Source organism: Oncorhynchus kisutch, linkage group LG27 (genome assembly GCF_002021735.2).
Source record: "Oncorhynchus kisutch isolate 150728-3 linkage group LG27, Okis_V2, whole genome shotgun sequence".
Lineage (NCBI taxonomy): Eukaryota > Metazoa > Chordata > Actinopteri > Salmoniformes > Salmonidae > Oncorhynchus > Oncorhynchus kisutch.
In genome coordinates this window covers 3156713-3214869 of record NC_034200.2, presented here as the reverse complement: position 1 = coordinate 3214869, position 58157 = coordinate 3156713, and the positions used below count along the sequence as shown (strand labels likewise).

At 42.7% G+C, this 58157-nt stretch overlaps 1 protein-coding gene and 24 non-coding genes across 25 annotated transcripts; 1 reads left to right on the top strand and 24 right to left on the bottom strand.

Moving 5' to 3' along the window:
- The first annotated feature begins 8397 nt into the window (after positions 1-8397).
- On the top strand, positions 8398-9771 carry LOC109883584 (la-related protein 6-like). Its single transcript, XM_031806381.1, has 2 exons — positions 8398-8747; positions 8985-9771. The coding sequence occupies exons 1-2, from the start codon at positions 8398-8400 to the stop codon at positions 9769-9771; spliced, it is 1137 nt and encodes a 378-aa protein (XP_031662241.1).
- A 12297-nt stretch (positions 9772-22068) lies between these two features.
- Positions 22069-22150, bottom strand: trnas-cga (transfer RNA serine (anticodon CGA)). Its single transcript has one exon. It is a non-coding gene; the product is annotated as a tRNA-Ser (tRNA).
- A 211-nt stretch (positions 22151-22361) lies between these two features.
- Positions 22362-22443, bottom strand: trnas-cga (transfer RNA serine (anticodon CGA)). The gene has a single exon. It is a non-coding gene; the product is annotated as a tRNA-Ser (tRNA).
- Positions 22444-24044: 1601 nt separating this feature from the next.
- On the bottom strand, positions 24045-24126 carry trnas-cga (transfer RNA serine (anticodon CGA)). Its single transcript has one exon. It is a non-coding gene; the product is annotated as a tRNA-Ser (tRNA).
- Positions 24127-24337: 211 nt separating this feature from the next.
- Positions 24338-24419, bottom strand: trnas-cga (transfer RNA serine (anticodon CGA)). Its single transcript has one exon. It is a non-coding gene; the product is annotated as a tRNA-Ser (tRNA).
- Positions 24420-26020: 1601 nt separating this feature from the next.
- trnas-cga (transfer RNA serine (anticodon CGA)) lies at positions 26021-26102 on the bottom strand. Its single transcript has one exon. It is a non-coding gene; the product is annotated as a tRNA-Ser (tRNA).
- Positions 26103-26313: 211 nt separating this feature from the next.
- trnas-cga (transfer RNA serine (anticodon CGA)) lies at positions 26314-26395 on the bottom strand. The gene has a single exon. It is a non-coding gene; the product is annotated as a tRNA-Ser (tRNA).
- Positions 26396-27995: 1600 nt separating this feature from the next.
- On the bottom strand, positions 27996-28077 carry trnas-cga (transfer RNA serine (anticodon CGA)). The gene has a single exon. It is a non-coding gene; the product is annotated as a tRNA-Ser (tRNA).
- A 211-nt stretch (positions 28078-28288) lies between these two features.
- Positions 28289-28370, bottom strand: trnas-cga (transfer RNA serine (anticodon CGA)). The gene has a single exon. It is a non-coding gene; the product is annotated as a tRNA-Ser (tRNA).
- Positions 28371-29971: 1601 nt separating this feature from the next.
- On the bottom strand, positions 29972-30053 carry trnas-cga (transfer RNA serine (anticodon CGA)). Its single transcript has one exon. It is a non-coding gene; the product is annotated as a tRNA-Ser (tRNA).
- Positions 30054-30264: 211 nt separating this feature from the next.
- Positions 30265-30346, bottom strand: trnas-cga (transfer RNA serine (anticodon CGA)). The gene has a single exon. It is a non-coding gene; the product is annotated as a tRNA-Ser (tRNA).
- A 1600-nt stretch (positions 30347-31946) lies between these two features.
- On the bottom strand, positions 31947-32028 carry trnas-cga (transfer RNA serine (anticodon CGA)). The gene has a single exon. It is a non-coding gene; the product is annotated as a tRNA-Ser (tRNA).
- Positions 32029-32239: 211 nt separating this feature from the next.
- trnas-cga (transfer RNA serine (anticodon CGA)) lies at positions 32240-32321 on the bottom strand. Its single transcript has one exon. It is a non-coding gene; the product is annotated as a tRNA-Ser (tRNA).
- A 1600-nt stretch (positions 32322-33921) lies between these two features.
- Positions 33922-34003, bottom strand: trnas-uga (transfer RNA serine (anticodon UGA)). The gene has a single exon. It is a non-coding gene; the product is annotated as a tRNA-Ser (tRNA).
- A 211-nt stretch (positions 34004-34214) lies between these two features.
- Positions 34215-34296, bottom strand: trnas-cga (transfer RNA serine (anticodon CGA)). Its single transcript has one exon. It is a non-coding gene; the product is annotated as a tRNA-Ser (tRNA).
- Positions 34297-34507: 211 nt separating this feature from the next.
- trnas-cga (transfer RNA serine (anticodon CGA)) lies at positions 34508-34589 on the bottom strand. The gene has a single exon. It is a non-coding gene; the product is annotated as a tRNA-Ser (tRNA).
- Positions 34590-36189: 1600 nt separating this feature from the next.
- On the bottom strand, positions 36190-36271 carry trnas-cga (transfer RNA serine (anticodon CGA)). Its single transcript has one exon. It is a non-coding gene; the product is annotated as a tRNA-Ser (tRNA).
- Positions 36272-36482: 211 nt separating this feature from the next.
- trnas-cga (transfer RNA serine (anticodon CGA)) lies at positions 36483-36564 on the bottom strand. Its single transcript has one exon. It is a non-coding gene; the product is annotated as a tRNA-Ser (tRNA).
- Positions 36565-38164: 1600 nt separating this feature from the next.
- Positions 38165-38246, bottom strand: trnas-cga (transfer RNA serine (anticodon CGA)). The gene has a single exon. It is a non-coding gene; the product is annotated as a tRNA-Ser (tRNA).
- Positions 38247-38458: 212 nt separating this feature from the next.
- Positions 38459-38540, bottom strand: trnas-cga (transfer RNA serine (anticodon CGA)). The gene has a single exon. It is a non-coding gene; the product is annotated as a tRNA-Ser (tRNA).
- A 1599-nt stretch (positions 38541-40139) lies between these two features.
- On the bottom strand, positions 40140-40221 carry trnas-cga (transfer RNA serine (anticodon CGA)). Its single transcript has one exon. It is a non-coding gene; the product is annotated as a tRNA-Ser (tRNA).
- Positions 40222-40432: 211 nt separating this feature from the next.
- Positions 40433-40514, bottom strand: trnas-uga (transfer RNA serine (anticodon UGA)). The gene has a single exon. It is a non-coding gene; the product is annotated as a tRNA-Ser (tRNA).
- A 1581-nt stretch (positions 40515-42095) lies between these two features.
- On the bottom strand, positions 42096-42177 carry trnas-cga (transfer RNA serine (anticodon CGA)). Its single transcript has one exon. It is a non-coding gene; the product is annotated as a tRNA-Ser (tRNA).
- Positions 42178-42327: 150 nt separating this feature from the next.
- trnas-uga (transfer RNA serine (anticodon UGA)) lies at positions 42328-42409 on the bottom strand. The gene has a single exon. It is a non-coding gene; the product is annotated as a tRNA-Ser (tRNA).
- A 2833-nt stretch (positions 42410-45242) lies between these two features.
- Positions 45243-45324, bottom strand: trnas-uga (transfer RNA serine (anticodon UGA)). The gene has a single exon. It is a non-coding gene; the product is annotated as a tRNA-Ser (tRNA).
- Between the last annotated feature and the right edge of the window lie 12833 nt (positions 45325-58157).

Here is a 58157-nt window from a genome sequence, read left to right as displayed (position 1 = left end):
TACATGTTCTATATTTAATGAAGAAAGAACACTGAAACAAACTTACAAAACAACAAACTAACGTGACGCTATATAATCTAAATGTGCATACACAGGCAACTAGACATAGACATAGATAATAACCTATGAAATACCCAAAGTACCCACAGAATATGGCTGCCTAAATATGGTTCCCAATCAGAGACGACGATAAACAGCTGCCTCTAATTGAGAACCAATCTAGGCAACCATAGACATACATAAACACCTAGATGGTAAACAACCCCATAACCCTACAAAACCCCTAGACAGTACAAAACACATACATCACCCATGTCACACCCTGACCTAACCAAAATATATTTTAAAAAACTCAGGTCAGGGTGTGACAGCTATGTTGTTTGTGCGATGTATCTCACGCTCTGTGAATCTTTTGCGATTCAGGAATGGAGGAATGTTTACTGTGACTCATGTTTACTGCAGACATCAAGCTCTGGATAAAGAAGCCTTTGTCTGCCAAAATCATGTAACCAGACGTTAAGATCTTCTCAAACCCCAACTTCTGGACAATGGCTTTGTCTGACACAGATCTTGGATACAGATCACTGCAGTATGTTATCACCGCATTAGGTGCAACTGCCAGGAGAAAATCATATCAACACATATACCGATACGGTGAATGAGTTTATCAGGAAGTGCATAGGAGATGTACCCACGGTGACTATTAAAACCTACCCCAACCAGAAACTGTTGGGGTAGATGGGAGCATTCGTGCAAAACTGAAAGCGCGAACCAACGCATTTAACCAGGGCAAGAAGACTGGGAATATGGAAGAATACAGTGTAGTTTTTCGCCCCGTTGCACTCACATCTGTCATCATGAAGTGCTTTGAGAGACTAGTGTTGGATTCAGGCTAAACTTTGAACATTGAGATATTAAAGACATGATAGATCAGACACATAGTGTATAAAGGACTGAGATCTGTAGAAAGACAGAGTGTCTGGAATGTGCTGGGTGGATGAGAGTCATGGGAGTGCGATAGGTGATACGAGAGGACATCTGTGGATCAGGCGAAGGAGGGGTTGAGGTCAGATCCCCTGAAGGGAGTAATAAGGGTTGTAAGGATTGGCGAGAAGGAGGAGTGTCCAAAGTGGGGTATATATTCTTGTGATGGTTGGAACCTGTTTTTGTCTGAATTCCAGCTGTAACGGCCCTTTGAGAAAAATTCTACTTGGTTAACTTCTCTAGTGTCCGTGAGTTATTTACTCTAGGATAGGTCCCTGGTGGGGGTTTCCCCCTGCGAGATCTGTAAAAGGAACAAAAGTCCCAGCTGCAGTGAGTTTTTGTAAGAGGAGAGTTCTAGAAGATAGTGAGTTAAAAAAACAAAAAGAAAAGATGGGATATTCGAACATTTGTTTAATTTGTGTAGTAGCAGTATCAATACGGAAAGAGGTTGGTTTTTGTCTGAATTACAGCCGTAAGGACCCGTTTGGAAGAATTAAATGTGGTAAAGCTTCTCTAGTGTCCGTGAGTTATTTACTCTGAAAAATGTAGAACTTAAGACTAGTCAAGGATCATATCACCTCCACCTTACCTGCCACCCTAGACCCACTTCAATTTGCTTGCCACCCCAATAGATACACAGACGTTTCAATCGCCTGCACACTGCTCTGTCCCATCTGGACAAGAGGAATACCTATGTAAGAATGCTGTTCATTGACTGTAGCTCAGCACTCAACACCATAGTACCCTCCAAGCTCATCATCAAGCTCGAAGCCCTGTGTCTGAACCCCGCCCTGTGCAACTGGGTCCTGGACTTCCTGACGGGGTCGCCCCCAGGTGGTGAAGTTAGGAAACAACACCTCTTTGCTGACCCTCAACACTGGGGCCCCACAAGGGTGCGTGCTCAGCCCCCTCCTGTACTCCCTCTTCACCCACGACTGTGTGTCCAAGCACGCCTCCAACTCAATCATCAAGTTTTGCAGATGACACAACAGTAGTTGGCTTGATTACCAACAATGTTGCGACAGCCTGCAGGGTGGACTTAAGGAAACAGCAGAGGGAACACCCCCCCCCCCCCATATCCACATTGATGGGACCGCAGTGGAGAAGGTGGAAAGCTTCCTTGGCATACACATCGCTGACAAACTGAAATGGTCCATCCACACAGACAGTGTGGTGAAGACGGTGCAACAGCGCCTCTTCAACCTCAGGAGGCTAAAGAATTGTGGATTAAAACCCTCACAAACTTTTACAGATGCACAACTGCACCGCCCACAACCCGAAAGCTCTGCAGAGGGTGGTGCGGTCTGTCCAACGTATTACCGTGGGCAAACTTCCCGCCCTCCTGGACACCTACACCATCCGATGCCATAGGAAGGCCAAAAAGATCATCAAGGACATCAGCCACCCGAGCCACTGCCTGTTCACCCCTCTATCATCCAGAAGGCGAAGTACAGGTGCATTAAAGCTGGAACAGAGAGTCTGAAAAACAGCTTCCATCTCAAGGCCATCAGACTGTTAAACAGCCATCACTAACATTGAGTGGCTGCTGCCAACATACTGACTCAACTCTAGCCACTTTAATAATGAAAATTGATGTAAAAATGTATCACAAGCCACTTTAACAATGCCACTTAATATGTTTACATACCCTACATTACTCATCTCATATGTATATATTGTACTCTATACCATCTACTGCATCTGGCCATCTTGATGTAATACATGTATCACTAGCCACTTTAAACAATGCCACTTTTATATGTTTACATGCCCTACATTAATAATCTCATATGTATATACTGTACTCGATACCATCTACTGCATCTTGCCTATGCCGCTCTGTACCATCACTCATTCATATATCTTTATGTACATATTCTTTATCCCCTTACACTGTGTATAAGACAGTAGTTTTGGAATTGTTAGTTAGATTACTTGTTGGTTATTACTGCATTGTCGGAACTAGAAGCACAAGCATTTCGCTACACTCGCATTAACATCTGCTAACCATGTGTATGTGACAAATAAAATGTGATTTGATTTGAGATGTTAGAACAAAATGAGACGAGTAAGGGTTTACACATTTTTTGAGAATTTCCTGAAGTGAATGGTGGGCTGTGAACGATGGTAGACAACACATCCCCTTCAACATGCATACTATAAACAGACCAAACTCATCTTGTATTCTCTTACTATCTTTGGTTTCTGTGAGAGAAAAAAGCATTGCTGCGTCCAGAAACTACCCATCGTTGGATTACTTTTGATTACTAGAAAGTGTTGTACTCAATTATTTTGTTCAATGGTGAGCTCACCCGTGATGTGATTAATTATAATAGTAATTACTACTAGCTAATTCATATTGCAGTTTATGTCAGCCGAGAGTTATAAAAATATGACCGCTTGTATTTTAGCGCTAGGATAAATGTAGCGGACATTTTTTTCGGTTTGGATGATTGTGTTATGCTGTAGATACTTCTGTGAATGTCTGAACATTGAATCCAAAAATAAACTGCTCACATTCAGGACATAACTTTGTAAGGACTGCGTTTGTGCAAAATGTTTCTGAAAAAACAGTGTGGCTCAAATGCTGATTGTTGCGTGATTTGAAACTGGCTGTTCTATATAATAATGTTCTAATCACACCGGTTTGATCGTGCTAAAGGGACCACTGTAGAATGATCACACCCCTGTGTTGGTACATGTGAAAAGGTTAAAAACAATATGTTACCTATCCTTTTATCTGTAAAATGTATTGTACAACAAGTTACATTTGTTTTTATCACTTTATAAATGTAATTATGGGGTTCCACCCTGTAAATGTAATTTGCCTGATAATGCACAATTGGAGAAGGCGAGATGACTGAAACAGGAACCAACTTTGCCACGATTCATACAGTGGATACAAATGAACGTCATATTTAAGGCTCTCTCATACTAATTGATTACACAATGTAAACACATGATTCCAGTGGTTTCCATGACGAAGAGGTTAATAACTACCTACATGTACATATTACCTCAATTACCTCGTCTAATCGGTGACCCCGCTCATTGACTCTGTACCGGTACCCACTGTATATAGTCTCACTATTGTTATTTTACTGCTGCTCTTTAATTACTTGTTCCTTTTATTATTCTTATTCAGATTTTTTAAAACTGCATTGTTGGTTAGGGGCTTGTAAGTAAGCACTTCACTGTAAGGTTGTATTCGGCGCATGTGACCAATACAATTTGATTTGTTATTTATACAGTATATACATTTTATTAGTGCAGATTTCTCATGTAGATAACACGAAACGTAAGCGGATTCATATGACCTTATCTCTTCAGCTTCCTCTCTCTTCTGGGAAACAACCCTACATACATTTTTCAGCAAGTGTTACGTTGATCATGAAAAGGATAAGACACATGCCCATGGTCGCAGAAACACACACACACACACACACTTATAGCCCTTCACTTGAGAATTCCACACTGTTGGCATAGGTTGTTTTTACACCAGTCTTAAAAGGCCCACGTCGACCGCCGAACGCCGAACGCCTTCCAAACAAGGAGAGGAGCCAACTTCGGCGGAAGTCGTGACACTTCCTATGATGTAATAATTACCATGGTAATGTAGAACGTTCATTTAAATTATTCTAACTGACGTGGCTCATGCAATGGAATGTATTTTTTTCCGTAATGTAATTTGAGTTGGTTCAACAAATCACAACACAGATTGATGGGAACACTTCCTGCTTTTACTTCCTGCCTTTACTTCCTGCTTTGCGCTTATGGGTACACTCGCGTTGGCCGCCAGTCCACCCGTTATGCCATCATTTACTTGAATGGGGACACCTGTTCTATTCATTCTTATGTCTATGGGGTCAATGCTCAATACTTCTGTAAATGTGCCATTACATGAATTACATGAACAAAGGGGGAAAAGAATAGAACATAGGCAGGGGATGGCCAGGGAGGTTCTCTTGATAAGTGCGTCAATTAGACCATTTTACTGTCCTGCTAAGCATTCAAAATGTAATGAGTACTTGGTGTCAGGGAAAATGTAAGGAGTAAAAAGTAGATTATTTTCTTTAGGAATGTAGTGGAGTAAAAGTTGTAAAAAATATATAAATAGTAAAGTACAGATACCCCAAAAAACAACTTAAGTAGTACTTAAAAGTATTTTTACTTAAGTACTTTACACCACTGGAAAAGAAGGAGATGTGAGATGGCCATAGAATGTTGCATTGTTGCATCACCAGCTGTAGAATCACCCATTACTCTAAGCTCTAGATTGCCGATGATTGTAAGTACGGAATCACAGAACTCAAACGTGTCACAATGGACCAGAAGGTACTAAATCCTGTTAAGATGTTCTGTGGCTTCACATTCAGAAGAACCTCCCCTGCCCTCGACCTGGCTTGCTGCTCTCCCTCGCAAGCAGCATGTCCTCAGCAGCCTGTGTTTCAGAGAACCCAAGGCAAAGCCCTTTCACGCCAGGACGCTACCCAGACATACCCATGTCTCCAACTGCCCTCTCTAAAGGCGACACACTGAGTTGCCAGGATGGGTAAGACTTTAAATGATCAACTCACATAGAAAACATTGTACCTTGTTGATTGATATTGCATAGGTCTGTTGAGGATCAGAATGTCAATGCATATAGAAATAATGTAGTTTGTATTTGTGTTGTATATTGAGATGCTAAGAGAAACTGATTGTCCCATAGGCTCTTCACTAAACTTGCTAGCCAATCGGCGGAGTCCTCCAGCATGACATCAGGGTCATGTGACCTGAGCAGGCAGATCGTGTCCCAGTTGGAGTGCTACCTGTCCAATGAACACCTGGCAGAGGATGGCTTCCTGCTCAAACACGTCCAGAGGAACAGGATGGGATACGTCAGCCTCAAGCTGCTCACCTCCTTCAAAAAGGTAATGCCAGCTTTATGAGATCAAGGTGGTTCCCTCATTTGCTATTTTATTAGGACCCCATTTAGCTGTTACAAAAGCAGCAGCTACTCTTCCTGTTTCAAAACATGAAACATGACATAATACAGAACATTAGTAGACAAGAACAGCTCAAGGATAGAACTACATACATGTATTTCTTAAAGGCACACACAGCCTACATATCAATGCATACACACAAACTATCTAGGTCAAATAGGAGAGAGGCGTTGTGCCCTGAGGTGTTGCTTTATCTGTCTTTTGAAACCAGGTTTTCTGTTTATTTGAGCAATGCAATGGAATGGAGTTCCACACAATAATGGCTCTATATAATACTGTACGCTTTGTTGAATTTGTTCTGGATTTGGGGACTGTGAAAAGACCCCTGGTGACATGTCTGGTGGGGTAAGTGTGTGGGTCAGAGCAGTGCGTAAGTTGACTATGCAAACAATTTAACACATGAATGTTTCTTATAAAAAGAAGAAGTGATGCAGTCTGTCAACTCTTAGCCAAGAGAGACTGGCATGCATAGTATTTATATCAGCCCTCTGACTACAATGAAGAGCAAGACATGCCACTCTGTTCATTCACTCCAATGACTCTCAAAATTCTAATTCAAGAATTCCTTTACAGCCAATTTACTATGATGGTGAATATTATGTAAGCCTGGTCTGAAAAATATTGTGCTGTCTTGCCAACTACAATGACCAAAGGAGTTGACAAGACCGTACAAACAGATCTGTGACCAGGCTATGTAGATATTGGTAAGGCTTGAAAACACAACCCAAAGCAAACCTGTTGTATGTACGTGTTTTATAAACCAAACCTGGGCCATGTTTAGTAGCCAAATGTTGAACACTGCAGATAGAAATGCCATGAACCGATGCCAGGAATAGAACAAACATGCCTCAGATGTGAAGGATGATCACTGACATGTAGATAAGGAGGATGATCACTGACATGTAGATGTGGGGGATGATCACTGACATGTAGATGTGGAGGATGATCACTGACATGTAGATGTGGAGGATGATCACTGACATGTAGATGTGGAGGATGATCACTGACATGTAGATGTGGAGGATGATCACTGACATGTAGATGTGGAGGATGATCACTGACATGTAGATGTGGAGGATGATCACTGACATGTAGATAAGGAGGATGATCACTGACATGTAGATAAGGAGGATGATCACTGACATGTAGATGTGGAGGATGATCACTGACATGTAGATGTGGAGGATGATCACTGACATGTAGATGTGGAGGATGATCACTGACATGTAGATGTGGAGGATGATCACTGACATGTAGATGTGGAGGATGATCACTGACATGTAGATGTGGAGGATGATCACTGACATGTAGATGTGGAGGATGATCACTGACATGTAGATGTGGAGGATGATCACTGACATGTAGATGTGGAGGATGATCACTGACATGTAGATGTGGAGGATGATCACTGACATGTAGATGTGGGGGATGATCACTGACATGTAGATGTGGGGGATGATCACAGACATGTAGATGTGGAGGATGATCACTGACATGTAGATGTGGAGGATGATCACTGACATGTAGATGTGGCGGATGATCACTGACATGTAGATGTGGAGGATGATCACTGACATGTAGATGTGGAGGATGATCACTGACATGTAGATGTGGGGGATGATCACTGACATGTAGATGTGGAGGATGATCACCGACATGTAGATGTGGAGGATGATCACCGACGTGTAGATGTGGAGGATGATCACTGACGTGTAGATGTGGAGGATGATCACTGACGTGTAGATGTGGAGGATGATCACTGACATGTAGATGTGGAGGATGATCACTGACATGTAGATGTGGAGGATGATCACTGACATGTAGATGTGGAGGATGATCACTGACATGTAGATGTGGAGGATGATCACTGACATGTAGATGTGGAGGATGATCACAGACATGTAGATTTGGAGGATGATCACTGACATGTAGATGTGGAGGATGATCACTGACATGTAGATGTGGAGGATGATCACTGACATGTAGATGTGGAGGATGATCACTGACATGTAGATGTGGAGGATGATCACTGACATGTAGATGTGGAGGATGATCACTGACATGTAGATGTGGGGGATGATCACTGACATGTAGATGTGGGGGATGATCACTGACATGTAGATGTGGGGGATGATCACTGACATGTAGATGTGGGGGATGATCACTGACATGTAGATGTGGGGGATGATCACTGACATGTAGATGTGGGGGATGATCACTGACATGTAGATGTGGAGGATGATCACTGACATGTAGATGTGGAGGATGATCACTGACATGTAGATGTGGAGGATGATGTGATTCTTTATTCTACATATCATATTTATATCTGAATGTTCCAAAACGTTGCACCTTGCTATTTCGTCGTTGTAAATAATCAGTTGTACTTGATTAACCTGCCTGGTAAAATACCTGTGTGTCTCAGATGAAGGAGCTGACGAGAGACTGGCGCACCACCCTGGCCGCAGCGCTGTGCTCTGATTCGCTGGAGGTCAACAGGGAAGGGACCAAAGTGAGGCGCAGAGAGCCTCTGCCTGATTGGCTGTTGAGTGCCCCTAACAGCAAGCTGCTACTAGCCTGGAACCTGTTTGGGGAAAACACAAGAAGTGACATCTCTACCCTCAGCAGCTTGGACCAACAGGTTGTCCTAGAGAAAGCTCTGAAGCTGTTCAGTGCCCATGCTGCCGTGGCCTCGCTGCGTATCCTCCGTCCTGGGAAAGAGCTTCCTGTGGAGCTGAGACGCCATGCCAGGAGGCATGCCGAGCTGGGCCGCAGGTAAAACCAAAGGCAGCGTTTGTTGACTATTGATCATCAATATTGTCCTCAATTAGGGCAGTCTCTATGAAGTCCCAACATTGCTTCTCACTTTAGATACCTGTTAGTGTAATTTTACAGGACTGACAGACATGGGCACTGTCCTATATACATAATTACAAAGAAATGCATTACAAAACTATTGTGCACTGGGAAAATATGGCAAAATCTCTCAACTGTTGTTTTCCATGTCATCAGGACGTGTGCTGTGGTGGAGTTTGAGACCCTGGAGGGGGCCAGGTTGGCCTACCGAGCCTTGCAGAGAGGAGGAGCAGAGGGGGCCGTGGTTTGTGTCGCCAGCCTGGGCAGCCCTGGCACGCGCTCACCCCCCTCCTCCTCGTCCCACCCCACCAACCGGCAGGTGGAGAAGGAGGGTGAAGAGGACCCCAAACCAGATGGAGGCCCCGAGGTGACTAAGGTGTCCCAGAAAAATCCCAAGGTGAAATCGAGATGTTTCACCAACAGCTCCCTGAAGGATCCAGTCCCGTCTAGATGTTTCATAAACGACTCTATGAAGGATCCGGAACTACTGAAGAGCTTAGAGTCTGACCCTGCCCAGACCACAGTCCCAACCCTGGGTTCAGCCCCAGCCAGGTTTTCATGCAGAAGGATCCAGCGCCATAAGTCCCTGGACAGCCCCCTGGGCCAGGAGGTTCATTGCCAAACATCACAAAGGGATAGGCCCTCCTCCTCGGACAGCCATGCGTCCCGCGTCCCCCTGGTCCTGTCTAAGCTCCGGGACTCTAGGTCTGGAGGTGTGGGAAGGAGCAGGTGCTCTGGGGACCATGCACAGGAGAAGGTGGCCTGCCCCTGGGTGCAGCGCCAGAAGGTGGCTACTAGCGCGGCCCTACTCCACCCGGAAACCCCGGGCAAGCTGCGGAGACAGACTCTGCCCCTGAGGGTGGTGCGTCTGCCCCAAGGACCCTACGGGACCAAGGGCTTCTATGGAGGCAGGGGAAGAGGGAAGCTAACTCAGCAGCAGTAATCTGTCTGTCTATTGAACAACAAACCTCTTCTGGATGACACCCTGTCTGTCCCTTTAAATGTTTCGACTGATGAAATTAAATATATTGTAGTGACGATTGTTGCCATGATAACAAAAAAAGAGTTAAGTCATCGAAATGAAAGAGAAATAAAACATTTTTCATATTAAACACACAGTATTTGTTGTGAAATACATGTGAGAACTCTCCCTGAGAGCATCAGCTGATGTCTGTGTTATTACTCTGTTATTCACTGACACTTGTGATGTTGTACCATATCTGGAGCTAGGGGCACTGTTGTCCTGCTTTATAATACAGAATGAAGATAAATGCATTACACTTTCTTTATAGTCAAATAGCTCTAAATGGCCATTTAGATGTGAAAATGTAATGACCATGTAATGAGCATTGTTACAGTTACCTCAGGGCTCTCCAACCCTGTTCTCGGGGAGCTACCTAATTGTAACTAACTTGATTCAGCTTATGAACCAGCTAACTATTCAAATCAGGTGCGGTAAATTAGGGATGGAGCGAAAACCTACCAGACAGTAGCTCTCTAGGAGCAAGGTTGGAGAGCCCTGCCCTACATGCCTGGCTCTGGTGAAAAGTAGTGCACTATGTAGGGAATAGGCTGCCATTTGGGGTACACCCTTAGTGAGTGTGGGGAATGTTCAGCATATGGTTGGTCCATGCTGTCACAGCATACTGTGCAATGTATTGGTTAAGATGTAATACTGAATAAGCCTTTGTTTACATTTGGGGTTTATACCAGGTTTATATTGTACATTGTTTAGGTTTGGGGTTGATTGTGAGGAAGTATTCAGTCACTACTTCTATAAACGTGTCACTGTCAGTCTGGTGACATCTGTAATATAGCCTGGTGGTTGAACCAGACTGAACGCTGGGCTTAAGGTGAAACAAGCTGTCTGTAAGGCACAGTAATAACGTCTGGGATAAAGCTGTACTGTAGAAACTAGATATGTCCTCCTGAAAATCCTGCAACACGTGGATTGTTTGGACCAAATGAGTCATTGGAATCAATGGAGTATGTTTCAAAGAGGTGGATACTAAGATGATCCCTCAGTATCCTACACAGGGACATCTGGTAAAGGCTCAACCTTGTTGGGAGAGACATCTGCATCCCAATAGGCACCCTATTCCCTACGTAGTGCTGTACTTTTCACCAGGGCCCAAGTAATGCACTATATAGGGAATAAGGTGCCATTTGGGGTGCAGCCCAAACCTCGATGGAAAGGATTCCCCTGTATTTCCTACTTCTCCACCAGCAGCTCCCAGCCTTAACAGGAAGCCATTGCGAGGGTCAAATTACCAGGGTTAGAGCTTCCAAGCCCATTCAATGAATTCTTATTTCCATGATTGACAGTGTCAAATAAATATAATAAAGTAAAGTATACTCACTGTGGTAAGAAAATCCATAGCTATGAAGGCACTTTCCTGTGAAATGTAAGTAAAATCTGTCACAGCTTTCAGAAAGTATTCACAGCCCTTTACTTTCACCACATTTTGTTGTTACAGCCTGAATTTAAAATGAATCAACTGTTAATTTGATGTCACTGGCCTACGTGCAATACAACAATGTTAAAGTGAAGTTATATTTTTTGAAATGTTTAGAAATGTATTAAACATGAAAAGCTGAAATGTCTTGAGTATTCAACCCCTTTGTTATGGCAAGCCTAAATAAGTTCAGGAGTAAAAGCATCTTTTCACTTTGCTATTGTGTGTAGATGGGTGACAAGAAATATATTTTTTATGCATTTTGAAAGTATCAATCAAAAGTTTGGACACCTACTCATTCCAGGGTTCTTCTTTATTTTTTTACTATTTTCTACATTGTAGAATAATAGTGAAGACATTTAAAAACATGAAATAACACATATGGAATCATGTAGTAACCAAAAAAGTGTTACACAATTCAAAATATATGTTATATTTGAGATTCTACAAAGTAGCCACCCTTTGCCTTGATGACAGCTTTGCACACTCTTGGCATTCTCTCAACCAGCTTCTTGAGATAGTCACCTGGAATGCATTTCAATTAACAGGTGTGCCTTGTTGAAAGTTAATTTGTGGAATTTCTTTCCTTCTTAATGCGTTTTAGCCAATCAGTTGTGTTGTGACAAGGTAGGGAAAGTATACAGAAGATAGCCCTATTTGGTAAAAGACGAAGTCCCTAATATGGCAAGAACAGCTCAACTAAGCAAAGAGAAACGACAGTCCCTCACTACTTTAAGACATGAAGGTCAGTCAATCCATACAATTTTACCAGCCTCAGAAACTGCATTCCAAATAAAAGCTTCAGAAATCTGTCTTTTGGTCTGATGAATCCACATTTTTGGTTCCAACCGCCGTGTCTTTGTGAGACGCAGAGTAGGTGAACGGATGATCTCTGCATGTATGGTTCCCACCATGAAGCGTGGAGGAGAAGGTGTGATGGTGCTTTGCTGGTGACACTGTTTGTGATTTATTTAGTATTCAAGACACACTTAACCAGCATGGCTACCACAGCATTCTGCAGCAATATGCCATCCCATCTGGTTTGCACTTAGTGGGACTATAATTTGTTTTTCAACAGGACAATGGCCCAACACACCTCCAGGCTGTGTAAGGGCTATTAGACCAAGAAGGAGAGTGATGGAGTTTGAGTTTGAGTTTATTTGTATTTTTACAGGGACAGTGCACATTAATCAACATTTCAGTAAAAGTGCCGGTTTTAGCCAACCGGCTAATTTTCAACCGCAGTCCCTGGGCAGGTTATTAAAAACAATTACAATATAGACAATAGCAACATAGAACAAGCAAGACATAGCATACAGACAGAGCAACATAGGACAAGCAAGACGTAGCATACAGACAGAGCAGCATAAAACAAAAAGCAGCAAGACAAAATTCATAAAAGCAACAAAGTGTTTCCACACCTCACAAGCTACAGACAACAGACAACATGGAGTGGCAACACACAGCTAGGGACCATGTTCACAAATCGGATTGACCTTTAGCCATGTCTTCAAGCATTTTGTGAAAGTGTGATATGTGGTGCAGTTATGTGTGTCTGATGGCAGTGTATTCCAGACATGGGAAGCTCTCACAGAGAATGCAGATTTACTAAAGGTGCTTTTCCTTAGGGGAACTATACAGTCACCTCTCATGGCAGACCTTGTGGATCTGCTGCCATATGTCTGGGTTTTCTGTTTAACAAAAATATTGAGTGGAGGGGGAGCCAGGCCATTGAGGATCTTGAATACAAGACATGCGTCGGTGTAGTGCACAAGATTTTCCCAACTCAAGAGCTCATGCTTTCTAAGGATGTGACAATGATGATGGCTATTGGGCTTCCTATCAAGCACTTTGAGAGCCTGTTTGTAGACAGACTGAATAGGTTTTAATGTTGTACAGCAAGCTTGGGCCCAACTAGTCAAGCAGTATGTTAAGTGGGGGAGTATCATAGATTTGAAGTACAGTTTTGCTACCTCTGTAGTCAAACAATTTCGTATAAATCGGAAATTAGCTAGGTTGAATTTGGTTATTTGAATTACCTTTTTCACATGCTTTTTAAAAGAGAGGTTGGAATCAAGTATGATGCCAAGGTACTTAAAATCGGATACCACCTGGAGCTTCTCCCCTGACACATAGACATCTGGCTCAGTAGCATCTGTTGCCCTCTTTGTGAAGAACATGCAAACAGTTTTTTTCACATTGAGATGCAAACACGAGTCACTGAGCCACTTTGTAACCTGGACCATTACAGTAGTGAGTTCTTGTGCAGCTTGTTGTTTGCTCTTTGCATGCACATATATCACTGTATCATCTGCATACATTTGAACTTCAGACCCAGTACAGACAGAAGGCAGATCATTAATGTACAGGCTGAACAGGAGGGGCCCCAGTATTGACCCTTGGGGCACGCCCACATCATAGCTACGAGTGGGCGACAGCTCATTGCTCACTCTGACACACTGAGTTCTGCCTTCAAGGTATGGTTTCATCCATCTCAAGGCATCAGGGGAAAAGTTGAACTTGGACAATTTTGTGATGAGAATCTCATGGTTAACAGTATCAAAAGCCTTCCTTAGGTCCAGAAACACAGCCCCAACAGCACCCCCTTTGTCCATCTTGGACTTCACATTTTCCAGAAGAAAGCAGTTGACCGTTTCTGTGGAGTGTTTCGCTCTGAAGCCAAACTGCATGGAGTGTAATGTGAAGGGGCTGTTGTTGAGGTGGGCAATCAGTTGTTCTGCTACACACTTTTCAACAACCTTTGACACCACAGGTAATATACTAATGGGCCTGTAGTTACTCACGTTAGCAGGGTCTCCTGATTTAAAGATGGCCGTTATTATGGCCGACTTCCATACCCTTGGAAACACACCGAGACCAATAGATGTGTTGGTGACCTTAGTAATGGGGCCAATGAGTGACTCTTTGTAGTTTTTAAGAAAGGTAGAGTCCATCCCAAACACATCTTTGGCTTTAGAGTTCTTTAGTGAGCTAAACACCTTGTTCACCTTTGACTCAGAAACCTCCCTTATGATGAAGACAGGTTGAGTGTCATTCACTAGCACTGAGCCCAAGAAACAAGTGGAGGGGTTCTGTGTCAGTACCCTGACAGAGTCAATAAAGTAGGAATTGAAGGCTATTGCTATTTCGACTGCATCCTGTGTTAGATTGTTATTCACCATGATTTCTAGTCTTTTTGCAGTGTTACTATGGTCTTTCCCTGTTAACTTTTTTAGATTCTCCCATATCAATTTAGAATTTCCCTTTGCTTCACCAATTATGTTAATAAAAAAGTTTGCCTTGGCCTGTCTGATTTCTTTCATCACCTTATTTCTCAACATGGTAAACCTACGTCTGTCATGCTCTAATTTAGATTTTAGGGCTATTTTTAGAGCATAATCTCGTTCTTTCATCAATTTCCAGATTTCTCCATTTAGCCAAGGAAGAGTGCTCTTTTGGCCAGGTTTGGATTTGATTTTCTTTAGGAAGCCATTTATTGTAGTCTGGATTGTGGATAGAAAAACCTGACTATCAGCTTCCACGTCTGTATAGGACAAGAGATCATTCCAGTTTATTCCCTTAATTGCTTTTTCAAAATTATTTAATTCACTCTTAGGTATTCTGAGTTGATCCGGCTTTCTAACAGTAGAGAGGTTAAACCTGTTCTTAGACAGCTTTCTGGCTATAAGTGTCAGATTATGATCAGACAGCCCAGTAACCATATTGAATGATTTAGTCACTCTCTCTGGTTTATTACTGAACACCAAATCAATCTGTGTTTTAGAGCAACAAGTCACCCTGGTTGGCCCTTTAACTAGCTGTGTAAGGTCAAAGGTATTAGTGATCCGTTTGAGGGTTTTCCTACAACACTTGTCTTCATAATTAATGTTAAAATCTCCCATTAAGATGACCTCTTTCCCAAAATCACATTCCCTAAGCATGGTATTAAACTGATCAAAAAACACACTTTTGGTGGAAGGTGGCCTATACATTCCAATGAGGGTAAAAGACATTTGGGGAGACAGTGTAACGTTCAGGCCGATACATTCTAGTTCATTATCACATGACCACTCAATTTGTTTACATCGGATATGTTCTTTAATGTAAATCATCACACCCCCTCCTCTTCCCTCAATCCTGTCTCTCCTGAAAACATTGTAGCCAGGCACAAGCAAAGCAGCACATGGATAGTGTTTATGAAGCCATGTCTCTGAGAGGCAGAGAAAGTCAAGGTTGGAGTCTGTGAGTAGATGTTGAATTTGATCACTTTTTGGAATGACACTACGAATGTTCAAGTGCCCCCCTAGTAGTCCCTTGGGCTTAGCTCGTGGGTCCCAGATGACTCGAGAGTGAATGACACATTGAAAAAAGTTACATTTTCTGTGTTTTCTGACGGCTGGGTTTAGGCCGTTTTGTTTCGTTTTGATTAGGGGCAGTTCGGTAGCGCAATTAACAATCCCTCCCGCCTGCACTGGATGCGGGGAACTAATTAAAATAGCTTGCGTACCAGAAGCAGAGTCAGGGATCGCATATAGCGACTCTGGTATGTTTGAAGAGTCAAAATCTATCCTGGAACTGGGTGAGTCGAGAGAAACCATAGGACCATAGCACTCACCCACCTCCACTGCGGCGACGACCAGTGGACGAGGCCATCCACCGCTCTCCACTCCGGTGCGTATCACTGGCTCGGTGATATTGGGCCCAGGATTGAGTTGTACATCCCCGGAGAGCAGGAGGGTAGCGAACATGTAGTTTAACAGTTTCCGATAAATGTTGGACTTGTGTTTGTTACGCCTAAGCGGTTCAGTAGAATAAGGAGCGAGGTAGACTTGGCCAATATTCAGAACATTATGGTATGCTGTGTACTGTCCGCTCCCGTGGAACGGTGAACCAATGTGTTTGGTGTTGATATTCTCCGGTAGTAGACTGATTGTGTCATCCCAGCAAGGACGCACTGAGATTATCAGTAGAGCAGCTACATAACTGACAATCATGGCAGAGTACTGGAGATAAAACACATAATTGCGCTTTAACTCTTTGCATGAGTTACTTAGCTGGGATCGGCGTACACCTGATGGTTTAGATAAAATTACAGCATTCGAATGAGAAGCGGCACCTGCCGCACCACCCTGTCTTCCGTCCGCCATTTTGTTGGTCCGTCTTGGAATCATGAGATCTACGAAGATCTACGAAGATAATGCATTGCACTTTGATGTATGGCCGAGTAGGAAATTCTTCAGGTCCCCCAACTTCGATGGCTGGTATCGCCTGCGACACGGAGATGGCCCAGAAACCAGAATGTCTCCACCTAGAGGTCGTCTGTGATGCTGTGCTGCATCAGATGACCTGGAATCCATAATCACCCGACCTCCACCCAATTGAGATGGTTTGGGGTGAGTTGGACTGCAGAGTGAAGGAAAAGCAGCCAACAAGAGCTCAGCATATGTGGGAACTACTTCAAGGCGGTTTCAAAAGCATTCCAGGTGGAGCTGGTTGAGAGAATGCCAAGAGTCTGTAAAGATGTCAAGGGTGGCTACTTTGAAAAATATCAAATATAAATATATTTTTATTTGTTTAACACTTTGCTTACTATGTGATTCTATGTGTGTTATTTAATAGTTTCGATGTCATTACTATTATTCTACATTGTAGAAAATAGAAAAAATTAAGAAAAACCCTTGAATGAGTATGTGTGTCCAAATTTTGAATGGTAAAATGATCATGGCGTTTGGTGTACGCTTTTGAATAAAAAAAAACGTTATTTTCATAAATTTTATAATAACAGCAAAGTTAAAAAGCTTATTGTCAAAGTTAACCCCGCTTGGTTTTAAAATGAATAAGACTGAAAAATACATGAGAATAATAAACAATAAAATGATATAAACAAGCAGTGGCTCGCCTGTATTAATATCTATATAATATAAAATACCGTTCCCTTGTGCTAAAATAAGAACAACAAAAATGAAGGCGACAGTTAGGCTATTACGACAAAATAAATGTGGGATGTTATTAAAATAATAATTTAAAAAACAAACAAATGATCTAAACAATAAGAAAATCAATATTCATAATAATATTTCATAATAAAATATAATCTCTTAGTGCTACCAGTAGCCTTTGACAAAAGGGGAAGTTGGTTGGGAAACTTATGGCGCATTTCAGAACAGAGACCGGAACTTAGTCAGAACTGTCGCTCGTTCCCATATGAAAAGTTGTCATCAAGATGGTATTTTTTGTTTTTAAAGCAATCTCTTTAGGGTGTTTTTTGTAAATCCGAGTAGTAGTAGACCTCTGTGATTGGTTGAACTTGCTGCTTGATGACAGTAGCACCTCCCTCCTCCTCTGTGATAGGATAGCTGTGGCAGGTCAGGTGACATGACAGGTGGTTGGGTTGATAGGTACGGTGGCTGAGATGGGAAACTCAGAACCAGAGGCTGTTCAGCACAGAATGGTTATGTTGCATAGTGGTCAAAACTGCCCAGCTACTCCAGAGAGGCTCTGTAACACAGCTGAAACTGATCCTAAAGAGAGGGAAACAGGAAATACACACATCAGTCAATCATATACAGTATCTATAAGTTTTGCTCCCTGCAGCTTTGTTTTCATTGATTGTAACATATTTTCAAATTATTTACTTTTTGATATCTTGGCATAGATTCTACACGTGTTTGGAACTCTGAGGGTTGCGACACCATTCTTCCAACAGAGATTCCATCATTTTGTATTTTGTTGATTGTGGTGGAAAATGCTAGTCTGAGTACCAGTCACTTTAGCTAACAGTCCACTCCTTTCCACTCCTTGTCATTGCCAAAGATAAGCGCTGGATTTATGGCGGAGTTGCTCATTGGTTGTTGGAAATGACATTCATATTTTCCATGACAACATGTGGAGCCTCGAAAATAGAATTAACAAACAAATTATCAAAAACAAACATTTGGCTGTTAGCAAGTTGTTGTATTTGGAGACGTTTTGTGGTTGGAATTGCAGTATGTTGTGATGTGGTGAGGTTGTACCCAGGTGCAGAGAAGAGACCAGACGAGAAATCAGCGGATAAACATAATACTTTACTGAGAAACGGTAATGGAAGGATCACAGTAACACTGGGAAAACAACAAACACTAAGACTCGAAAACTCACTCAGGAGACAAATGCACATGGCAGATAATTCCAGCTTCAGCAAAGGACAACAGAAAACACACCTCTGTTAACCTGTTGAGTGTAGGGGGCAGTATTTTGATGTTTGGATGAAAAACGTACCCAAAGTAAACTGCCTATTTCTCAGGCCCAGAAAATAGAATATGCATATAATTGTCAGATTAGGATTAAAAACACTCTAACGTTTCCAAAACTGTCAGAATATTGTCTGTGAGTATAACAGACCTGATATTGCAGGCGAAAACCTGAGGAAAATCCAACTAGGAAGTGCCTTTCCCTATGGCTTCCACATGGTGTGAAAAGTTTTTAGACAAAGTTTCAGCCTTTTATTCTGAAAAATGAGCGAGAACGATCACATCGCGTCAGTGGATGGCTGGGTGTCCCTAGAGTTTTGCATGCGCCAACAGCTTGGAGCAGACATTTTCTCTCTCTCTCTCCTATTGAAAAAGCTATGGTCCGGTTGAAATATCATCGATTTTTTATTGTAAAAACAACCTGAGGATTGATTATAAAAACCGTTTGACATGTTTCTACGAACTTTACGGATACTATTTGGAATTTTTCGTCTGCCCATCGTGACCTGCACGAGCCTGTGGATTACAAAATGCAAATGAATTACTTAAAAATGTGATTTTCTGGATTTTTGTTTTAGATTCCGTCTCTCACAGTTGAAGTGTACCTATGATAAAAATGACAGACTTCTACATGCTTTGTAAGTAGGAAAACCTGCAAAATCGGCAGGGTCTCAAATACTTGTTCTCCCCACTGTACGTGACCCGTTTCAAAGCTAGGCATATGCTGACATCACTACTTTACAGGGAGAAATGTTCATGTTTTTATTTTTATCAAAATGTGTTTTTTTGGGGCAGAAATGCCATGTGAACTATCATGTGCCTTAACTAAATAGTATTCCATCTGTAAATACAAGTAAGATTGTTTACCACTCGGCCATCACAACTTTCTCAATTAGCTCAGATAAAGACAAAAGTATTCTGAGCACTTGAATCACTGGACAAGTCCATGTCTTAAAGAGATTATCCATATCAAGTCACCAAGGATATGTTCAAAATACTGGTTTATCATAGCACTGCGAGCAGATTTCAACCCTGCGCAGGAAGACAACATGGGATTTACAGTCCAAAGCCTTAACCACTCTGCCATCAAAACTTACTCTGTTATCTTGCAGTCCTTAACAGCTCGGCTATCTCACAACCAGCAGGATCTGGACTGAAGAGGGTATTTGAATTCTTTGTCTTGTAAAAAAAATTCTGAGCACTTGAATCAAAGGACAAGTCCACAGATTAAGGACATTTTCCATATCAACTCCCCAATGGCATGTTGCAAATTAAATCTTCATATGGTGTTAATCAGAAGATATTCATTTTCTCAATAAATGTTCCTTTTGTTAGATGAAGTCTCTTTATATCCAAAAACCTCAGTTTTGTTAGCGAGTTTTCTTCAGTAATCCACAGGCTCAAACTCAGTCAAAACAATCAGACAAAAATCCTAATTGTATCCGTAAAGTTCATAGAAACATGTAAAACGATGTTTATATTCAATCCTAAGGTTGTTTTTTAGCCTAAAAGATCTATAATATTTCAACCGGACAATAACGTCATCAATATAAAAGGTAAACAAGAAATGCACATGCGCCTGAAAAAACTCTGCGTCACGTTTGGGTCCACTCGTTCAGACTGCTCTTACTCCCTCATTTATAAGAATACAAGCCTGAAACTATTTCTAAAGACTGTTGATATCTAGTGGAAGGCATAGGAACTGCAAATGGAGTCCTATGTCAATGGATACTGTAATGGCATTGAATAGAAAACTACAAAACCAACAAAAAAAACTACTTTCTGAATGGATTTTTCTCAGGTTTTCGCCTGGTAAATCAGTTCTGTTATACTCACAGATTCTATTTGAACAGCTTTGGAATGTTTAGAGTGTTTTCTATCCGAATCTACCAGTTATATGCATATCATATCTTCTTCTTCGAGTTGCAGGACGTTACATTTGGGCATGCTTTTCATCCAAAATTCCAGATGCTGCCCCCCTACCCTAGACAGGGGACATTATCCATATCAAGTCCCCAATGACATGTTGCAAATAAAGACTGGTTTGTCAAAGCGCTGTGAGCAGGGTTCGAACCTGCACGGGGAAACCCCATTGGATTTAGAATCCAACGCCTTAACCTCTCGGCCATCACAGCTTCTCCTGTTACCTACGATGCCTTAACCAGTCCGCTATCTCGTTCTGTCCATTTTACCTCTAAAATGACCATATTATCGCTATTGAAGAGCCTACTTTAAATGTTTGTCATGGAAGATCAATTCTGGGCACTTGAATCAAAGGACATGTCCACACATTATCCATATCAAGTCCCCAATGATATGTTACAACAGTCTTCTGAAGAGCCTATCTGAAATGTTTCTCAAGGAATATACACTGCTCCAAAAAATAAAGGGAACACTTAAACAACACAATGTAACTCCAAGTCAATCACACTTCTGTGAGATCAAACTGTCCACTTAGGAAGCAACACTGACTGACAATCAATTTCACATGCTGTTGTGCAAATGGAATAGACAACAGGTGGAAATTATAGGCAATTAGCAAGACACCCCCAATAAAGGAGTGGTTCTGCAGGTGGTGACCACAGACCCCTTCTCAGTTCCTATGCTTCCTGGCTGATGTTTTGGTCACTTTTGAATGCTGGCGGTGCTTTCACTCTAGTGGTAGCATGAGACGGAGTCTACAACCCACACAAGTGGCTCAGGTAGTGCAGCTCATCCAGGATGGCACATCAATACGAGCTGTGTCAAGAAGTTTTGCTGTGTTTGTCAGCGTAGTGTCCAGAGCATGGAGGCGCTATCAGGAGACAGGCCAGTACATCAGGAGACGTGGAGGAGGCCGTAGGAGGGCAACAACCCAGCAGCAGGACCGCTACCTCCGCCTTTGTGCAAGGAGGAGCAGGAGGAGCACTGCCAGTCAAAACAATCAGACAAAAATCCTAATTGTATCCGTAAAGTTCATAGAAACATGTAAAACAATGTTTATATTCAATCCTAAGGTTGTTTTTTAGCCTAAAAGATCTATAATATTTCAACCGGACAATAACGTCATCAATATAAAAGGTAAACAAGAAATGCACATGCGCCTGAAAAAACTCTGCATCACGTTTGGGTCCACACATTCAGACTGCTCTTACTCCCTCATTTATAAGAATACAAGCCTGAAACTATTTCTAAAGACTGTTGATATCTAGTGGAAGGCATAGGAACTGCAAATGGAGTCCTATGTCAATGGATACTGTAATGGCATTGAATAGAAAACTACAAAACCAACAAAAAAAACTACTTTCTGAATGGATTTTCTCAGGTTCTCGCCTGGTAAATCAGTTCTGTTATACTCACAGATTCTATTTTAACAGCTTTGGAAAGTTTAGAGTGTTTTCTATCCGAATCTACCAGTTACATGCATATCCTATCTTCTGGGCCCGAGTAGCAGGACGTTACATTTGGGCATGCTTTTCATCCAAAATTCCAAATGCTGCCCCTACCCTAGACAGAGGACATTATCTATATCAAGTCCCCAATGACATGTTGCAAATAAAGACTGGTTTGTCAAAGCGCTGTGAGCAGGGTTCAAACCTGCGCGGGGAAACCCCATTGGATTTCGAATCCAACGCCTTAACCTCTCGGCCATCACAGCTTCTGCTGTTACCTACGATGCCTTAACCAGTCCGCTATATCGTTCTGTCCATTATACCTCTAAAACGACCATATTATCGCTATTGAAGAGCCTACTTTAAATGTTTGTCATGGAAGATCAATTCTGGGTACTTGAATCAAAGGACATGTCCACACATTATCCATATCAAGTCCCAAATGATATGTTACAAATAAAGAATGGATTGTCGGTGTGCGGTGAGCAGGGCTCGAACCTGCACGGGGAAACCCCATTGGATTTCGATTCCAACACCTTAACCTCTCGGCCATCACAGCTCCTCCTGTTACCTAAGATGCCTTAACCAGTCCGCTATCTCGTTCTGTCCATTTTACCTCTAAAATGACCATATTATCGCTATTGAAGAGCCTACTTTAAATGTTTGTCATGGAAGATCAATTCTGGGTACTTGAATCAAAGGACATGTCCACACATTATCCATATCAAGTCCCGAATGATATGTTACAAATAAAGACTGAATTGTCGGTGTGCGGTGTTGAGCAGGGTTTCGAACCGTCGCTGGGAGACACCATTGGATTTCAAGTCCAATGCCTTAACCACTCAGCCATCGGAGCTTGCTAGTTTAACTAACAGGCCTTAACCAGTTAATTATCTCATTCTGTCAGTTTTACTTCTGTAAAGACGAGACAGTCTTCTGAAGAGGCTATCTGAAATGTTTCTCAAGGAATATAAACTGCTCAAAAAAATAAAGGGAACACTTAAACAACACAATGTAACTCCAAGTCAATCACACTTCTGTGAGATCAAACTGTCCACTTAGGAAGCAACACTGACTGACAATCAATTTCACATGCAGTTGTGCAAATGGAATAGACAACAGGTGGAAATTATAGGCAATTAGCAAGACACCCCCAATAAAGGAGTGGTTCTGCAGGTGGTGACCACAGACTCCTTCTCAGTTCCTATGCTTCCTGGCTGATGTTTTGGTCACTTTTGAATGCTGGCGGTGCTTTCACTCTAGTGGTAGCATGAGACGGAGTCTACAACCCACACAAGTGGCTCAGGTAGTGCAGCTCATTCAAGATGGCACATCAATATGAGCTGTGTCAAGAAGGTTTGCTGTGTTTGTCAGCGTAGTGTCCAGAGCATGGAGGCGCTATCAGGAGACAGGCCAGTACATCAGGAGACGTGGAGGAGGCCGTAGGAGGGCAACAACCCAGCAGCAGGACCGCTACCTCCGCCTTTGTGCAAGGAGGAGCAGGAGGAGCACTGCCAGTCAAAACAATCAGACAAAAATCCTAATTGTATCCGTAAAGTTCATAGAAACATGTAAAACAATGTTTATATTCAATCCTAAGGTTGTTTTTTAGCCTAAAAGATCTATAATATTTCAACCGGACAATAACGTCATCAATATAAAAGGTAAACAAGAAATGCACATGCGCCTGAAAAAACTTTGCATCACGATTGGGTCCACTCGTTCAGACTGCTCTTACTCCCTCATTTATAAGAATACAAGCCTGAAACTATTTCTAAAGACTGTTGATATCTAGTGGAAGGCATAGAAACTGCAAATGGAGTCCTATGTCAATGGATACTGTAATGGCATTGAATAGAAAACTACAAAACCAACAAAAAAAACTACTTTCTGAATGGATTTTCTCAGGTTTTCGCCTGGTAAATCCGTTCTGTTATACTTACAGATTCTATTTTAACAGCTTTGGAAAGTTTAGAGTGTTTTCTATCCGAATCTACCAGTTACATGCATATCCTATCTTCTGGGCCCGAGTTGCAGGACGTTACATTTGGGCATGCTTTTCATCAAAAATTCTAAATGCTGCCCCCTACCCTAGACAGGGGACATTATCCATATCAAGTCCCCAATGACATGTTGCAAAAAAAGAGTGGTTTGTCAAAGCGCTGTGAGCAGGGTTCGAACCTGCGCGGGGAAACCCCATTGGATTTCGAATCCAACGCCTTAACCTCTCGGCCATCACAGCTTCTCCTGTTACCTACGATGCCTTAACCAGTCCGCTATCTCGTTCTGTCCATTATACCTCTAAAACGACCATATTATCGCTATTGAAGAGCCTACTTTAAATGTTTGTCATGGAAGATCAATTCTGGGTACTTGAATCAAAGGACATGTCCACACATTATCCATATCAAGTCCCCAATGATATGTTACAAATAAAGAATGGATTGTCGTTGTGCGGTGAGCAGGGTTCGAACCTGCGCGGGGAAACCCCATTGGATTTCGAATCCAACGCCTTAACCTCTCGGCCATCACAGCTCCTCCTGTCACCTAAGATGCCTTAACCAGTCCGCTATCTCGTTCTGTCCATTTTACCTCTAAAATGACCATATTATCGCTATTGAAGAGCCTACTTTAAATGTTTGTCATGGAAGATCAATTCTGGGTACTTAAATCAAAGGACATGTCCACACATTATCCATATCAAGTCCCAAATGATATGTTACAAATAAAGACTGAATTGTCGGTGTGCGGTGTTGAGCAGGGTTTCGAACCGTCGCTGGGAGACACCATTGGATTTCAAGTCCAATGCCTTAACCACTCAGCCATCGGAGCTTGCTTGTTTAACTAACAGGCCTTAACCAGTTAATTATCTCATTCTGTCAGTTTTACTTCTGTAAAGACGAGACAGTCTTCTGAAGAGGCTATCTGAAATGTTTCTCAAGGAATATAAACTGCTCAAAAAAATAAAGGGAACACTTAAACAACACAATGTAACTCCAAGTCAATCACACTTCTGTGAGATCAAACTGTCCACTTAGGAAGCAACACTGACTGACAATCAATTTCACATGCAGTTGTGCAAATGGAATAGACAACAGGTGGAAATTATAGGCAATTAGCAAGACACCCCCAATAAAGGAGTGGTTCTGCAGGTGGTGACCACAGACTCCTTCTCAGTTCCTATGCTTCCTGGCTGATGTTTTGGTCACTTTTGAATGCTGGCGGTGCTTTCACTCTAGTGGTAGCATGAGACGGAGTCTACAACCCACACAAGTGGCTCAGGTAGTGCAGCTCATTCAGGATGGCACATCAATATGAGCTGTGTCAAGAAGGTTTGCTGTGTTTGTCAGCGTAGTGTCCAGAGCATGGAGGCGCTATCAGGAGACAGGCCAGTACATCAGGAGATGTGGAGGAGGCCGTAGGAGGGCAACAACCCAGCAGCAGGACCGCTACCTCCACCTTTGTGCAAGGAGGAGCAGGAGGAGCACTGCCAGTCAAAACAATCAGACAAAAATCCTAATTGTATCCGTAAAGTTCATAGAAACATGTAAAACAATGTTTATATTCAATCCTAAGGTTGTTTTTTAGCCTAAAAGATCTATAACATTTCAACCGGACAATAACGTCATCAATATAAAAGGTAAACAAGAAATGCACATGCGCCTGAAAAAACTCTGCATCACGTTTGGGTCCACTCGTTCAGACTGCTCTTACTCCCTCATTTATAAGAATACAAGCCTGAAACTATTTCTAAAGACTGTTGATATCTAGTGGAAGGCATAGAAACTTCAAATGGAGTCCTATGTCAATGGATACTGTAATGGCATTGAATAGAAAACTACAAAACCAACAAAAGAAACTACTTTCTGAATGGATTTTCTCAGGTTTTCGCCTGGTAAATCCGTTCTGTTATACTTACAGATTCTATTTTAACAGCTTTGGAAAGTTTAGAGTGTTTTCTATCCGAATCTACCAGTTACATGCATATCCTATCTTCTGGGCACGAGTTGCAGGACGTTACATTTGGGCATGCTTTTCATCAAAAATTCTAAATGCTGCCCCCTACCCTAGACAGGGGACATTATCCATATCAAGTCCCCAATGACATGTTGCAAAAAAAGAGTGGTTTGTCAAAGCGCTGTGAGCAGGGTTCGAACCTGCGCGGGGAAACCCCATTGGATTTCGAATCCAACGCCTTAACCTCTCGGCCATCACAGCTTCTGCTGTTACCTACGATGCCTTAACCAGTCCGCTATCTCGTTCTGTCCATTATACCTCTAAAATGATCATATTATCGCTATTGAAGAGCCTACTTTAAATGTTTGTCATGGAAGATCAATTCTGGGTACTTGAATCAAAGGACATGTCCACACATTATCCATATCAAGTCCCCAATGATATGTTACAAATAAAGAATGGATTGTCGGTGTGCGGTGAGCAGGGCTCGAACCTGCGCGGGGAAACCCCATTGGATTTCGATTCCAACGCCTTAACCTCTCGGCCATCACAGCTCCTCCTGTTACCTAAGATGCCTTAACCAGTCCGCTATCTCGTTCTGTCCATTATACCTCTAAAACGACCATATTATCGCTATTGAAGAGCCTACTTTAAATGTTTGTCATGGAAGATCAATTCTGGGTACTTGAATCAAAGGACATGTCCACACATTATCCATATCAAGTCCCCAATGATATGTTACAAATAGAGACTGAATTGTCAGTGTGCGGTGTTGAGCAGGGTTCGAACCGAGGCAGGGAGACACCATTGGATTTCAAGTCCAATGCCTTAACCACTCAGCCATCGGAGCATGCTAGTTTAACTAACAGGCCTTAACCAGTTAATTATCTCATTCTGTCAGTTTTACTTCTGTAAAGACGAGACAGTCTTCTGAAGAGCCTATCTGAAATGTTTCTCAAGGAATATACACTGCTCAAAAAAATTAAGGGAACACTTAAACAACACAATGTAACTCCAAGTCAATCACACTTCTGTGAGATCAAACTGTCCACTTAGGAAGCAACACTGATTGACAATCAATTTCACATGCTGTTGTGCAAATGGAATAGACAACAGGTGGAAATTATAGGCAATTAGCAAGACACCCCCAATAAAGGAGTGGTTCTGCAGGTGGTGACCACAGACCCCTTCTCAGTTCCTATGCTTCCTGGCTGATGTTTTGGTCACTTTTGAATGCTGGCGGTGCTTTCACTCTAGTGGTAGCATGAGACGGAGTCTACAACCCACACAAGTGGCTCAGGTAGTGCAGCTCATCCAGGATGGCACATCAATACGAGCTGTGTCAAGAAGGTTTGCTGTGTTTGTCAGCGTAGTGTCCAGAGCATGGAGGCGCTATCAGGAGACAGGCCAGTACATCAGGAGACGTGGAAGAGGCCGTAGGAGGGCAACAACCCAGCAGCAGGACCGCTACCTCCACCTTTGTGCAAGGAGGAGCAGGAGGAGCACTGCCAGTCAAAACAATCAGACAAAAATCCTAATTGTATCCGTAAAGTTCATAGAAACATGTAAAACAATGTTTATATTCAATCCTAAGGTTGTTTTTTAGCCTAAAAGATCTATAACATTTCAACCGGACAATAACGTCATCAATATAAAAGGTAAACAAGAAATGCACATGCGCCTTTAAAAACTCTGCATCACGTTTGGGTCCACTCGTTCAGACTGCTCTTACTCCCTCATTTATAAGAATACAAGCCTGAAACTATTTCTAAAGACTGTTGATATCTAGTGGAAGGCATAGAAACTGCAAATGGAGTCCTATGTCAATGGATACTGTAATGGCATTGAATAGAAAACTACAAAACCAACAAAAAAAACTACTTTCTGAATGGATTTTCTCAGGTTTTCGCCTGGTAAATCCGTTCTGTTATACTTACAGATTCTATTTTAACAGCTTTGGAAAGTTTAGAGTGTTTTCTATCCGAATCTACCAGTTACATGCATATCCTATCTTCTGGGCACGAGTTGCAGGACGTTACATTTGGGCATGCTTTTCATCAAAAATTCTAAATGCTGCCCCCTACCCTAGACAGGGGACATTATCCATATCAAGTCCCCAATGACATGTTGCAAAAAAAGAGTGGTTTGTCAAAGCGCTGTGAGCAGGGTTCGAACCTGCGCGGGGAAACCCCATTGGATTTCGAATCCAACGCCTTAACCTCTCGGCCATCACAGCTTCTGCTGTTACCTACGATGCCTTAACCAGTCCGCTATCTCGTTCTGTCCATTTTACCTCTAAAATGACCATATTATCGCTATTGAAGAGCCTACTTTAAATGTTTGTCATGGAAGATCAATTCTGGGTACTTGAATCAAAGGACATGTCCACACATTATCCATATCAAGTCCCCAATGATATGTTACAAATAAAGAATGGATTGTCGGTGTGCGGTGAGCAGGGCTCGAACCTGCGCGGGGAAACCCCATTGGATTTCGATTCCAACGCCTTAACCTCTCGGCCATCACAGCTCCTCCTGTTACCTAAGATGCCTTAACCAGTCCGCTATCTCGTTCTGTCCATTTTACCTCTAAAATGACCATATTATCGCTATTGAAGAGCCTACTTTAAATGTTTGTCATGGAAGATCAATTCTGGGTACTTAAATCAAAGGACATGTCCACACATTATCCATATCAAGTCCCGAATGATATGTTACAAATAAAGACTGAATTGTCGGTGTGCGGTGTTGAGCAGGGTTTCGAACCGTCGCTGGGAGACACCATTGGATTTCAAGTCCAATGCCTTAACCACTCAGCCATCGGAGCTTGCTAGTTTAACTAACAGGCCTTAACCAGTTAATTATCTCATTCTGTCAGTTTTACTTCTGTAAAGACGAGACAGTCTTCTGAAGAGGCTATCTGAAATGTTTCTCAAGGAATATAAACTGCTCAAAAAAATAAAGGGAACACTTAAACAACACAATGTAACTCCAAGTCAATCACACTTCTGTGAGATCAAACTGTCCACTTAGGAAGCAACACTGACTGACAATCAATTTCACATGCAGTTGTGAAAATGGAATAGACAACAGGTGGAAATTATAGGCAATTAGCAAGACACCCCCAATAAAGGAGTGGTTCTGCAGGTGGTGACCACAGACTCCTTCTCAGTTCCTATGCTTCCTGGCTGATGTTTTGGTCACTTTTGAATGCTGGCGGTGCTTTCACTCTAGTGGTAGCATGAGACGGAGTCTACAACCCACACAAGTGGCTCAGGTAGTGCAGCTCATTCAGGATGGCACATCAATATGAGCTGTGTCAAGAAGGTTTGCTGTGTTTGTCAGCGTAGTGTCCAGAGCATGGAGGCGCTATCAGGAGACAGGCCAGTACATCAGGAGACGTGGAGGAGGCCGTAGGAGGGCAACAACCCAGCAGCAGGACCGCTACCTCCGCCTTTGTGCAAGGAGGAGCAGGAGGAGCACTGCCAGTCAAAACAATCAGACAAAAATCCTAATTGTATCCGTAAAGTTCATAGAAACATGTAAAACAATGTTTATATTCAATCCTAAGGTTGTTTTTTAGCCTAAAAGATCTATAATATTTCAACCGGACAATAACGTCATCAATATAAAAGGTAAACAAGAAATGCACATGCGCCTGAAAAAACTTTGCATCACGATTGGGTCCACTCGTTCAGACTGCTCTTACTCCCTCATTTATAAGAATACAAGCCTGAAACTATTTCTAAAGACTGTTGATATCTAGTGGAAGGCATAGAAACTGCAAATGGAGTCCTATGTCAATGGATACTGTAATGGCATTGAATAGAAAACTACAAAACCAACAAAAAAAACTACTTTCTGAATGGATTTTCTCAGGTTTTCGCCTGGTAAATCCGTTCTGTTATACTTACAGATTCTATTTTAACAGCTTTGGAAAGTTTAGAGTGTTTTCTATCCGAATCTACCAGTTACATGCATATCCTATCTTCTGGGCCCGAGTTGCAGGACGTTACATTTGGGCATGCTTTTCATCAAAAATTCTAAATGCTGCCCCCTACCCTAGACAGGGGACATTATCCATATCAAGTCCCCAATGACATGTTGCAAAAAAAGAGTGGTTTGTCAAAGCGCTGTGAGCAGGGTTCGAACCTGCGCGGGGAAACCCCATTGGATTTCGAATCCAACGCCTTAACCTCTCGGCCATCACAGCTTCTCCTGTTACCTACGATGCCTTAACCAGTCCGCTATCTCGTTCTGTCCATTATACCTCTAAAACGACCATATTATCGCTATTGAAGAGCCTACTTTAAATGTTTGTCATGGAAGATCAATTCTGGGTACTTGAAACAAAGGACATGTCCACACATTATCCATATCAAGTCCCCAATGATATGTTACAAATAAAGAATGGATTGTCGTTGTGCGGTGAGCAGGGTTCGAACCTGCGCGGGGAAACCCCATTGGATTTCGAATCCAACGCCTTAACCTCTCGGCCATCACAGCTCCTCCTGTTACCTAAGATGCCTTAACCAGTCCGCTATCTCGTTCTGTCCATTATACCTCTAAAACGACCATATTATCGCTATTGAAGAGCCTACTTTAAATGTTTGTCATGGAAGATCAATTCTGGGTACTTGAATCAAAGGACATGTCCACACATTATCCATATCAAGTCCCCAATGATATGTTACAAATAGAGACTGAATTGTCAGTGTGCGGTGTTGAGCAGGGTTCGAACCGAGGCAGGGAGACACCATTGGATTTCAAGTCCAATGCCTTAACCACTCAGCCATCGGAGCGTGCTAGTTTAACTAACAGGCCTTAACCAGTTAATTATCTCATTCTGTCAGTTTTACTTCTGTAAAGACGAGACAGTCTTCTGAAGAGCCTATCTGAAATGTTTCTCAAGGAATATACACTGCTCAAAAAAATTAAGGGAACACTTAAACAACACAATGTAACTCCAAGTCAATCACACTTCTGTGAGATCAAACTGTCCACTTAGGAAGCAACACTGATTGACAATCAATTTCACATGCTGTTGTGCAAATGGAATAGACAACAGGTGGAAATTATAGGCAATTAGCAAGACACCCCCAATAAAGGAGTGGTTCTGCAGGTGGTGACCACAGACCCCTTCTCAGTTCCTATGCTTCCTGGCTGATGTTTTGGTCACTTTTGAATGCTGGCGGTGCTTTCACTCTAGTGGTAGCATGAGACGGAGTCTACAACCCACACAAGTGGCTCAGGTAGTGCAGCTCATCCAGGATGGCACATCAATACGAGCTGTGTCAAGAAGGTTTGCTGTGTTTGTCAGCGTAGTGTCCAGAGCATGGAGGCGCTATCAGGAGACAGGCCAGTACATCAGGAGACGTGGAAGAGGCCGTAGGAGGGCAACAACCCAGCAGCAGGACCGCTACCTCCACCTTTGTGCAAGGAGGAGCAGGAGGAGCACTGCCAGTCAAAACAATCAGACAAAAATCCTAATTGTATCCGTAAAGTTCATAGAAACATGTAAAACAATGTTTATATTCAATCCTAAGGTTGTTTTTTAGCCTAAAAGATCTATAACATTTCAACCGGACAATAACGTCATCAATATAAAAGGTAAACAAGAAATGCACATGCGCCTGAAAAAACTCTGCATCACGTTTGGGTCCACTCGTTCAGACTGCTCTTACTCCCTCATTTATAAGAATACAAGCCTGAAACTATTTCTAAAGACTGTTGATATCTAGTGGAAGGCATAGAAACTGCAAATGGAGTCCTATGTCAATGGATACTGTAATGGCATTGAATAGAAAACTACAAAACCAACAAAAAAAACTACTTTCTGAATGGATTTTCTCAGGTTTTCGCCTGGTAAATCCGTTCTGTTATACTTACAGATTCTATTTTAACAGCTTTGGAAAGTGTAGAGTGTTTTCTATCCGAATCTACCAGTTACATGCATATCCTATCTTCTGGGCCCGAGTTGCAGGACGTTACATTTGGGCATGCTTTTCATCAAAAATTCTAAATGCTGCCCCCTACCCTAGACAGGGGACATTATCCATATCAAGTCCCCAATGACATGTTGCAAAAAAAGAGTGGTTTGTCAAAGCGCTGTGAGCAGGGTTCGAACCTGCGCGGGGAAACCCCATTGGATTTCGAATCCAACGCCTTAACCTCTCGGCCATCACAGCTTCTCCTGTTACCTACGATGCCTTAACCAGTCCGCTATCTCGTTCTGTCCATTATACCTCTAAAACGACCATATTATCGCTATTGAAGAGCCTACTTTAAATGTTTGTCATGGAAGATCAATTCTGGGTACTTGAATCAAAGGACATGTCCACACATTATCCATATCAAGTCCCCAATGATATGTTACAAATAAAGAATGGATTGTCGTTGTGCGGTGAGCAGGGTTCGAACCTGCGCGGGGAAACCACATTGGATTTCGAATCCAACGCCTTAACCTCTCGGCCATCACAGCTCCTCCTGTTACCTAAGATGCCTTAACCAGTCCGCTATCTCGTTCTGTCCATTATACCTCTAAAACGACCATATTATCACTATTGAAGAGCCTACTTTAAATGTTTGTCATGGAAGATCAATTCTGGGTACTTGAATCAAAGGACATGTCCACACATTATCCATATCAAGTCCCCAATGATATGTTACAAATAGAGACTGAATTGTCAGTGTGCGGTGTTGAGCAGGGTTTGAACCGAGGCAGGGAGACACCATTGGATTTCAAGTCCAATGCCTTAACCACTCAGCCATCGGAGAGTGCTAGTTTAACTAACAGGCCTTAACCAGTTAATTATCTCATTCTGTCAGTTTTACTTCTGTAAAGACGAGACAGTCTTCTGAAGAGCCTATCTGAAATGTTTCTCAAGGAATATACACTGCTCAAAAAAATTAAGGGAACACTTAAACAACACAATGTAACTCCAAGTCAATCACACTTCTGTGAGATCAAACTGTCCACTTAGGAAGCAACACTGATTGACAATCAATTTCACATGCTGTTGTGCAAATGGAATAGACAACAGGTGGAAATTATAGGCAATTAGCAAGACACCCCCAATAAAGGAGTGGTTCTGCAGGTGGTGACCACAGACCCCTTCTCAGTTCCTATGCTTCCTGGCTGATGTTTTGGTCACTTTTGAATGCTGGCGGTGCTTTCACTCTAGTGGTAGCATGAGACGGAGTCTACAACCCACACAAGTGTCTCAGGTAGTGCAGCTCATCCAGGATGGCACATCAATACGAGCTGTGTCAAGAAGGTTTGCTGTGTTTGTCAGCGTAGTGTCCAGAGCATGGAGGCGCTATCAGGAGACAGGCCAGTACATCAGGAGACGTGGAAGAGGCCGTAGGAGGGCAACAACCCAGCAGCAGGACCGCTACCTCCACCTTTGTGCAAGGAGGAGCAGGAGGAGCACTGCCAGTCAAAACAATCAGACAAAAATCCTAATTGTATCCGTAAAGTTCATAGAAACATGTAAAACAATGTTTATATTCAATCCTAAGGTTGTTTTTTAGCCTAAAAGATCTATAACATTTCAACCGGACAATAACGTCATCAATATAAAAGGTAAACAAGAAATGCACATGCGCCTGAAAAAACTCTGCATCACGTTTGGGTCCACACATTCAGACTGCTCTTACTCCCTCATTTATAAGAATACAAGCCTGAAACTATTTCTAAAGACTGTTGATATCTAGTGGAAGGCATAGAAACTGCAAATGGAGTCCTATGTCAATGGATACTGTAATGGCATTGAATAGAAAACTACAAAACCAACAAAAAAAACTACTTTCTGAATGGATTTTCTCAGGTTTTCGCCTGGTAAATCCGTTCTGTTATACTTACAGATTCTATTTTAACAGCTTTGGAAAGTTTAGAGTGTTTTCTATCCGAATCTACCAGTTACATGCATATCCTATCTTCTGGGCCCGAGTTGCAGGACGTTACATTTGGGCATGCTTTTCATCAAAAATTCTAAATGCTGCCCCCTACCCTAGACAGGGGACATTATCCATATCAAGTCCCCAATGACATGTTGCAAAAAAAGAGTGGTTTGTCAAAGCGCTGTGAGCAGGGTTCGAACCTGCGCGGGGAAACCCCATTGGATTTCAAATCCAACGCCCTAACCTCTCGGCCATCACAGCTTCTCCTGTTACCTACGATGCCTTAACCAGTCCGCTATCTCGTTCTGTCCATTATACCTCTAAAACGACCATATTATCGCTATTGAAGAGCCTACTTTAAATGTTTGTCATGGAAGATCAATTCTGGGTACTTGAATCAAAGGACATGTCCACACATTATCCATATCAAGTCCCCAATGATATGTTACAAATAAAGACTGGTTTGTCAAAGCGCTGTGAGCAGGGTTCGAACCTGCGCGGGGAAACCCCATTGGATTTCGAATCCAACGCCTTAACCTCTCGGCCATCACAGCTTCTGCTGTTACCTACGATGCCTTAACCAGTCCGCTATCTCGTTCTGTCCATTATACCTCTAAAACGACCATATTATCGCTATTGAAGAGCCTACTTTAAATATTTGTCATGGAAGATCAATTCTGGGTACTTGAATCAAAGGACATGTCCACACATTATCCATATCAAGTCCCCAATGATATGTTACAAATAAAGACTGGTTTGTCAAAGCGCTGTGAGCAGGGTTCGAACCTGCGCGGGGAAACCCCATTGGATTTCGAATCCAACGCCTTAACCTCTCGGCCATCACAGCTTCTCCTATTGCCTACGATTCCTTAACCAGTACGCTATCTCGTTCTGTCCATTTTAGCTCTAAAATGACCATATTATCGCTATTGAAGAGCCTACTTTAAATGTTTGTCATGGAAGATCAATTCTGGGTACTTGAATCAAAGGACATGTCCACACATTATCCATATCAAGTCCCCAATGATATGTTACAAATAAAGACTGAATTGTCGGTGTGCGGTGTTGAGCAGGATTCGAACCGAGGCAGGGAGACACCATTGGATTTCAAGTCCAATGCCTTAACCACTCAGCCATCGGAGCGTGCTAGTTTAACTAACAGGCCTTAACCAGTTAATTATCTCATTCTGTCAGTTTTACTTCTGTAAAGACGAGACAGTCTTCTGAAGAGCCTATCTGAAATGTTTCTCAAGGAATATACACTGCTCCAAAAAATAAAGGGAACACTTAAACAACACAATGTAACTCCAAGTCAATCACACTTCTGTGAGATCAAACTGTCCACTTAGGAAGCAACACTGACTGACAATCAATTTCACATGCTGTTGTGCAAATGGAATAGACAACAGGTGGAAATTATAGGCAATTACCAAGACACCCCCAATAAAGGAGTGGTTCTGCAGGTGGTGACCACAGACCCCTTCTCAGTTCCTATGCTTCCTGGCTGATGTTTTGGTCACTTTTGAATGCTGGCGGTGCTTTCACTCTAGTGGTAGCATGAGACGGAGTCTACAACCCACACAAGTGGCTCAGGTAGTGCAGCTCATTCAGGATGGCACATCAATATGAGCTGTGTCAAGAAGGTTTGCTGTGTTTGTCAGCGTAGTGTCCAGAGCATGGAGGCGCTATCAGGAGACAGGCCAGTACATCAGGAGACGTGGAGGAGGCCGTAGGAGGGCAACAACCCAGCAGCAGGACCGCTACCTCCGCCTTTGTGCAAGGAGGAGCAGGAGGAGCACTGCCAGTCAAAACAATCAGACAAAAATCCTAATTGTATCCGTAAAGTTCATAGAAACATGTAAAACAATGTTTATATTCAATCCTAAGGTTGTTTTTTAGCCTAAAAGATCTATAATATTTCAACCGGACAATAACGTCATCAATATAAAAGGTAAACAAGAAATGCACATGCGCCTGAAAAAACTTTGCATCACGATTGGGTCCACTCGTTCAGACTGCTCTTACTCCCTCATTTATAAGAATACAAGCCTGAAACTATTTCTAAAGACTGTTGATATCTAGTGGAAGGCATAGAAACTGCAAATGGAGTCCTATGTCAATGGATACTGTAATGGCATTGAATAGAAAACTACAAAACCAACAAAAAAAACTACTTTCTGAATGGATTTTCTCAGGTTTTCGCCTGGTAAATCCGTTCTGTTATACTTACAGATTCTATTTTAACAGCTTTGGAAAGTTTAGAGTGTTTTCTATCCGAATCTACCAGTTACATGCATATCCTATCTTCTGGGCCCGAGTTGCAGGACGTTACATTTGGGCATGCTTTTCATCAAAAATTCTAAATGCTGCCCCCTACCCTAGACAGGGGACATTATCCATATCAAGTCCCCAATGACATGTTGCAAAAAAAGAGTGGTTTGTCAAAGCGCTGTGAGCAGGGTTCGAACCTGCGCGGGGAAACCCCATTGGATTTCGAATCCAACGCCTTAACCTCTCGGCCATCACAGCTTCTCCTGTTACCTACGATGCCTTAACCAGTCCGCTATCTCGTTCTGTCCATTATACCTCTAAAACGACCATATTATCGCTATTGAAGAGCCTACTTTAAATGTTTGTCATGGAAGATCAATTCTGGGTACTTGAATCAAAGGACATGTCCACACATTATCCATATCAAGTCCCCAATGATATGTTACAAATAAAGAATGGATTGTCGTTGTGCGGTGAGCAGGGTTCGAACCTGCGCGGGGAAACCCCATTGGATTTCGAATCCAACGCCTTAACCTCTCGGCCATCACAGCTCCTCCTGTTACCTAAGATGCCTTAACCAGTCCGCTATCTCGTTCTGTCCATTATACCTCTAAAACGACCATATTATCGCTATTGAAGAGCCTACTTTAAATGTTTGTCATGGAAGATCAATTCTGGGTACTTGAATCAAAGGACATGTCCACACATTATCCATATCAAGTCCCCAATGATATGTTACAAATAGAGACTGAATTGTCAGTGTGCGGTGTTGAGCAGGGTTCGAACCGAGGCAGGGAGACACCATTGGATTTCAAGTCCAATGCCTTAACCACTCAGCCATCGGAGCGTGCTAGTTTAACTAACAGGCCTTAACCAGTTAATTATCTCATTCTGTCAGTTTTACTTCTGTAAAGACGAGACAGTCTTCTGAAGAGCCTATCTGAAATGTTTCTCAAGGAATATACACTGCTCAAAAAAATTAAGGGAACACTTAAACAACACAATGTAACTCCAAGTCAATCACACTTCTGTGAGATCAAACTGTCCACTTAGGAAGCAACACTGATTGACAATCAATTTCACATGCTGTTGTGCAAATGGAATAGACAACAGGTGGAAATTATAGGCAATTAGCAAGACACCCCCAATAAAGGAGTGGTTCTGCAGGTGGTGACCACAGACCCCTTCTCAGTTCCTATGCTTCCTGGCTGATGTTTTGGTCACTTTTGAATGCTGGCGGTGCTTTCACTCTAGTGGTAGCATGAGACGGAGTCTACAACCCACACAAGTGGCTCAGGTAGTGCAGCTCATCCAGGATGGCACATCAATACGAGCTGTGTCAAGAAGGTTTGCTGTGTTTGTCAGCGTAGTGTCCAGAGCATGGAGGCGCTATCAGGAGACAGGCCAGTACATCAGGAGACGTGGAAGAGGCCGTAGGAGGGCAACAACCCAGCAGCAGGACCGCTACCTCCACCTTTGTGCAAGGAGGAGCAGGAGGAGCACTGCCAGTCAAAACAATCAGACAAAAATCCTAATTGTATCCGTAAAGTTCATAGAAACATGTAAAACAATGTTTATATTCAATCCTAAGGTTGTTTTTTAGCCTAAAAGATCTATAACATTTCAACCGGACAATAACGTCATCAATATAAAAGGTAAACAAGAAATGCACATGCGCCTGAAAAAACTCTGCATCACGTTTGGGTCCACACATTCAGACTGCTCTTACTCCCTCATTTATAAGAATACAAGCCTGAAACTATTTCTAAAGACTGTTGATATCTAGTGGAAGGCATAGAAACTGCAAATGGAGTCCTATGTCAATGGATACTGTAATGGCATTGAATAGAAAACTACAAAACCAACAAAAAAAACTACTTTCTGAATGGATTTTCTCAGGTTTTCGCCTGGTAAATCCGTTCTGTTATACTTACAGATTCTATTTTAACAGCTTTGGAAAGTTTAGAGTGTTTTCTATCCGAATCTACCAGTTACATGCATATCCTATCTTCTGGGCCCGAGTTGCAGGACGTTACATTTGGGCATGCTTTTCATCAAAAATTCTAAATGCTGCCCCCTACCCTAGACAGGGGACATTATCCATATCAAGTCCCCAATGACATGTTGCAAAAAAAGAGTGGTTTGTCAAAGCGCTGTGAGCAGGGTTCGAACCTGCGCGGGGAAACCCCATTGGATTTCGAATCCAACGCCTTAACCTCTCGGCCATCACAGCTTCTCCTGTTACCTACGATGCCTTAACCAGTCCGCTATCTCGTTCTGTCCATTATACCTCTAAAACGACCATATTATCGCTATTGAAGAGCCTACTTTAAATGTTTGTCATGGAAGATCAATTCTGGGTACTTGAATCAAAGGACATGTCCACACATTATCCATATCAAGTCCCCAATGATATGTTACAAATAAAGAATGGATTGTCAGTTGTGCGGTGAGCAGGGTTCGAACCTGCGCGGGGAAACCCCATTGGATTTCGAATCCAACGCCTTAACCTCTCGGCCATCACAGCTTCTCCTATTGCCTACGATTCCTTAACCAGTACGCTATCTCGTTCTGTCCATTATAGCTCTAAAATGACCATATTATCGCTATTGAAGAGCCTACTTTAAATGTTTGTCATGGAAGATCAATTCTGGGTACTTGAATCAAAGGACATGTCCACACATTATCCATATCAAGTCCCCAATGATATGTTACAAATAAAGACTGAATTGTCGGTGTGCGGTGTTGAGCAGGATTCGAACCGAGGCAGGGAGACACCATTGGATTTCAAGTCCAATGCCTTAACCACTCAGCCATCGGAGCGTGCTAGTTTAACTAACAGGCCTTAACCAGTTAATTATCTCATTCTGTCAGTTTTACTTCTGTAAAGACGAGACAGTCTTCTGAAGAGCCTATCTGAAATGTTTCTCAAGGAATATACACTGCTCCAAAAAATAAGGGAACACTTAAACAACACAATGTAACTCCAAGTCAATCACACTTCTGTGAGATCAAACTGTCCACTTAGGAAGCAACACTGACTGACAATCAATTTCACATGCTGTTGTGCAAATGGAATAGACAACAGGTGGAAATTATAGGCAATTACCAAGACACCCCCAATAAAGGAGTGGTTCTGCAGGTGGTGACCACAGACCCCTTCTCAGTTCCTATGCTTCCTGGCTGATGTTTTGGTCACTTTTGAATGCTGGCGGTGCTTTCACTCTAGTGGTAGCATGAGACGGAGTCTACAACCCACACAAGTGGCTCAGGTAGTGCAGCTCATCCAGGATGGCACATCAATACGAGCTGTGTCAAGAAGGTTTGCTGTGTTTGTCAGCGTAGTGTCCAGAGCATGGAGCCGCTATCAGGAGACAGGCCAGTACATCAGGAGACGTGGAGGAGGCCGTAGGAGGGCAACAACCCAGCAGCAGGACCGCTACCTCCGCCTTTGTGCAAGGAGGAGCAGGAGGAGCACTGCCAGTCAAAACAATCAGACAAAAATCCTAATTGTATCCGTAAAGTTCATAGAAACATGTAAAACAATGTTTATATTCAATCCTAAGGTTGTTTTTTAGCCTAAAAGATCTATAATATTTCAACCGGACAATAACGTCATCAATATAAAAGGTAAACAAGAAATGCACATGCGCCTGAAAAAACTTTGCATCACGATTGGGTCCACTCGTTCAGACTGCTCTTACTCCCTCATTTATAAGAATACAAGCCTGAAACTATTTCTAAAGACTGTTGATATCTAGTGGAAGGCATAGGAACTGCAAATGGAGTCCTATGTCAATGGATACTGTAATGGCATTGAATAGAAAACTACAAAACCAACAAAAAAAACGACTTTCTGAATGGATTTTCTCAGGTTTTCGCCTGGTAAATCAGTTCTGTTATACTCACAGATTCTATTTTAACAGCTTTGGAAAGTTTAGAGTGTTTTCTACCCGAATCTACCAGTTACATGCATATCCTATCTTCTGGACCCGAGGAGCAGGACGTTACATTTGGGCATGCTTTTCATCCAAAATACCAAATGCTGCCCCCTACCCTAGACAGGGGACATTATCCATATCAAGTCCCCAATGACATGTTGAAAATAAAGACTGGTTTGTCAAAGCGCTGTGAGCAGGGTTCGAACCTGCGCGGGGAAACCCCATTGGATTTCGAATCCAACGCCTTAACCTCTCGGCCATCACAGCTTCTCCTATTGCCTACGATTCCTTAACCAGTACGCTATCTCGTTCTGTCCATTTTAGCTCTAAAATGACCATATTATCGCTATTGAAGAGCCTACTTTAAATGTTTGTCATGGAAGATCAATTCTGGGTACTTGAATCAAAGGACATGTCCACACATTATCCATATCAAGTCCCCAATGATATGTTACAAATAAAGAATGGATTGTCGGTGTACAGTGAGCAGGGTTCGAACCTGCGCGGGGAAACCCCATTGGATTTCAAATCCAACGCCTTAACCTCTCGGCCATCACAGCTCCTCATGTTACCTAAGATGCCTTAACCAGTCCGCTATCTCGTTCGGTCCGTTTTAGTTCTAAAATGACCATATTATCGCTATTGAAGAGCCTACTTTAAATGTTTGTCATGGAAGATCAATTCTGGGTACTTGAATCAAAGGACATGTCCACACATTATCCATATCAAGTCCCCAATGATATGTTACAAATAGAGACTGAATTGTCGGTGTGCGGTGTTGAGCAGGGTTCGAACCGAGGCAGGGAGACACCATTGGATTTCAAGTCCAATGCCTTAACCACTCAGCCATCGGAGCGTGCTAGTTTAAATAACAGGCCTTAACCAGTTAATTATCTCATTCTGTCAGTTTTACTTCTGTAAAGACGAGACAGTCTTCTGAAGAGCCTATCTGAAATGTTTCTCAAGGAATATACACTGCTCAAAAAAATTAAGGGAACACTTAAACAACACAATGTAACTCCAAGTCAATCATACTTCTGTGAGATCAAACTGTCCACTTAGGAAGCAACACTGATTGACAAGCAATTTCACATGCTGTTGTGCAAATGGAATAGACAACAGGTGGAAATTATAGGCAATTAGCAAGACACCCCCAATAAAGGAGTGGTTCTGCAGGTGGTGACCACAGACCCCTTCTCAGTTCCTATGCTTCCTGGCTGATGTTTTGGTCACTTTTGAATGCTGGCGGTGCTTTCACTCTAGCGGTAGCATGAGACGGAGTCTACAACCCACACAAGTGGCTCAGGTAGTGCAGCTCATCCAGGATGGCACATCAGTTTTGCTGTGTTTGTCAGCGTAGTGTCCAGAGCATGGAGGCGCTATCAGGAGACAGGCCAGTACATCAGGAGACGTGGAGGAGGCCGTAGGAGGGCAACAACCCAGCAGCAGGACCGCTACCTCCGCCTTTGTGCAAGGAGGAGCAGGAGGAGCACTGCCAGTCAAAACAATCAGACAAAAATCCTAATTGTATCCGTAAAGTTCATAGAAACATGTAAAACAATGTTTATATTCAATCCTAAGGTTGTTTTTTAGCCTAAAAGATCTTTAATATTTCAACCGGACAATAACGTCATCAATATAAAAGGTAAACAAGAAATGCACATGCGCCTGAAAAAACTCTGCATCACGTTTGGGTCCACACATTCAGACTGCTCTTACTCCCTCATTTATAAGCATACAAGCCTGAAACTATTTCTAAAGACTGTTGATATCTAGTGGAAGGCATAGGAACTGCAAATGGAGTCCTATGTCAATGGATACTGTAATGGCATTGAATAGAAAACTACAAAACCAACAAAAAAAACTACTTTCTGAATGGATTTTCTCAGGTTTTCGCCTGGTAAATCAGTTCTGTTATACTCACAGATTCTATTTTAACAGCCTTGTAAAGTTTAGAGTGTTTTCTATCCGAATCTACCAGTTACATGCATATCCTATCTTCTGGGCCCGAGTAGCAGGACGTTACATTTGGGCATTCTTTTCATCCAAAATTCTAAATGCTGCTCCCTACCCTAGACAGGGGACATTATCCATATCAAGTCCCCAATGACATGTTGCAAATAAAGACTGGTTTGTCAAAATGCTGTGAGCAGGGTTCGAACCTGCGCGGGGAAACCCCATTGGATTTCGAATCCAACGCCTTAACCTCTCGGCCATCACAGCTTCTCCTGTTACCTACGATGCCTTAACCAGTCCGCCTACTTTAAATGTTTGTCATGGAAGATCAATTCTGGGCACTTGAATCAAAGGACATGTCCACACATTATCCATATCAAGTCCCCAATGATATGTTACAAATAAAGAATGGATTGTCGGTGTGAGCAGGTTTCGAACCTGCGCAGGAAGACGACATTGGATTTCAAGTCCAATGCCTTAACCACTCAGCCATCGGAGCTTGCTAATTTAACTAACAGGCCTTAACCAGTTAATTATCTCATTCTGTCAGTTTTACTTCTGTAAAGACGAGACAGTCTTCTGAAGAGCCTATCTGAAATGTTTCTCAAGGAATATACACTGCTCAAAAAAATAAAGGGAACACTTAAACAACACAATGTAACTCCAAGTCAATCACACTTCTGTGAAATCAAACTGTCCACTTAGGAAGCAACACTGATTGACAATCAATTTCACATGCTGTTGTGCAAATGGAATAGACAACAGGTGGAAATTATAGGCAATTAGCAAGACACCCCCAATAAAGGAGTGGTTCTGCAGGTGGTGACCACAGACCCCTTCTCAGTTCCTATGCTTCCTGGCTGATGTTTTGGTCACTTTTGAATGCTGGCGGTGCTTTCACTCTAGTGGTAGCATGAGACGGAGTCTACAACCCACACAAGTGGCTCCGATAGTGCAGCTCATCCAGGATGGCACATCAATATGAGCTGTGTCAAGATGGTTTGCTATGTTTGTCAGCGTAGTGTCCAGAGCATGGAGGCGCTATCAGGAGACAGGCCAGTACATCAGGAGACGTGGAGGAGGCCGTAGGAGGGCAACAACCCAGCAGCAGGACCGCTACCTCTGCCTTTGTGCAAGGAGGAGCAGGAGGAGCACTGCCAGTCAAAACAATCAGACAAAAATCCTAATTGTATCCGTAAAGTTCATAGAAACATGTAAAACAATGTTTATATTCAATCCTAAGGTTGTTTTTTAGCCTAAAAGATCTATAATATTTCAACCGGACAATAACGTCATCAATATAAAAGGTAAACAAGAAATGCACATGCGCCTGAAAAAACTCTGCATCACGTTTGGGTCCACTCGTTCAGACTGCTCTTACTCCCTCATTTATAAGAATACAAGCCTGAAACTATTTCTAAAGACTGTTGATATCTAGTGGAAGGCATAGGAACTGCAAATGGAGTCCTATGTCAATGGATACTGTAATGGCATTGAATAGAAAACTACAAAACCAACCAAAAAAACGACTTTCTGAATGGATTTTTCTCAGGTTTTCGCCTGGTAAATCAGTTCTGTTATACTCACAGATTCTATTTTAACAGCTTTGGAAAGTTTAGAGTGTTTTCTATCCGAATCTAACAGTTACATGCATATCCTATCTTCTGGGCCCGAGTAGCAGGACGTTACATTTGGGCATGCTTTTCATCCAAAATTCCAAATGCTGCCCCCTACCCTAGACAGGGGACATTATCCATATCAAGTCCCTAATGACATGTTGCAAATAAAGACTGGCTTAACCTCTCGGACATCACAGCTTCTCCTGTTACCTACGATGCCTTAACCAGTCCGCTATCTCGTTCTGTCCATTTTACCTCTAAAATGACCATATTATCGCTATTGAAGAGCCTACTTTAAATGTTTGTCATGGAAGATCAATTCTGGGTACTTGAATAAAAGGACATGTCCACACATTATCCATATCAAGTCCCCAATGATATGTTATAAATAAAGAATGGATTGTCGGTGTGAGCAGGGTTCGAACCTGCGCAGGGTTCGAGAGCATGGAGGCGCTATCAGGAGACAGGCCAGTACATCAGGAGACGTGGAGGAGGCCGCAGGAGGGCAGCAACCCAGCAGCAGGACCGCTACCTCCGCCTTTGTGCAAGGAGGAGCAGGAGGAGCACTGCCAGAGCCCTGAAAAATGACCTCCAGCAGGCCACAAATGTGCATGTGTCTGCTCAAACGGTCAGAAACAGACTCCATGAGGGTGGTATGAGGGCCCGACGTCCACAGGTGGGGGTTGTGCTTACAGCCCAACACCGTGCAGGACGTTTGGCATTTGCCAGAGAACGCCAAGATTGGCAAATTCGACACTGGCGCCCTGTGCTCTTCACAGATGAAAGCAGGTACACACTGAGCACATGTGACAGACGTGACAGAGTCTGGAGACGCCGTGGAGAACGTTCTGCTGCCTGCAACATCCTCCAGCATGACCGGTTTGGTGGTGGGTCAGTCATGGTGTGGGGTGGCATTTCTTTGGGGGGCTGCACAGCCCTCCATGTGCTCGCTAGAGGTAGCCTGACTGCCATTAGGTACTGAGATGAGATCCTCAGACCCTTTGTGCAACCATATGCTGGTGCGGTTGGCCCTGGGTTCCTCCTAATGCAAGACAATGCTAGACCTCATGTGGCTGGAGTGTGTCAGCAGTTCCTGCAAGAGGAAGGCATTGATGCTATGGACTGGCCCGCCCGTTCCCCAGACCTGAATCCAGTTGAGAACATCTGGGACATCCTGTCTCGCTCCATACACCAACACCACGTTGCACCACAGACTGTCCAGGAGTTGGAGGATGCTTTAGTCCAGGTCTGGGAGTAGATCCCTCAGGAGACCATCCGCCACCTCATCAGGAGCATGCCCAGGCGTTGTAGGGAGGTCACACAGGCACGTGGAGGCCACACACACTACTGAGCCTCATTTTGACTTGTTTTAAGGACATTACATCAAAGTTGGATCAGCCAATAGTGTGGTTTTCCACTTTAATCTTGAGTGTGACTCCAAATCCAGACCTCCATGGGTTGATGAATTTGATTTCCATTGATCATTTTTGTGTGATTTTGTTGTCAGCACATTCAACTATGTAAAGAAAAAAGGATTTAATAAGAATATTTCATTCATTCAGATCTAGGATGTGTTATTTTAGTGTTGCCCTAATTTTTTTTGAGCAGTGTATATTCTGAGCACTTGAATCAAAGGACAAGTCCATGCATTAAGCACATTATCCATATCAAGTCACCAAGGATATGTTAAAAATAAACACTGGTTTGGTCTAGCGCTGTGAGCAGTGTTCGAACCTGCGCAGGAAGGCCCCATCGGATTTCAAGTCCAACGGCTTAACCACTCGGCCATCGCAGCTTGCTATCTTAACTACCAGGCCTTAACCAGTCGTTTATTTCATTCTGTTAATTTGACTTCTGTAAAGACTAGACTATCTTCAGAAGAGCCTAATTGAAATGTTTTTCAAGGAATACGTATTCTGAGCACTTGAGTGCTGCTTTTGATACCATCGATCACCACATTCTTTTGGAGAGATTGGAAACCCAAATTGGTCTACACGGACATGTTCTGGCCTGGTTTAGATCTTATCTGTCGGAAAGATATCAGTTTGTCTCTGTGAATGGTTTGTCCTCTGACAAATCAACTGTAAATTTCGGTGTTCCTCAAGGTTCCGTTTTAGGACCACTATTGTTTTCACTATATATTTTACCTATTGGGGATGTTATTCGAAAACATAATGTAAACTTTCACTGCTATGCGGATGACACACAGCTGTACATTTCAATGAAACATGGTGAAGCCCCAAAATTGCCCTCGCTAGAAGCATGTGTTTCAGACATAAGGAAGTGGATGGCTGCAAACTTTCTACTATTAAACTCGGACAAAACAGAGATGCTTGTTCTAGGTCCCAAGAAACAAAGAGATCTTCTGTTGAATCTGACAATTAATCTTAATGGTTGTACAGTCGTCTCAAATAAAACTGTGAAGGACCTCGGCGTTACTCTGGACCCTGATCTCTCTTTTGAAGAATCAATATCAAGACCATTTCGAGGACAGCTTTTTTTCATCTACGTAACATTGCAAAAATCAGAAACTTTCTGTCCAAAAATGATGCAGAAAAATTAATCCATGCTTTTGTCACTTCTAGGTTAGACTACTGCAATGCTCTATTTTCCGGCTACCCGGATAAAGCACTAAATAAACTTCAGTTAGTGCTAAATACGGCTGCTAGAATCCTGACTAGAACCAAAAAATTTGATCATATTACTCCAGTGCTAGCCTCTCTACACTGGCTTCCTGTCAAAGCAAGGGCTGATTTCAAGGTTTTACTGCTAACCTACAAAGCATTACATGGGCTTGCTCCTACCTATCTCTCTGATTTGGTCCTGCCGTACATACCTACACGTACGCTACGGTCACAAGACGCAGGCCTCCTAATTGTCCCTAGAATTTCTAAGCAAACAGCTGGAGGCAGGGCTTTCTCCTATAGAGCTCCATTTTTATGGAACGGTCTGCCTACCCATGTCAGAGACGCAAACTCGGTCTCAACCTTTAAGTCTTTACTGAAGACTCATCTCTTCAGTGGGTCATATGATTGAGTGTAGTCTGGCCCAGGAGTGGGAAGGTGAACGGAAAGGCTCTGGAGCAACGAACCGCCCTTGCTGTCTCTGCCTGGCCGGTTCCCCTCTTTCCACTGGGATTCTCTGCCTCTAACCCTATTACAGGGGCTGAGTCACTGGCTTGCTGGGGCTCTCTCATGCCGTCCCTGGAGGGGGTGCGTCACCTGAGTGGGTTGATTCACTGTTGTGGTCATCCTGTCTGGGTTGGCGCCCCCCCCTTGGGTTGTGCCGTGGCGGAGATCTTTGTGGGCTATACTCAGCCTTGTCTCAGGATGGTAAGTTGGTGGTTGAAGATATCCCTCTAGTGGTGTGGGGGCTGTGCTTTGGCAAAGTGGGTGGGGTTATATCCTTCCTGTTTGGCCCTGTCCGGGGGTGTCCTCAGATGGGGCCACAGTGTCTCCTGACCCCTCCTGTCTCAGCCTCCAGTATTTATGCTGCAGTAGTTTATGTGTCGGGGGGCTGGGGTCAGTTTGTTATATCTGGAGTACTTCTCCTGTCCTATTCGGTGTCCTGTGTGAATCTAAGTGTGCGTTCTCTAATTCTCTCCTTCTCTCTTTCTTTCTCTCTCTCGGAGGACCTGAGCCCTAGGACCATGCCCCAGGACTACCTGACATGATGACTCCTTGCTGTCCCCAGGCCACCTGGCCATGCTGCTGCTCCAGTTTCAACTTCCACCTGACTGTGCTGCTGCTCCAGTTTCAACTGTTCTGCCTTATTATTATTCGACCATGCTGGTCATTTATGAACATTTGAACATCTTGGCCATGTTCTGTTGTAATCTCCACCCGGCACAGCCAGAAGAGGACTGGCCACCCCACATAGCCTGGTTCCTCTCTAGGTTTCTTCCTAGGTATTGGCCTTTCTAGGGAGTTTTTCCTAGCCACCGTGCTTCTACACCTGCATTGCTTGCTGTTTGGGGTTTTAGGCTGGGTTTCTGTACAGCACTTTGAGATATCAGCTGATGTACGAAGGGCTATATAAATAAATTTGATTTGATTTGATTTGATTTTAATCAAAGGACAAGTCTATGCATTAAGCACTTCATCAATATCAAGTCATTTATGCTATGTTACAAATAAATACTGGTTTGTCAATGCGCTACGAGCAGTTTTAAAAACTGTACAGGGAGACATCACTGGAGTTTATTTGCTATGCTTAAACCACTTGGCCATCGCAGCAGTAGGAAACTAAGGAAAGTGATGAGGAGAAAGAACAAGTGGGCTATTCGCTTCGAGCAATGTTAAAACATGGGTGGGGTGAACCAATTGAAATTCAGATCCAACGTCCACGCATTAAAGAGATTATCCATATCAAGTCACCAAGGATATGTTCAACATAAAAACCCTGCCAGTAGGGTTGGAACCTGCGCAGGAAGACACCATTGGATTTCAAGTCCAACGCCTTAACCACTCTGCAATCACAGGTTGCTCTGTTATCTCGCAGGCCTTAACAGGTCGTCTATCTCACAACCAGCAGGATCTGTACTTAAGAGCCGATTTGAACTCTTTGTCAAGGAAGATACATTCTGAGCACTTGAATCAAAGGACAAGTCCATGGAATAACCTCTCTAGGGTATGTGGGACGCTAGCGTCCCATCTGGCCAACATCCAGTGAGGTTGCAGAGCGCCAAATTCAATTACAGAAATGCTCATTATAAAAATTTAAAAAACAAAACATATTTTACAGATGAACTTCTTGTTAAACCAACCACAGTGTCATATTTATAAAATGCTTTTCGGTGAAAGCATACCTAGCCCAGAACATACCTAGCCCAGTTGACAAATTATTACAAACAGTAACCAGCCAAGCAGAAGCATCACAAAACTCAGAAATAGAGATACCTTTGATGATCTTCATATGGTGTTAATCAGAAGACATTCATTTTCTCAATAAATGTTCCTTTTGTTAGATGAAGTCTCTTTATATCCAAAAACCTCCTTTTTTTTTGCGAGTTTTCTTCAGTAATCCACAGGCTCAAACTCAGTCAAAACAATCAGACAAAAATCCTAATTGTATCCGTAAAGTTCATAGAAACATGTAAAACGATGTTTATATTCAATCCTAAGGTTGTTTTTTAGCCTAAAAGATCTATAATATTTCAACCGGACAATAACGTCATCAATATAAAAGGTAAACAAGAAATGCACATGCGCCTGAAAAAACTCTGCGTCACGTTTGGGTCCACTCGTTCAGACTGCTCTTACTCCCTCATTTATAAGAATACAAGCCTGAAACTATTTCTAAAGACTGTTGACATCTAGTGGAAGGCATAGGAACTGCAAATGGAGTCCTATGTCAATGGATACTGTAATGGCATTGAATAGAAAACTACAAAACCAACAAAAAAACTACTTTCTGAATGGATTTTTCTCAGGTTTCCACCTGGTAAATAAGTTCTGTTATACTCACAGATTCTATTTTAACAGCTTTGGAAAGTTTAGAGTGTTTTCTATCCGAATCTACCAGTTATATGCATATCCTATCTTCTGGGCCCGAGTAGCAGGCCGTTACATTTGGGCATGCTTTTCATCCAAAATTCCAAATGCTGCCCCCTACCCTAGACAGGGGACATTATCCATATCAAGTCCCCAATGACATGTCGCAAATAAAGACTGGTTTGTCAAAGCGCTGTGAGCAGGGTTCGAACCTGCGCGGGGAAACCCCATTGGATTTAGAATCCAATGCCATAACCTCTCGGCCATCACAGCTTGTCCTGTTACCTACGATGCCTTAACCAGTCCGCTATCTCGTTCTGTCCATTTTACCTCTAAAATGACCATATTATCGCTATTGAAGAGCCTACTTTAAATGTTTGTCATGGAAGATCAATTCTGGGCACTTGAATCAAAGGACATGTCCACACATTATCCATATCAAGTCCCCAATGATATGTTACAAATAAAGACTGGATTGTCAAAGCGCTGCTCGCAGGGTTCAAACCTGCACTGGGCGAACCCAATGGATTTCGAGGTCAACGATGAGTTAGCTCACACAAGGACAAAAGTATCCAAATTCAACTGCCTAGTTGAAATATTTTTCAAGTAAAATAAGCTATTTTCTGAGCACCTCAATCGTTAGACGAGCCCATGTATTAAGGAACATTTTAATTCAGAGGAGACAGATCCAATTATTAAAGGTCTACTTTATCATCGTCCTGTAAGTAGAGTTGAAAACTGTACAGGGAGAACATATTGGATTTTGAATCCAATGCTTAAACCACTTGGCCATCACTTTCTCAGGAAAGTGATGAGGAGAAAGCAGAACTGGGCTATACGCTTCGAGAAAGGTAAGAATATGGGTGGGGAGACCCCATTGAAATTCAGGTCCAACGTCTAAAGAACTCGGCCATTGCAGCTGTTGGAATGCAAGTAAAGGGATTGGGATTTGGAAACAGACATCATTGGTGCAAAATGGTCAACTTGAGGGCACGACATATTGATCTTATTGCGCCAAGTAACCTCGGTCCTCTCCAAAGCTGTGAAGGTTGGAAGTTTAATGTGCAAGTCAAAAAACTATGTGCAGAGAAATTACAAGTGGACTATTCACTGAGAATAAGATTTTAAAAAGAGCAGGGAGACTCAATTGGGTTTCAAGTCCGAGGACTTAACCACTTGGTTCTCAGATTTTCTATCGCATATCTAACACAAACAACAGTATCTGTAGTGAAGAGCCTATTTGAACTGTTTGTCAAGGCAGATATATTCTGAGCACTTGAATCACTGGAGAAGTCCATTAAAGAGATTATCCATATCAAGTCATCAAGGATATTTTCAAATTACTGGTTTGGCAAAGCTCTGTGAAAAAACCCACATGTTATGATGGTTTAGAAATAGTAGTAGTTATGGTGGTGAATTCTCAAAGGAGACGTTTTGAGTTAAAGTCCTTGCAAGAGCATGCCAATTAGCTTTTGTGTCCTTGGCAGAACAATGTTGAGGTGGGTTCTGGAAGGACATTAGACAGCAAGGGAAATTGGATTATAAAATGTTAGGTAATAGCAACGGGTGTTGAGTATGAGTACTGATCTATAATCAAATCCATCCCTGTCCATATAACTTTATTCCAGAGACAACTGATTCAGAATGATCTAGGCAAAGCTGATCCTAGAACATTACTCCTCTGTACGCATTTATTAAATGTCTCAGGCTAAGAATGCTGAACTGGAATCAGTTACCCCTGTTTATGTAATGTTATTCATTCTACTCAGAAATGCTAAACAGATCCTAGTTCAGCACTCCTACTTCAAGCCACCAAGAGAATGTTGGGTCTGGGTTGCTAAATGTCTCGAACAGTGGTTGAAAAGGTACCCAATTGTCATACTTGAGTAAAAGTAAAGATACCTTAATAGAAAATGACTCAAGTAAAAGTGAAAGTCACCCAGTGAAATACTACATGAGTAAAAGTCTAAAAGTATTTTGTTTTAAATATACTTAAGTATCAAAAGTAAACACCATTGCTAAAATATAGTTAAGTATCACTGGTAGTATACATTATTTGACAACCCTTATATTAAGCAAACCAGATAGCATGATTTTCTTGTTTTTAATTTAAGAAAGAGCCATAGGAACACTCCAACACTCAATACATAATTTACAAACGAAGCATGTGTTTAGTCCACCAGAACAGAGGCAGTAGAGATGACCAAGGACATTCTCTTGATAAGTGTATGAATTGGACCATTTTCCTGTCCGCCTAAGAATTGGAAATGAAACACTGTATGCAATTATTTGATAATTATTCGGCGTGTTTGGAGGAGGAGGAATGCTGCCTATGACCCCAAGAACTCCATCCCCACTGTCAAACATGGAGGTGGAAACATTATCATTTGGGGGTGTTTTTCTGCTAAGGGGATAGGACAACTTCACCGCATCAAAGGGACGATGGACAGGTCCATGCACCGTCAAATCTTGGGTGAGAACCTCCTTCCCTCAGCCAGGGCATTGAAAATGGGTCGTGGATGGGTATTCCAGCATGACAATGACCCAAAACAAGAAGAAGCACATTAAGGTCCTGGAGTGGCCTAGCCAGTCTCCAAACCTTAATTTCATAGAAAATCTGTGGAGGGAGCTGAATGTTCGAGTTGCCAAACGTCAGCCTCGAAACCTTAATGACTTGGAGAAGATCTGCAAAGAGGAGTGGGACAAAATCCCTCCTGAGATGTGTGCAAACCTGGTGGCCACCTACAAGAAACATCTGACCTCTGTGATTGCCAACAAGGGCTTTGCCACCAAGTACTAAGTCATGTTTGGCAGAAGGATCAAAATACTTATTTCCCTCATTAAAATGAAAATCAATGTATAAAATTTTTGACATGCGTTTTTCTGGATTTTGTGGTTGTTATTCTGTCTCTCACTGCTCAAATAAACCTACCATTAAAATTATAGACTGATCATTTCTTTGTCAGTGGGTAAACGTACAAAATCAGCAGGGGATCAAATACTTTTTTCCCTCACTGTATATACACAGACATTCCATTTATATATATGTATCTATATATACACAGTTGAAGTCAGAAGTGTACATTTTTTTACCTTTATTTAACAAGTCAGTTAAGAACACAATCTTATTTTCAATGACGGCCTGGGAACAGTGGGTTAACTGCCTGTTCAGGGGAAGAACGACAGATTTGTACCTTGTCAGCTCGGGGGTTTGAACTCACAACCTTCCAGGTACTAGTCCAACGCTCTAACCACTAGGCTACTCTGCCGCCCCAATACATACCGTTAGGTTGGAGTCATTAAAACTCATTTTTCAACCCCTCCACAAATTTCTTGTTAACAAACTATAGTTTTGGCAAGTCAATTAGGACATCTGCTTCGTGCACGACACAAGCAATTTTCCAACAATTGTTTACAGACAGATTATTTCACTTATAATTCAATGTATCACAATTCCAGTGGGTCAGAAGTTTACATACACTAAGTTGACTGAGCATTTAAACAGCTTGGAAAATTCCAGAAAAATGATGTCATGGCTTTAGAAGCTTCTGATAGGCTAATTGACATCATTTGAGTCAATTGGAGGTGTACCTGTGGATGTATTTCAAGGCTGACCTTCAAACTCAGTGCCTCTTTGCTTGACATCATGGGAAAATCAAAAGAGATCAGCCAAGACCTCATAATTTGTTTTTAGACCACAAGTCTGGTTCATACTTGGGAGAAATGTCCAAATGCCTGAAGGTACCACTTTCATATATACAAACAATAGTACACAAGTATAAACACCATGGGACCACGCAGCCATCATACCGCTCAGGAAGGAGACGCGTTCTGTCTCCTAGAGATGAACGTACTTTGTTGCGAAAAGTACAGATCAATCCCAGAACAACAGCAAAGGAGCTTGTGAAGATGCTGGAGGAAATAGGTACAAAATTATCTTTATCCACAGTAAAATGAGTCCTATATCGACTTAACCTGAAATGCCGCTCAGCAAGGAAGAAGCCACTCCTCCAAAACCGCCATAAAAAAGCCAGACTACGGTTTGCAACTGCACATGGGGACAAAGTTCATACTTTTTGGAGAAATGTCCTCTGGTTTGATGAAACAAAAATGGAACTGTTTGGCCATAATGACCATCGTTATGTTTGGAGTAAAAAGGGGGATGCTTGCAAGCCGAAGAACACCATCCCAACCGTGAAGCACGGGGGGTGGCGGCATCATGTTGTGGGGGCGATTTGCTGCAGGAGGGACTGGTGTACTTCACAAAATAGATGGCATCATGAGGAGGGAAAATTAGGTGGATATATTGAAGCAACATCTCAAGACATCCGTCAGGAAGTTAAAGGTTGGTCACATATGGGTCTTCCAAATGGACAATGACCACAAACATACTACCAAAGTTGTGGCAAAATGGCTTAAGGACAACAAGTTAAGGTACTGGAGTGGTCATCACAAATCCCTGACCTCAATCCTATAGAAAATGTGCGGGCAGAACTTAAAAAATGTGTGCGAGCAAGGAGGCCTACAAACATGACTCAGTCACTCCAGCTGTGTCAGGAGGAATGGGCCAAAATTCCCCCAACTTATTATGGGAGCTTGTGGAAGGCTACCCGAAATGTTTGACCCAAGATAAACAATTTAAAGGCAATGCAACCAAATACTAATTGAGTGTATGTAAACTTCTGACCCACTGGGAATGTGATTGAAATAAATAAAAGCTGAAATAAATCGTTCTCTCTACTATTATTCTGACATTTCACATTCTTAAAATAAAGTGGTGAACCTAGCTGACCTAAGACAGGGAATTTTTTATTTGGATTAAATGTCAGGATTTGTGAAAAACTGAGTTTAAATGTATTTGGCTAAGGTGTATATAAACTTCAGAATTCAACTGTAGCTAGCCCTCGCAATTCTGTTGTTTGTTGAATGCAGTTTTGTCCTTGCTGCTTTTGCAACTGTGAAAGCAACTCTTTCGATGCACTTGCCCTCTGCTCAGAAGACATATTCCTATATTTCTCTGCATGCTTCATCTGGAAGAGTCGGGACAAGTTGTGATGCTCTCTTTGCACACTAAGCACACACCCTGATACCTCAATAAAGAAATATTTATATTTTTTGCTGGAACAATCTACATTCATTGTCTACTTTCCTTTTCTTTTAAATATTTTAAAAACAAATTTTTGCGCAATTTCTATTCAATTTCAATTTCTAGCCAGCTACTATTTGTTAGCCTGTCAGTCACTGTCTGTCCTCGTACAGTTGTTATTTATACGTGCCGTCAAAATAAATGTCCCACAGGCGGTGGGTGTTAAATCATTACACACTGTCTGTCCTCGTGCAGGTGTTATTTATATGTGCCTTCAAAATAAATGTCCCACAGGCGGTGGGTGTTAAATCATTACACACTGTCTGTCCTCGTACAGTTGTTATTTATACGTGCCGTCAAAATAAATGTCCCACAAGCGGTGGGTGTTAAATCATTACACACTCCTCTTGCTCGGCAGGAGCACCAGGGTTCTGGGTAGGAGCACCAGGGTTCCGGCCACAACCATCCCAGGGATTTGGAGTAGGGTCTTGTGTTGTCCCTGTTGTTGCAGCCCAAGTAATCCAGCCCATACTATGCTTGGTCCGCCAGCTGCCAGTGACCGCTTCCACCAAGTTGGTTGTTGGTTAAGTTGGTTAAGAGGAACTATTGGGTGCAAAGATAAGTTGAGTTGTGGGTTCCTCGTGAAGTGTGGGTTCCGTCCGTTATTTCGGTGGAGGGTTAGGGTAATGGTTGGAGTGAGGTTAGGGTTAGGGTTAGGTTTGGGGTGGGTTTAGGGTAAGGTTAGGGTTAGAGCCAAGGCAGCAGCTACTCTTCCTGGGGTCCAACCAAATTTAGACAGGTCCAAATTAGTGTGTGCCCTCAGGCCAATACTTTACGACCACATATCTACAACATAAAATCTGTGAATAGTGCATACATTGCATTTGGAAAGTATTCAGGCCCCTTGACTCTATCCATATTTTGTTACGTTGCAGCCTTATTCTAAAATTGATTACATTTAAACATTTCCTGATTAAACTCAAATCCTTCTGTTCACCTGATTTAGAATTCCTCACAATCAAATGTAGACCGCATTATCTACCAAGAGAATTCTCTTCGATTATAATCACAGCTGTATATATCCCCCCCCAAGCAGACACATCGATGGCTCTGAACGAACTTTATTTAACTCTCTGCAAACTGGAAACGATTTATCCGGAGGCTGTATTCATTGTAGCAGGGGATTTTAACAAGGCTAATCTGAAAACAAGACTCCCTAAATTTTATCAGCATATCGATTGCGCAACCAGGGGTGGAAAGACCTTGGATCATTGTTACTCTAACTTCCGCGATGCATATAAGGCCCTGCCCCGCCCCCCTTTCGGTAAAGCTGACCACGACTCCATTTTGTTGATCCCTGCCTACAGACAGAAACTAAAACAAGAAGCTCCCACGCTGAGGTCTGTCCAACGCTGGTCTGACCAAGCTGACTCCACACTCCAAGACTGCTTCCATCACGTGGACTGGGAGATGTTTCGTATTGCGTCAGACAACAACATTGACGAATACGCTGATTCGGTGTGCGAGTTCATTAGAACGTGCGTTGAAGATGTCGTTCCCATAGCAATGATTAAAACATTCCCTAACCAGAAACCGTGGATTGATGGCAGCATTCGTGTGAAACTGAAGGCGCGAACCACTGCTTTTAATCAGGGCAAGGTGTCTGGTAACATGACTGAATACAAACAGTGCAGCTATTCCCTCCGCAAGGCTATCAAACAAGCTAAGCGCCAGTACAGAGACAAAGTAGAATCTCAATTCAACGGCTCAGACACAAGAGGCATGTGGCAGGGTCTACAGTCAATCACGGACTACAGGAAGAAACCCAGCCCAGTCACGGACCAGGATGTCTTGCTCCCAGGCAGACTAAATCACTTTTTTGCCCGTTTTGAGGACAATACAGTGCCACTGACACGGCCTGCAACGAAAACATGCGGTCTCTCCTTCACTGCAGCCGAAGTGAGTAAGACATTTAAACGTATTAACCCTCGCAAGGCTGCAGGCCCAGACGGCATCCCCAGCCGCGCCCTCAGAGCATGCGCAGACCAGCTGGCCAGTGTGTTTACGAACATATTCAATCAATCCCTATACCAGTCTGCTGTTCCCACATGCTTCAAGAGGGCCACCATTGTTCCTGTTCCCAAGAAAGCTAAGGTAACTGAGCTAAACGACTACCGCCCCGTAGCACTCACATCCGTCATCATGAAGTGCTTTGAGAGACTAGTCAAGGACCATATCACCTCCACCCTACCTGACACCCTAGACCCACTCCAATTTGCTTACCGCCCAAATAGGTCCACAGACGATGCAATCTCAACCACACTGCACACTGCCCTAACCCATCTGGACAAGAGGAATACCTATGTGAGAATGCTGTTCATCGACTACAGCTAGGCATTCAACACCATAGTACCCTCCAAGCTCGTCATCAAGCTCGAGACCCTGGGTCTCGACCCCGCCCTGTGCAACTGGGTACTGGACTTCCTGACGGGCCGCCCCCAGGTGGTGAGGGTAAGCAACAACATCTCCTCCCCGCTGATCCTCAACACTGGGGCCCCACAAGGGTGCGTTCTGAGCCCTCTCCTGTACTCCCTGTTCACCCACGACTGTGTGGCCACGCACGCCTCCAACTCAATCATCAAGTTTGCGGACGACACAACAGTGGTAGGCTTGATTACCAACAACGACGAGACGGCCTACAGGGAGGAGGTGAGGGCCCTCGGAGTGTGCTGTCAGGAAAATAACCTCACACTCAACGTCAACAAAACTAAGGAGATGATTGTGGACTTCAGGAAACAGCAGAGGGAACACCCCCCCATCCACATCGATGGAACAGTAGTGGAGAGGGTAGCAAGTTTTAAGTTCCTCGGCATACACATCACAGACAAACTGAATTGGTCCACTCACACAGACAGCATCGTGAGGAAGGCACAGCAGCGCCTCTTCAACCTCAGGAGGCTGAAGAAATTTGGCTTGTCACCAAAAGCACTCACAAACTTCTACAGATGCACAATCGAGAGCATCCTGGCGGGCTGTATCACCGCCTGGTATGGCAACTGCACCGCCCTCAACCGTAAGGCTCTCCAGAGGGTAGTGAGGTCTGCACAACGCATCACCGGGGGCAAACTACCTGCCCTCCAGGACACCTACACCACCCGATGCTACAGGAAGGCCATAAAGATCATCAAGGACATCAACCACCCGAGCCACTGCCTGTTCACCCCGCTGTCATCCAGAAGGCGAGGTCAGTTCAGGTGCATCAAAGCTGGGACCGAGAGACTGAAAAACAGCTTCTATCTCAAGGCCATCAGACTGTTAAACAGCCACCACTAACATTGAGTGGCTACTGCCAACACACTGTCAACGACGTTGACTCTACTCCAGCCACTTTAATAATGGGAATTGATGGGAAATGATGTAAATATATCACTAGCCACTTTAAACAATGCTACCTTATATAATGTTACTTACCCTACATTATTCATCTCATATGCATACGTAGATACTGTACTCTATATCATCGACTGCATCCTTATGTAACACATGTATCACTAGCCGCTTTAACTATGCCACTTTGTTTACATACTCATCTCATATGTATATACTGTACTCGATACCATCTACTGTATCTTGCCTATGCTCCTCTGTACCATCACTCATTCATATATCCTTATGTACATATTCTTTATCCCCTTACACTGTGTATAAGACAGTAGTTTTTTGGAATTGTTAGTTAGATTACTTGTTCGTTATTACTGCATTGTCGGAACTAGAAGCACAAGCATTTCGCTACACTCGCATTAACATCTGCTAACCATGTGTATGTGACAAATAAAATTTGATTTGATTTGATTTGATTTGATTAATCTACACACAATACCCCATAATTACAAAGCAAAAACAGATTTTTAGAAATGTTTGCAAATGTATTAAAAATAAAAAACTGAAATACTGTTTAAATAATATTTACATACTTTATTGCTATGAGACTCGAAATTGAACTCAGGTGCATCCTGTTTCCATTGATCAGCCTTGAGATGTTTCTACAAC

Coding starts and splice junctions, on each gene's coding strand:
- LOC109883584 (XM_031806381.1), top strand. CDS start 8,398: ATGAAGGAGCTGACGAGAGACTGGCGCACCACCCTGGCCGCAGCGCTG. Junction 8,748..8,984: donor CATGCCGAGCTGGGCCGCAG/GTAAAACCAAAG, acceptor CCATGTCATCAG/GACGTGTGCTGTGGTGGAGT.